General features: G+C 42.2%; 1 protein-coding gene across 1 annotated transcript; it reads left to right on the forward strand.

Moving 5' to 3' along the window:
• The first annotated feature begins 16,331 nt into the window (after nucleotides 1-16,331).
• Nucleotides 16,332-51,341, forward strand: GOLPH3 (golgi phosphoprotein 3). The gene is made up of 4 exons (XM_075411159.1): nucleotides 16,332-16,772; nucleotides 36,322-36,453; nucleotides 42,449-42,563; nucleotides 47,411-51,341. The coding sequence occupies exons 1-4, from the start codon at nucleotides 16,560-16,562 to the stop codon at nucleotides 47,833-47,835; spliced, it is 885 nt and encodes a 294-aa protein (XP_075267274.1). The 5' UTR covers nucleotides 16,332-16,559; the 3' UTR covers nucleotides 47,836-51,341.
• The last annotated feature ends 20,748 nt before the right edge of the window (nucleotides 51,342-72,089 follow it).

Here is a 72,089-nt window from a genome sequence, read left to right on the forward strand (position 1 = left end):
AGTCTTCCCTCTGTCCATCTCCTCTCTGTCCTTAAGTCGCATGATGTACCAGCAGTTAATAGGTTTGTCGTTGCTGCTGAAGTGCTGCCAATGCCAAATTCAGTATCTTGGTTCCTGGGGGACCGAGTAAAAGGACATGACTTGGCGTGGCCAGGCCGTATAGTCTCCAGTCTGACTGCTGGAATCAAGTAACTTCTGAAATCTGTTTCTGTCAAATGCAATCAAAATTACCTACCAGTTTCCGAAGCTTTGGTGCAGGTGGGTGGAGAGGAGACTGATTAGCTGCCCTGTGTGGTTACTACAGAAATCAGGGTAGGAGAATGAAACTAAAACCCCTGTACCAGGCATGATTCAAACCTGCAGTTTTCAGGCTAAAAGCAATGCACCTCCCAGACAGGTAAATCTGCTCATTTACAATCAGATCAGGTATCCCAGTTTTCTCTTAATACAATTTTTTTTTCTTTACCTTGGGTAATGCTTTTTGTGTTCTGAAATAAACTTTTCATTGTATTGTAGGAGCCAAAATTTAGACTAGGGAACCACTGGGTTTCCTGGAAATCAGCTGACATTTGTATGACTTCTGAAAGGTCACTTAACAATCGTTATTGTTCTTCTCATTCCTATCTGAAGAAAATTTCCAATTAAGAACAGCTAACACAGCTAGAAATAATGTATAGTTTTTCTAATTAAGAGTGTAAACCTTCAAGTATTTTATAAACACTAGTAAGCTTTTAAATGTCAAGAGTTTTGTGGGCTTGCTAGCTAGCTCACTTGGCAGTCCGTGGGATTCACTTCCTTTTGTGTTTCTACAGGCATTGCTTTAAAGTATGCTTATGCATGAATGCGATGACAGAGAAGCAAATGTTATGCAGAGGGTGTAAGCACTCACTGCTTCATGTTTTGGTGATGATGCAAGAAGATTTTTCATCTTTCACTATGACCCCAATTCACAAATCAAAACAGGATGCTCCGTACCAAGCTCCTTCAGTTCCCTACACAGATTAACCCAGTTTGATTCCTACAAGCCACTTCCTGCGTTTTACAGTTTCCCATCCCAGACTTCCCACTGTGGGTTTACTCTTAAAAAAAAAAAAAAAAAAAAAAAATCTTTCTTGACATGCTTTCCTGATGGCTGTTCATTTAAATTTGGAAAATACTGGTTGTATACCTGCCATCTATGCTTAGTTTTTCCTGTTGCATTCTTCTGAGGTGGTGGGAATATCTGAAAGCCAGACAAAAAGTACTACAGATGAATTAACCAGTCTTTTCAAAGTACAAGGTCCCTCACTTCTCTGCCAACATGGAGCATGGCAGCTCTGGAAGTTGTCCTGTAATAAAAATAATAACAATACTAAAATAAGTAAAATTCTCCTGAGCAGCTTTTTTCACAAGCAAAAGCTGTATGAAAGAAAAAGCAGGGTGATAATCCGAAGCTGTGTTTTCTAGTGCATCATATCTCCTGTAGCTTTCTCTGCCGTACTGGTGCCTGCAGTGGTGGGTCACAAGCGACCAAAGAACGATGGTCTGCTCTCCCAGCAGGGTTTGGGTTTGGGTTTCAGCCGATGTGGGGCAGCAGCAGATGGCTGCCAAAGGGTGTGCACTGCCCAGCGGTGCGCTCCCACCACCTTTGCTGTTAGTCTCGTGTAGCCACCAGCTGATTTTATGGAAATACGTATTTTGCTTTTGTGGATTCAGTTTCTATCACTTCAGCTTGTTGATCCAAGTCAACTCATGGCAGGGTGCAAGAGGAAACAACGTTTGAGGATGCTCTTTGCAACAGGCAGCTCCCAGTTAGAGCAGATGAGGTGAAAGGTGGAACCACAAGTGCAATACATCCCGCTCTCAAGCTGCCGTGTTGTTGAAAAAGAGATAAATACTGGGAACCACATCTAATGTGCGGCTAGCTGAAATGTTGTAAATAACATGCACAGCTAACTCCAGCTATTTAACACTTCTGAGAAGAAAGAAAGGAAAAAAAAAAAAAAGACAAAGAAAAAACCACAAGCCAAAACAGCTTTGGTTTGAGGTTGCCTGTAGAAGCCTTACAGGGTGATTTAAAGAATAGTTGCATTGGAGCTGACCTGTTTGCTACAGTAAGAAGGTAAGGGAAACAAAACCAATTAATTCAATCTATGGCCAAACACACTTTGATGATCTTCAGGCCTGTAGTTCCTTAGGCTGTGCTTAGGTTTGGACTGGCAGAGTTTTTAAATACCATCGTGCTGCCCGGGCTGTGATTCAGCAGTGATTGAGCGCAGCTGTCGAAAAGCAAAAGTCATGTTCTGACTTGCAATCTGAAAACAACCATCACTTGGAAAGTGATTTTGGATTCCTGATGCATTCCTGCTTTTCTCTTTTCAGCTTCAGCCGCAAGTTGCTAAGCTGATTGGTTACTCCTCCCTGCCCTCCCCCACCCTCTCTTTTTAGCATATTTTACTTATTCACGTCTCAGTTTTGTTTAGATTTAATGTGGGTGATGTGCTTTGTCCATACGCAGCCCATTACCCGTCTCAAGTGTGGGACGGAGTTCTCTCCGTTCTGATTGAGAGACCCTAATTTTCTGGGGGTATTTATCCACCCAGTGTCATTCCTAAGGCAATGGCCCTTTTTATCATTCAAATTGTAGCTGAACAGCTATCTGGCAGAGAGGATGATAAAAATGGCTAGTTACTGAAATGAAACACCGTAATAGTAAAACCATTACTTAATGTCCTGATATTAAGAAGAGGCTGTATGAACATGGAAAGCCTCTTGGAGTTCTGCAGGTAATAACGGATGCTGGAAACAGCTGAAATAAAATTACGAGGGACCCAGGCCCACTTAGGCAGCAGGAAATGACCGAACGCAAATGTTTCTTCATAATGTTTGGATCTTATTAAAGTAGTAATAGCCCTACTGGTGCTGGCTGCTGACATTAATATTCTGTCTAGTCTGGTAGACATCCTTCCCCTTCTTCAGCGTTTCCCCTCTCAGTGTACAGCCTGCCGACTGCTTGCTCCACCCTTGCAAGGCAAATGTCTCTCCAGCTGAAAAGTGCACTTGGAGGGAAAAGCTGGCTTCGCGTTTGTCGGAGGAGCAGTGTATATGGCTGTTACCCTCGTGAAAAAATTTCTTTTGAAAAGTTAGATTCAGTTAGTGAAATCATATCTGAGCGTACTGAACTGGAGCTGAAGTGGTAAACTGGAATTCTTTAATGCACCTGAACTCTTTTAAGTGAGGAAATAAGGATTACCTCTTCTTTCTAGGGACATGTAGGGGAAAAGAAGCACTGTATTAGGTCCAGCAGGCTGTGCCACTGTACCATGGAGGTCCACGGTGGAGGAGATCTCCACCTGCAGTCCATGGAAGTCCCTGGTGGAGCAGATCTCCACCTGCAGCCCATGGAGAACCCCACACTGGAGCAGGGGGATGCCTGAAGGAGGCTGTGACCCCATGGGGAGCCCGTGCTGGAGCACAGAATCACAGAATAGTAGGGGTTGGAAGGGACCTCTGTGGGTCATCTAGTCCAACCCTCCTGACGAAGCAGGGTCACCTACAGCAGGCTGCACAGGACCTTGTCCAGGCAAGTCTTGAATATCTCCAGAGAAGGAGACTCCACAACCTCCCTGGGCAGCCTGTTCCAGGGCTCCGTCACCCTCAGAGGGAAGAAGTTCTTCCTCACGTTCAGACGGAACTTCCTGTGCCTCAGTTTGTGCCCATTGCCCCTTGTCCTGTCCCTGGGCACCACTGAAAAGAGCTTGGCCCCATCCTCCTGACACCCACCCTTCAGATATTTATAAGCATTTATTAGGTCCGCTCGCAGCCTTCTCTTCTTCAGGATGAACAAGCCCAGCTCCCTCAGCCTCTCCTCGCAGGGGAGATGTTCCAGTCCCCTCATCATCCTTGTAGCCCTCCACTGGACTCTCTCCAGTAGCTCTTCATCTTTCTTGAACTGGGGAGCCCAGAACTGGACACAGTACTCCAGATGAGGCCTCACCAGGGCAGTGTAGAGGGGAAGGAGAACCTCCCTCGTCCTGCTGGCCACACTCTTCTTGATGCACCCCAGGATCCCATTGGCTTTCTTGGCAGCCAGGGCACACTGCTGGCTCATGGTTAGCCTGTCGTCCACCAGGACACCCAGGTCCCTCTCCACAGAGCTGCTCTCCAGCAGGTCCACCCCAAGCCTGTACTGGTGCATGGGGTTGTTCCTCCCCAGGTGCAGGACCCTGCACTTGCCCTTGTTGAACCTCATCAGGTTCCTCTCTGCCCAGCTTTCCAGCCTGTCCAGGTCACGCTGAATGGCAGCACAGCCTTCCGGTGTATCCACCACACCTCCCAGTTTGGTGTTGTCAGCAAACTTGCTGAGGGTACATTCTAACTCTTCACCCAGGTCGTTGATGAAGAAGTTAAACAAGACTGGGCCCAGTACTGACCCCTGAGGGACACCACTAGTTACCAGCCTCCAACTAGACTCAGCGCCGCTGACGACAACCCTCCGAGTTCTGCCATTCAGCCAGTTCTCAATCCGCTTCACTGACCACTCATCCAGCCCACACTTCCTCAGCTTCCCTAGGAGGATATCATGGGAGACTGTGTCGAAAGCCTTGCAGGCTCCTGGCAGGACCTGTGGAGAGAGGTGCCCACACTGGAGCAGGGTTGCTGGCAGGGCTTGTGACCCCGTGGGGGACCCACGCTGGAGCAACCTGTTCCTGAAGGACTGCACCCCGTGGAAGGAACCCACGCTGGGGCAGTTTGTGAAGAGCTGCAGCCCGTGGGAAGGACTCACGTTGGAGTAGCTCATGGAGAACTGTCTCCCATGGGGGGAACACCACACCGGAGCAGGGGCAGAGAGTGAGGAGGAAGGAGCGGCAGAGACAACGTGTGATGAGCTGACTGTAACCCCCATTCCCCATCCCCCTGTGCTCCTCGGGGGGAGGAGGGAGAGAAATTGGGAGTGCAGTTCAGCCTGGGAAGAAGGGAGGGGTGGGGGGAAGGTGTTTGTAAGATTTGGTTTTATTTCTCATTACTCTACTCTGATCTGATTGGTGATAAATTAAACTAACTTCCCCAAGTCAAGTCTGTTTTGCCCGTGACAGTAATTAGTGAGTGATGTCCCTGTCCTTACCTCAACCCTCGAGCCTTTTGTCGTATTTCCTCCCCCTGCACCTGGCAGCCAGCCACCATCAACCCACCACAAACAGTTAAATAGTTGAACCCTTTAACAGCACCTGTTTGGTTGTGTTTTTGGAAAGCTTTTATGGTGCGATTTTCAGTTCCTATAGGTATGGCTGAGTTTTAAAGGTGTAGAAAATGTATTTCATGCACCCATATTAGCTTTTGTTCAATTTGTTTAGCTACCCGTTTGCCAGCAGGTACCACCCAGACAGCTACACTTGCAGGAACATCTTGCTCAGTTAAAACCACCCATTCCTTTGTATTTCCCAGGTCTCTTGACCATCTCCCTGGGTCTGCTGTGAGAAGGTAGGCGTTGCATTAATAAGCGAGTAATCTCGCTGTTGCTATCGCCAAATCCTCACTGCTGAGCTACGGAAGTCTAAGCAGTCTGTCTCACGCTGGGGGTAGGCAACAGCTGCGCAACTGCTCATCAGTAACTCTGGTGTGACAGTTCGATTTCGAGACGTACTCGATGGCAGTGAGGAGCATGAGATGTATTGCTCTATGGAGACCTGCTAGGAGAAGCATCCCAAAAGGGCTCTTGGGTCAGGTGCTGGCTGAAAGAGCTGTGTTTAAAGAAACTGTCTCCAGCTCTTTGATTTACACTGTGCTCAAAGAAGCAAGGCTGTATATTTTAGTGAATAAACCAAACTGCATCAAAGATGCTTGATTCCTAACTGTAGTAACCTATCAGACTCTGAGCTGGCCAACTGCCCAGATCAAGAAAGATCTCTTCCTGCAGAAGGGAAACTGGCAGATGGAGGAGAATTAGGAATTTTGATCGTTTTTCGATTTCTGTCAGGTGTGCGTAAGTGACATAGTAAAAATTAATTTGAAGTAGTTTTATCTATGTATTTTCAAATTTCAAAATTTTTTCTGTGCTAGAGTATCTTTCCAATCTGGTCTTGCCAATGGAATGTGGTAAAAATGAGATCGTCTTTCTTAAACAGTTTTGGTCCTCCTGTATGTTCCATGCTATATTTCCTCACGCTAATGGAACAATTAAGTCCCTGCTACTGTCGGCTTGGAGTACACCTTCATAAAAATTATTTGCTGAAGTTTTTAATTCCATTGCAGCAGTAAAACTAAGAGCAACGTGGCCTTGTAAAGCATAAGAAATATCTCCTGTCAGAAAACAGGATGTTAGAAACACTTGGCATCCTTGTATTAACCTTATACTAACAATGACTTGCGAACACGTATTGAAACATGACGTTCATACCTGAGGCCAATTTACAGTCCTGGGGTCACACAGTTGTAAGTAATGCTTTGCTTTTGGCTGCAGGATGTTTATGACTGATGGTGAAGTGCCAAGCTGGTTCTCCAGTTCCAGGCTGAGTTTGCAGCTATGAAAACAGAGCCCATTTGCTTTAAAGAAGAGGGAAAGTCCTAAATTTGTTTTTGACAGAGCCGTGTTTCATAGTGGGACCATGCTTCCAGGATAGGGAGTGCTTTCTTTGCTTTGGCGTAGTGCCTGGTCCTGCTCTCTACCGTAAGCAGTGAGAGATCACCTCGCTGGATTTTAGCCACACGTGCATTTTGACATTTAAGGCCAGTATAAGCTTAAGTGTCTTCTGCTCATGTGTTTGTTCTGCAGAAACACAAGAGTTGCATTTCCTGCTCCATAATGTCAGATATGTCTGCTGCTCCATGACGTAGTACCTGGAGTCCTACATCCAGCTCTGGAGCCCTCAGCACAGGACAGACATGGACCTGTGGGCGCTGGGTCAGAGGAGGCCACAGAAATGATCTGAGGGCTGGAGAACCTCTGCTGTGAGGAAACACTGGGAGAGTTGGGGCTGTTCAGCCTGTAGAAGAGAAGGGTCCGGGAAGACCTTGTTGCGGCCTTTCAGTACTTAAAGGAGGCTTGTAAGAAAGAGGGGGACAATCTTTTAGCAGGGCCTGTTGTGACAGGGCAAAAAGTCATGGTTTTAAACTGAAAGAGGGTAGATCTAGAATGGATATAAGGGAGAAATTTTTTATCATGAGGGTGGTGAAACACCGGCACAGGTCGCCCAGAGAGGTGGGCGATGCCTCATCCCTGGAAACATTCAAAGTCAGGCTGGATGAGGCTCTGAGCAACCTGATCAAGTTGAAGATGTCCCTGCACACTGCAGGGGGGTTGGACTAGATGGCCTTTAAAGGTCCCTTCCAACCCAAAGCATTTTATGACTCTATGATACAAACAATGAGACTAGTTCTAGTTTGGGGGGATTTTTAAAGGGTTTTTTTCTTTCTTAATTTCTCTCTGAAGGTCTCTTACTGTGTAGTAAAAAGCTGTTAAGTAAAATTGCTGTTTTATCTTTTGGCAAAGAGCATTAAGCTGGTGCCTCAGTAAACACTAAGGAAAACATTTAGTGAGAAAAGACCATACATATGAAAGTAGGACACCCTGATGCAGATGGCTGACTCATCAGCATGACATCTTCTGTGTGAAATACGGAAGGCTCAGATGCCATTTGTTGTATCTCAACTAGAGCAGAAAGAAATGTATTTTTTTTCTTCCAAAGATGACTTACAAACCAGAGAGAGATCTTGACTTCCTGTCTGTGCAGGTGAAAATACTGATGTGCTGTGCAGCTTCTGTCGTTCGCCACTGCAGCCACGGGCCACCCTTGCAGATACAACACCTCCAGTGCTGTCTGGAGGTGCCCGGACCACGTCTGGGCCACCTTCTCAGGCTGCGGGATGTATCTGTATTACCAATCATCAGCTGGGTTTCTGCACTAAGTTTTTTTTCTAGCTTCCATCTTAATTTGCAACTGGCGATAACTTAGCTGCTAATTCTTCTTGCTCTCACCTCCCTGGGAAAGTCATTGGAGTGCAGAAGTTCTAACCCTGCTTCAGTGACATTGCTTTTTCTGTGAGCATCAGACTGTCCCTGGTAGCTGTGGGAGGCATAATTTTGGGAGGCCCAAAAGGAAGGCTACGTGTTGTAGCTACTCCTGCAACTGCCTGCATCAGCATGGGAAAGCGGTCTGATGATTGCTGTTACTCCAAGTGTGAGGCGTTGAGGCAGACAGGTATCAATATCCTGGCCTGAAGTTACAGTTTAGTGGTACATGGATTCAAGAGAAAAGGAAAGCTGCATCTGCCCTGTTCAAACGTAACTATTGCAACAACTTAGTACCCTTAAAATAAAGATGATAATACAAAAGTAAGTGGTCATAAGCAAGACAGCAGTTCATTTAACTGAATGAGCAATGCAAGCACTTTTTTACTCTTTCTTTCCTGTTCTTCCCAGGTATAGAATAATGTTTTGGGGAACTTTTCTCATGCCAAGTTTTTCAACACTATTTTTGTCAGGCTCACTAGCTCTCTCTCAGTGCTGCTGCATGTCTGGGCATGCAGAGAAATGTATGCAGCTGCCGGTTCATTCTCGAGTCAGTGAGGCACTTCTTTAGTGAGTTCCCCCTTCCTCATTCCAGAGTCCCTAGAAAAAAAAGTCATATAACCTTTCCAGCTTTACAGTGTAGTTTTGGTGCTGTTTTAGCTCTTTTTGACTTCAAGAGTGAAGTCTCAGATCCTCTCTCCTTCAATTTAGTTTTCAGGGAGGAAAAAAAATCTACTAAAAGGCAGAAACATGAGCACGCTATAGATGTACAAGGCTGATTGTAAAATTATTGCTTCATCATGAGTTTTCTGATAGAGCCTGATTACTAGTCAGGTTTCTGCTCTGTTTGAATCCACTGTGATTGCTACAAACACTAGTATTAAAAAACTGGAGACGCTCTAGAATAACACCCCTCTGTCTGATGAAGCATATTGTACGTCATCTTTACTTAGTCATTTGCAGGTAGTCTTGTGTTTGGTGCAACATGAGTATAGAGCAGGAGTTCTTACATATTTATAGATCATTAATGAACTCTTAAATGCAATCAGTACTTATAAAAATGTACTTATTCAACTGGACGGCAACAAATTTTTAAGTAACTGGCTAATCTCAGAGACAATGTTGTGTTTAACACTCAAATGCTCACTAATCTGTACTGTGCTGGTAACATCCCAAACAGCCTTTGTCCAAACCATTCAAATTATTACATTAATTTGAACTAAGAATGTGGTCTGCAGTGTAGATTTAAATAAAAAATTCCTCGCTTATCTTCTGTGAAGAGATTTCCGTTTGAACAACAGCTCTTTCGCATCAAATGTATTAATAAATGCTTGAATGGATGGTAAAGTGTTAGCCAGTGAAATGTCTTTAAAAGCCATCACATAGAAATGATCTAGCAATAATACCGTTTTACAATACTGAAGATAGATGGTGTTGCACAGATACGACTCAGTGCAGAATTAACCCAAAGAAAATCAATCCACATTTGGCTTGTTTTAACTCTATGGGAAAATGTTCACAGGACAATATCCTGAAGCTTTCTGCGTGGCAGTCAACGGAGGCACCTGGAAAGCAGAAAAATGGCAGTGCTGGTGGGGTGCTCTGCTGCTGACTGAGCAGTCTCACTTCTGAACTCCCCCAGTTAAGAGCAAGGGCGTCCTCTCCAGAAAAGGTCTTCTGGAGTTTTCTCACTCTGTCGTAATCAAATCCATGTCTTGCGTCTAGCAGGTCGTGATGGCAACAACTGTGCAAAGAAGTTCACCGCAGATAATAATGCTTTCTAACACTTCACTTGGACAAGATTTTATTCTTCCATGTTTTCAAAGCCAACATTAAATGTAACAAACTAATCTGACTTGCTTCCATCCTGTTTTGGGTCTTGAATGAACTGGAGAGCAGCGTAGCCCAGAGATGTCTGCATGTTTAATCTGCAACTCTTTTATCACATGTTTTTTGCTCACTGGATGGAAGGTGTTGTGGAAGGTATTATCTGTGCCAAACTTAAAAACCTTCTGGTGTTCTCTGTGATCACAACCTCCTGGCTGCTACCAGAAGTACAAACCATCCAGCACAAGCAGGGTGTGCAACCTTTGCCAGGAGCAGAACAGACATTCCAATTCACTTGCCTGATTTCTTAGGAACAAGGTAACTAAAAAATGCAGCTTTATCTCCTTTACAACAATCTTTATAAAGGCTCGGAGGTGGCTGCTTCCAAATATTTCTAGATTTTTTTCTTGTATTTCCCCTGTCCCAGCTGCTCAGACACCTTTGCTGAGTTGCTAGGACCACTAGTTCCTGGAATCCTTATTTTTCTTCATGAGTTACCCCATGGCTCTGTTTGCCTCATATTTACTGTGTTCTAAAATTACCACTCATTATTTGATTCTCTCTGCGTGGGTCTTCAGTCATAATGAGAGGGTGTAAACCTACCAAAAGTAATCAACATTTATTCTTCACGCATTTCAGAATGAACACAAGTACTCTCTAATTCAACAACAAGAACGCTGTTCTAATCACTATTTATCTTGTAAATTACAACTCCATGGAAACATTTTTTTCATACCATCTGGCTTTATGTGTTTTTTTAACGAGCTGATGAGTATTATATACTTTACAAGGAACAATTAGTAAAGCATTTGTTACTTTAGGAAGTGAAATAAAGATTTTTCAAAACTGAATTTATTTAAAACCCATTGCATTGAACATTTTCAATTTTGCCAGAATACCAGTGATGGTCAGTTTTGGTGGAGGCTTCATGGGACTCCTTTTACTCAGTGAATATCTGTTAAGAAAGCTGCACATTTTTCCTAGTGATGCTGGTTGAACTGGAACCCTGTGTAGAAATGAAAGCACACCTTCATTACAAACAGCACCTTGCCTGATACTTTTGTCCTTCTGAATCCAGTACTGTAATTGTAATATTTAAATAGCTGGTGAAGATTCTTGCTACTGAACAATATCACTCAGATACAAGGAGGAAGACACTATTAAAATACGAAGATTTCAGGAACTATCAATCATTTGAACTCCACAGGTGGTGAGAAAATGAGAGGATCTGAAAATACTTGAAATAAAGAAAACCTTTTTGAAATGAGCTAATGTGAATAACACCTTTGCATGTCTGCCTTTGGTGGTCCTAAAATGCCCATCACTCTGTCTCTAAAAATGAGCAAATTATTGTTTTTTTTATATAAAAAAATTAAAAGCAGTACTAAATTTTGAACTCAAAGCCCCTTGAAGTTAAAAGAAAACTTATTGCTGACTTAGTGGCTGTATCTGATTTTATATGAACTAGGTGTTAACAGCCTGCGCTATAACACTGAAAGCAGTATTTTTTCATGTTTTTGAGAAGCCTAAAACGTCATCATTGAATCACCCCAAGAGAGAGGCTTAGAAAGAGGGTTACTGGAAAAGATATATTGGCAAATTTTGATTTGGTAAACTGATAATTTAAACAATGTCTAACTATTGGGCATTAAAAGCTGTCAGAACATTGGTTTGTTGTATGTAAAGAAAGAGCCATACCAGTAGGTGCTTTTTACCTAGAAAAATCTGCTGCTAGTGTTGGAAAGTTCATTCCAACAAAATTCCAGCTGGTCTGCACGGTCTAGTAAAGGATTTATTTAGTACCCAGAACAACAGTATGAGTAAAACAGGTGCAGCTGAAACTGAAAGACAGAATATTACATGACCACTGTGTACTAGACATGACTTGGGTGGTCAGTTGACTATTGACGCGAGTTTCTTCCCAGTTACAGTATCACACATTGCTCAGTTCTCTTGTCCCATATCTCTGAGCTCATCCTTCTCTCATCACTCTGTACCTTTCATCATCTGGATTCTCACTGGAAGTGAAAGTCCTGTTCTTGGAGATCACACTGATAATATTGGATAGAACAAATCTCAAGGTAGTTTGTTCCTTCAAGTTGCTTTCTAGCATTAATGTCTACTCTAGCACTTAAGCAGCATGTCTGTAATAGGCATGGTTTAAAAGATGGTTGGCCTTAAGAAATTCCTGTCTCCCTTGCTCCTGGCCACTGATTTACTCAGTTTGTATGGCAGCTCATCACTCCTTCAGTAACCACACAGTGCCTATTTGTGAGGCTGCCCTGTCAATAGGGCCCTGAAATGATACAGGTAAACATGATTTTTTTTTTTCAACTGTTGTTTTTAAGCCAGATCCTTACAGGGATTCAGGAGGCCACAGCTCCACCTGGCACTATTTTTAGCGGCATAATTGGGAGTGGCAATTTTCACCGGTAAGGAATGGAAGACACAGACAGGAACGTAAACAAGCTTGACTGGTGAAACCACGGGATGGTGAAGCTGTAACAGTCAGCAGCCTTCTTCTAACAAATGGCTTTTGCGTTCTTGCTATCAACTTCAAATCATTCACGTGCTAATAATCTAATCACCCTTCAAGAGACACATCTGCCCAGCAGTATCTTGTTGTAATGCTGTGACAGTAGCACTATGATTCGTCCACTATGTCTCAAGTTTCAGAGCCTGGCACATCTGTTCGGCTGAGAATATTAGAACTTCTAGCTTTAACCAGCTGTATGTCATGCTCATGACATTCAAGTTACAATACATTTGTCAATAGTTAATAGCAGACAACCTCCTGCTTCAGGTCTTAAATAAAGTTATTTGCCTGCCCTGCTGTTCCAACGGACATTTGCACTTGGTTTGTTAATCACTTTTTCTGCTGACATCGCTGAGGCAAGCCTGGTCCCATGATGAAGTAAATCATGGCAGCTGCAACTAGCATAACACAAAGTAAGAGTCTACAATTCGTGCCTTTGATATTTTTCCTTTTATTTTGACTTCCTGGTGGGCTAGCAGCAGTTCAAAAAACCTAGCTACTTTTGAAGTCTGCTGCATTTAGTAATGATAGCTTAGATTCATCAGAAACTGTTAGTAGAAATGCTGCCAGACATTGGCTTAAGAATAAACAAGGATGTGTTACAAGGTCAATTTGCTGCAAGCCAAACAAAAGTATTTGTAGACTACAGCTCTTGCTTTTGCATTATTGGTTCTTAACAGACCATTTCAAAGATGTAGGCTCTCTGCTCTCAGGCTCGATGTCACTGGCATTGGGGATGTGGGGAGGAAGAGGAGCCTGTGCCCAGTGAGATGCCAAGTGACAACCCAAACGACAGGAACCACAGGTTGCATCAGCCAGGGACAAACACAGCATCAGGGGTTACAGCCTTCTGAACTCCCGCTAAAGCCACATATGACTCAGAAATATTTTTCAAATACAGCTTGGTACCGTAAAATAAATTGCAGGCAAAAAGGTTGTGACACGGCACATAAGCATCTCCTAGTTGGACAGCCAACAAGCCGAGTGGTCCTCACCAACACACAGGCTCTGTGTCATGTAGAAGGAATCAACACCAGTGAAACCTGGTGCTGAAATGTGTCCTTTGCTATCCTTTTCATTCAAACTTTGGTGTTGTCTACCAGCATTACACTGGTGTAAAAAAAATATTTAATGGACTCAAAATTCAATTTTAGGCATTCTTAATTCGATTCACAACTGAGCTTATTAGTTTAAGTTCATGATAAAGAATCAGAATTGAAATTAGTAATGAAAAACTGTATTTCTTTGAAATTGCACTATTCAATTTGTGCAAACACCTGAGTTTCTAAGTCAGAAAAGTGACTGCCAAATATAAGGAACTGCATAGTACACCTCGTCCTCATAAAAATGAAATCAATCAGTAAAATTAAAAATTCTAATTAACCTACAAGTGATCCCAATTTGATCACTTTTATTTAAAAAAGAAGGAAAAATGGGCAAATCAATAATACACTTAGCTACTGCTTTTAAAAAAGTCATTTTCATGAAATTGAAAATAACGCTGAGTGCTTTGAGGCCCTTGAGGAAAGGACCCAAACCAAAAAAATACAAATTAGGAGTTGCTAACAAACACTCAGTCTGTCAACCCTTAAAATGCAATCAGGACAAAACTCAAACTTAGTTAAAATGCCATACTAGTGTAGTGGTAAAGTGAAAATAATTGCAACAGCCCAAACAGTGCATTCTATCGATAACAAAGGAAAAGATAATATTGCTTTGTTAATTAAATCTAGGAATTAAATTAAATGTGACATTGAGAAATTTTTGCCAACGGAAATATGGAATTGAATGTAGGTGCAAGGAAGATTGTAACAATGATATTACCAAAGAGGCATGTAAGAATTGTTAAGAGTGCTTTAAGAAATGTGTTCAATAAATAGCTTTGTATTCCAGGGAAAAAAGTAAATATTATCACACAGGACAAAGATTAAATACTTTCCACTAACAGTGTACTTTAAGAAAAATTTAAACAGCAGTAGTAAAGCTAGGCAATTTGTATCAGTAAGCCAGGATAACTTGCATACAGGTTTTTAAAAAAGCATTTTGGAACCTCTTTTTGGTGTCTAATTATAATTCGCAATAAATCTTGGGAGTTCCAAAGAACAGGAAGAAAGCTAATATAGTGAATATGTTAAAAGAAGGTAAAAGGGATGACCCTGCTTAATTACACGCCTGTCATCTTGACTGTAATCCTCAGCAAAACAGCCAAGTGGCTCATATAGGACTAAATTAATAAATATTTGAGTATAATTACCACTCTGAAAAGACATTTCCAGAAAACAGTTCTTGTAATGCTGTTGTGGTATCTCTTCTTTATGCAAGAGCTTATTTGATAAAAGTAACAGGGAGGTTATATCCTTAAGCTTTGGTTTGGCATTTGACCTGGTACAGCACAACGTTTTAATTAAAAAAAACTAGAAACATAAAAAAATCAGAATGTCACACAGTAAGTAGACTGCGAATAATTAGGAGGCCTCCATACACAGAAGAGGAATGATCTGCAAACACTTGTGTGAGTGATCTGCAAACACTTGTGTGAGTGATTCAGATCCTCCAGGGATCAGTTTTGTCCTTCTGCTATTCTTGCTTATCAGTGGTCTTGAAGAAGCTATAGTGAATTATCACCAAGTCACAATATCAGATGATGCTAGGATTGGGGATGTCGGCAACAATGTCGGAGAAAGTCACTTACAAAGTTAGTCAGACCTCTTGGTAAGCAGGGGGCACCTAACTCCCCCCCCCCAGTAGTTCTATATTTATATACACAGTTTATCTATATCTTAGATATGTATTTTATATATGTTTATAGATCTCAATATGGCCAAATGGAAGATCCTAATTGAGGAGGCCATGCTTACATCATGAGCACCTTTATTCTGCAGTAAAATACACTACCTGGAAACACGTATGGGTTTAGCCTTGATAAGTAGTTTTCTGAGTTTTTAGTGCACCAAGTTCAAAAGGGCTAAAGGTTTGAAAAGATACTCCTCAACAGCACAGCCAGAGGACTCCCCACCTGGATGCTGTGTCCAGCTCTGGAGCCCTCAGCACAGGACAGACAGGGAGCTGTGCGAGTGGGGGCCAGAGGAGGCCACAGAAATGATCCGAGGGCTGGAGCACCTCTGCTGTGAGGAAAGGCTGAGAGAGCTGGGGCTGTTCAGCCTGGAGAAGAGAAGGCTGCGGGGAGATCGAATTGTGGCCTTCCAGTCCCTGAAGGGGCCTGTGAGAAAGCTGCAGAGGGACTTTTGACAAGGGCATGTGGTGATAGGACAAGGGGTGATAGCTTCAAGCTGAAAGAGGGCAGATTTAGACTGGATATTAGGAAGAAATTCTTCACTGTGAGGGTGGTGAGGCCCTGGCCCAGGCTGCCCAGAGAAGCTGTGGCTGCCCCCTCCCTGGCAGTGCTCAAGGCCAGGCTGGACGGGACTTTGAGCAACCTGGTCTGGTGGAAGGAGTCCCTGCCCACGGCAGGGGGGTTGGAATGAGGTGATCTGTAGGGTCCCTTCCAGCCCAAACCATCCCGTGGTTCTGTGATGACTCCATCTCCCCATTGTGAAGTCAAACCTGTCAAGACCTGACCTGAACGGACAAGTGTATGTGTATGTATATATATAGGTATGTATATGCATGTGGAGATATATTCCTGGGGGGCCGCACTAGCAATCGGTCTGGTGACTGAAAATGAAATCAAGCAGACTTCAGTTTATAAGTAACGCGCTCTTTGAAGAAAAAACCCCACTAATTTAATAGAGTGCAGCACCCCGCCCCTGGGTTATGGCCCGGCGAGCACCGGCCACCCCGCTCCCGGAGCGCTGGACTAACCGACCTCCACAGCCCCAGCTAACGGCCGCTAACGGTCACCAACCGGCGCCAACGACCCCCACGCGCTGCCCGCCGGGGTCCCTCCTGCCCGCGGCCCCTTCCGGTGCCCCCCCCGCACGGCGCTGCCACATCCTCCGCTGACGTCAGCCAGCGCCGCCATATTGGAGGAGAAGCCGCCTCCGCCAGGTCGGCCGCCGCAGGGGGGGAACGCCGGCCCCCGCTGCCTCCCCCGCCGCGGCCGAGCCCCGCTCCCCATGACTCCCCCCGGCCGGCCGCTGCCCCGGCGCGGATAGGGCGGAGGCGGAAGCGGCTCCCGTCCCTTCTCCTCCCCGGCTCCCGAGCTGTCTCCCGGCCCCTCTCCCCCCCCACCCCCAGTCGCCTCCGGCCATGACTTCCCTGACCCAGCGCAGCTCCGGCCTGGTGCAGCGCCGGACTGAGGCCTCCCGCAGCGCCGCCGCCGACAAGGAGCGGGGAGCTGGGGGCGGCCCGGAGGATGAAGGCCGCCGGGACGAGTCCGGCGACGACGAGAAGGGTGACTCCAAGGAAACGCGGCTCACTCTCATGGAGGAGGTGCTGCTCCTGGGCCTCAAGGACCGTGAGGTGCGGCCGGGGCGGGGGGAGGTGGGGGGCGTTGGGCAGGGGGCGGCCGAGGAGGCCCGGCCCGGGAGCGGGGTGCCTGAGGGGAGACCGGTTATTCGGGGGCTTGTGGAGGGCGTTGATGGGGAAGGGGAGGCCGAATGGTGCGGGCGCTGCCGGGGTTTGGGGCAGAGGCATTGCTGGGGACGGGGGCGGTGATGTTGCTGGGGTTAGGGGCGCACGCTGGAGCTGGCTGAGCGTTCTGCAGGAGGTGGGGAAGGTGGTTGGGTTTTGGGGAGGGGGAGTCCGGCAGAGAGTTTGGGTGCAGGGTTCGCAGACAGGCTGTCCTATTTCTAGCGCCTGAAGAAGGGATTGTAGGGGTTGCGGCAAGACGGGGACCTGGGGATGAGGGCCAGGGCCTCTGGTCAGCCTGGTGGTTGATTTGGAGGCCTGGGTAGATCTGTGATGTTTATACTCCTTTTCCTGCACCTTACCCATGGCTCTAACGTGGGAGACTTGTCTGCTCCTGTGTCGTTTGTCAGACACAGTTCTGTGGTACTTATGGGGTTCTCAGGTGCTTTGGGATGCTCAGCAGCCGTTTCTGCTAACGCTTTCCAGACTAATGCGTGTGAGAAATGGCTTAAAACTGGGGGAGATACACGTGGCGAAAATGGGCGTTGAGTAACAAGAAGTGTGTCAAAATGAGGAAATGGCATTATTATACAGTTATGTGTTTTTACTGAATTTATAGCTTCGTTGTTTGTCATGACACTGTGAATAACAGTCATTGAGGAAGGTGTGCTTCTACCAGTGTGCCGGGTTTTTTGTGTCATTTGAAAGAGGTAATCAGTATAAAAGGCATGCATGCTGCAGAAAGTTAGTCCTATTGGAGAAACAGTTTAATTTGATGTGGTGTATGGTGAAGCATAATACACCTTTGTTTTAGATATGAGTTAGAGTCTAAATTTGACTAAGCAACTTGCTTTTTTCTTTATTTTAGTGGTAAGTAAATTAGTGAAACCAATACATTGATTTGGGTGGAAGTCTCTTAATACTGTGGGTGTTCATGAGGACAGAACAGTGGGGGAGGGAAGCTGGTAAGTTATATGTTCTTTGGCAGTGCGTTGCATCTAGAACAAATTTACTGGTTGATAATGAGTAGATTAAAGAGTATTTTTCCTGGTTAACATTCTTTTTTTTAATGCGTGTGGCTATATCTGTATATATACCTGCTACAAGAACACATTTTACTTTTCTCTCAGATTGTGTACTTTAGGCCATATTCTGGTAATCGAGTTTTTTCAGATGGACCTTGCTGTGGCATCCTGATAAACTCAGTAGATATCCACAGTGATATGTGCTTCCACCTGTTGAATTGAAGACTTGTGCATATATGCATTTCTTTTTACGCACCTGAACAGTTGTGGGAAAGCAAGTTAGGTGTGACAAGACAGATATCTGGCAGAGTTGCCTAGGAGGTCTTGCCTTGAGGAAAGTAGGATAAACTGGGTGAATTTTCAGCTCTTTTTTTAATCTAGGACTGTGTGCTATGTCTGCTGAATTTGTGGGCCTTAGGCTGTAAATATTTCAAGGAGGGGAGTGTTTTGTCTGCCTAGAAAGGATATATGCTGCAAATCTTCCTGGTATATCAAAAGTTAATAGTTAACACTGGGCCTAAAAATCCAGCTTTGCACTGGTGTGCATCAAAATTATGAATCATCTAACTTTGCCAAGTGCAGCAGTGGCACACACTGCAGATAATCTAATATTCGTTTGTATGGAAAAAGAAACTGAGTGAATACAGTGGCACAGATATCCATAACTCCCTTGGGATTCTGCAGTTGTGACATCATACAAAAAGAATTATAAAGTCATCTCTAGGGTAGGGGGGCTTTTGTGCAGAAATTGGAGCATACACTGTTGGTGAGCTTTGTTAGACATGAATCAGTAGGGTTTGTATTTTGGTTTTGGGTCTGTTTATACCCCTGTGTACAAGCTACGCTATGTAAATGGCTTTGTCATGTTTTTTCCTTTTAAAAATGGAAATAAAACTCGTTTTCAAAGATGATTTTTTTTGTTGTTGTTCTCTATTCTAATGATAAGTAAGCGAAACTTGTTTATGTATCTGGAAATGCTTTTTACAGAGTTTTTACTTCCAATAGAATTGACTTCCCATCACGTTTGTCCAAGACTTTCCCATGAGAGAAGGCAGAGGAAAGCAATATAGGGTCTATAAAGTATAATTGGGGAACTAGACAAAGTCTAAGGGAAAGGCAGAGGCAGGTGTGTGAGCTATAAGCTCAGTTGAAAGTCAGTAGATTTAAAGCTGATAACATCCTGCATGTTTATTTCAACAGGATAAAATAATTTAATGTGGAGTTTAAAATAAATAAAAAGTATACAAAAAAGGAATGTGAACTGACTAAAGAACACGTTTCCCTAAAAATAGCTTCTCTTCAGAAAAGTCACTGATATACACATTGATAACTTAGCTTTCAGTTTTCTGTTTGTTTTTTTTTATGAAGTTAGACACAGGTGAATATGGCTTAACACCATGTTAATTGTACGGAGCTACCTTTTACAATTTGTAAGTATAGGTGACAAAGTGTTTAGTCGTAGAAGAGAATTTGTCAGGAAGATCCAGGCAGTGATGGATTGATGAGTTCAGTGTTTCTAGGAGATTATTAGATATTTACATGAATCTCTCTTTCAGCATAGTGTGATGATTGTTAATAATCACAGCAGAACTTGAGTTGTTGCGTGGTTGTCGCTGCAGTATGGCTTTGCTGATGGGAATATCTGGCTGCCCTAAAACAAAGACAGCATGCCTCAATCCCATTCTTAATACTTGAAAACAATTAACAGCATTCCCACGTGCTTCCCGGACATGGCCTCTTTTCCCCCCTCAACATATGGCTGAATGTAATTGTACCTGATGTATGTGTACTGGTTGCTGTTTTCCACCAACGGTTCCTCTTCTGTTTGTACCTTCTGTGTACACATAACCAGTTCTGTATTCCAAGGTCAAGATAGGTTACAAGGGATATGTGCTGGAATATGTGCATGCTTGCAAAACATCACAGGTTTGTTGTTCTTGGAGGAGCAGTAATATACTGAAACAAAATACATTACTAGAATTCTGCACTTACTTGAAAACCCTTCAGAAACATGGCTGGGGAAGGGAGTTGTGTTCATGCATTCAGAGTAGAGCAATAGCCTGTTGCTATAGGAATAAAAACTGCTCACTGAAAGAAAGTACTTTCCTGTATTAGGATGAAAATAGTATTGCAGTAGGATAGGTCAAAGATGCAGCAAAAGGGAGGTTATTCTGTAGAACTATTAAAACATCTGAGGTCATCACTCCCAAAAGAAGGGAGTGATAAAAATTAAAAGTTAGCTTACTTAAAAACGACAGCTGAGAGATCAGTATGGGCCGGTTTGTTCATTGCAGCTCTTTCAGACATTTTGTAACTCAGTCCTGTAGAAAACTGAGAGGTTGCTACGTGGCTGTGCTCTATCACTTGCGCCGTTTAAGCTTTTTGTACATGTAGAGGTTTTTTTGATTGGGTTTTTTTTTTCTCCTTTTTTGAGTTCTCTCTTGGTACATGTTGGGAAGCTATTCAAATATAACACTGCACGCAGCTGCTCCTATCCCCTGTACAGTGTGTCACAACTAAATATATGGAAGCAGCTATGAAGACATGGCACCTACTAACATAAAATATTTATTTGACCTGTAACTAATTCCTTATTTGCTGAAAGAAAACTCATGTGAAGTATGCTGAAATAATCATCATGTACCGCACTCTACTGCAACAGTAGATATTTCTGGTTTTGGTTACCCTTTTTTTGGTGAAGACTAAAACATCATTTGTGAGAGTGAAGTAATGTTAAATCACTTTGTTAGGTAAGCAAATTATCTTGGATTGTTTGGCCTTCAGAAACTTGGTTTATTGCTGAAGATTGTGTTGCAGCATAACTCTTTGTGCAAATAGTTCATGTGAAAGTCTCCAGCTTGTGATACTTTTTGCTATACTGAAATAAGTTCTTAGGGAGCTAGTTTGCCTGCTTCAGATGTGCTGGTTTTTGTTGATCAGATTAGTGCTAAAATGTAGTTTCTTTATTCTTCTTACAAATGTGTTTGGATTTGGTACTGAATTTTACGTTTTTATCCTGAAGAGATTTTTCTGAAAGGTGAAATAGGAATTTTGAAGACATTCAGTGTCGATGGCATTTTCCCTGATACTAGATTTGGCTTTGTGATATTCATATTATGATGCAGAACTGTAGGTTTTTTTGCCTGTGTAACAAATTATGAGGTTTTGAAAAATCTTCTAAGTAACTTTTTAGTCTTTTTCTTTTTTTTTTTTTTTTCCCACCTCATTAACAAAGTTTCAGCAACAGCCTGAATGTCAACTCAAAAGCTCTGAAGTTTTACTGGAAAACTTCGGAGACAAATGAGTGAAACGTGAAGAGGTGTCTTCTGGGAGTTCGCATTTCAGTTGAAGAATGATGTATGAATGTGCTGAAACCTTGACAAAGACGTGCTTTTTCTCAAATGTTTAGGGCTTAATAACAACAAAGTATGTAATGTCTGTGGTGAAAAACTCTCTGTCATAGTTGCGTACCTTTTTGGTCCTTTTTTTATTTCATGTCCATACACAAATTACAGGCTAGGATAAGATAGGAGGTGTGGGAGAGAGGAATGCCTCAACTCTGTGTGCTACAGGATGCAGTAAAATGCCTCTTTACCGTGCTGCTGAGTAAATCCTGCTTTTGGGCTCTTTGGAGGACGTGCTGATTTGGAAGCAGCATTTTGGATACATGTTGACTTTATGTGTGGAAATGGTGTTTATACTTCAGGTTTATGCATACAACTAGTGTGGTTATCCCTGCTCTTATGGCATAGCTAATCTGAGATCTCTATTATTTATTAATGGTTAACTTCAAGTATAGTGGATGTCAAGCTGTGTAGTGTAGAGCAAAGACAAAAACATTGTCAAAGCCTTTCTAGTGATGCTTCTCAGTTTTTCAAAGTGCTCTTAAAAAACAAAGCTCTAACTCTTCTTCCTCTCTCTATAGCAAGCTGTTTTCAATAAAAAACCTGCATGAAGCATATATAAGGAAGAATTGGTGTTAGTTACTAGAAGGGATGTAATCCTAGAAGTGAAAACGAACATTTTTATTTTAAAGACAAAGTGGTATTATTTCAGATGTTCTTTGGTCATAAAATAGTTCAAGTACTGCAGCATTTATCTCAGTTAGTAAAGCTACGTGTAACGGGCCTGCTTTGCAAGGCTGAATTGACCAGCGTAAGTGTTACAGGCAGTATAGTCAAGAATGACTTTCTTACTCACATAGCACATAATTACTACAGCACATACTCACTTCTGTGTGGCGTTACTGGGGGAAGGGGAAGCTGGTTTGGAGTAAATGTGTGGCTCAGTTTCCTCTGCATAGACAAAGTTCTCACTGTTCTTTTTCATAATTTTTATTAAAGAAACAAAAAAATAATATCATATGCCACTTTTAACCAGGTTTTTCACAGCCCGCAAACAGGTCTCAGATGAATTTCAGTAATTTATTTTCTTTCAGAAATATTCATAAAATTATACAGTAGAATGATTTCACATATTAGTCACAGAAAGCCAACTGTATCCTGGACTGCATCGAGAGAAGCATGGCCAGCAGATCGAGGGAGGTGATTCTGCCCCTTTACTCCACGCTTGTGAGACACCACCTGGAGTATTGCATCCAGCTCTGGACCCCGCAGCGTAGGAAGGACATGGATGTGTTAGAGTGCGTCCAGAGGAGGGCCACGAAGATGATCCGAGGGCTGGAGTACCTCTCCTGTGAGGACAGACTGAGGGAGTTGGGGCTGTTCAGCCTGGAGAGGAGAAGGCTCTGGGATGACCTTCTAGCAGCTTTCCAGTACCTGAAGGGGCCTACAAGGAGGATGGAGAGGGACTTTTCACAAAGGTGTGTAGTGATAGGACAAGGGGGAATGGCTGTAAACTAAAAGAGGGCAGATTTGGATTAGATACTAGGAAGAAATTCTTCCCTGTGAGGGTGGTGATGCACTGGAACAGGGTGCCCAGAGAAGACAGCGCATGACTGTTCTCTTCCTCTGAAGTGCGTTGTGTGTAAGCCTGGATGAGTAGGCCACAAAGGTGCATGGTACTACGACTAAGCTGCTAGTCTGACTGCAAACCAGTATTATGCATGCCAAGTCATTCCCCCCCCCCCCCCCCCCCGAGTATATCCTATTCTAAACTACTGCGTTTCAACCTTTTTTTTTTCCACCCTCCCCCCCCACCTTGTGGTGGGCCATTACGATAATGAAATAGTATGCCTTGTAAGCTAGATGTTTATAATTGGAGAGGTGTTACACTCATAGCTCTTCTGTGACTTGTGGATGTTAGAGGACTTATTCATCACACCGGGGAATTAGTCTGTCAGACTTTTTGCATATCTTTCTGTTGCTGATATTCTTTTAAGCACTGGTAAGCTGCTTATTGCTATACACTTTCTAGTCATCTGCTGTTACGGTGTTACTAGATAGCATCGTGTGGTTGTATCATATACAGTGTCCTTAACGGCCAGACTAGGTGTATTTTGTATATGGGCTGTACCACATGAGGTTTCTATTTAGCCAGTCATTCTTCTACAGCACAGCACATTGCACTTCCATTTTTTACTTCAGTAGGCACTTGGTTTTACTTTGGCGCTTCCATGTTCGATAGTCTGTACCACGAGAGAAGCATTTCGTACATATTACATTGCCATTTCAGTATGTCTTCTGCATTGTGCAGTGGAGAAGGCAGGTATAAGATTGATTGGCTATGTTGAGGTAAATGCCAGATGTATGTTCGATCTATACTAATCACTTAAGAAGCGCTAATTACAACTACTTTGCCTGTGCTGGATATTTAAATGAGACTTCTGCTTTAGCAGTCTGTGGCTGAGACTTTCAGTTTACAGTTAGTATGTGCTAAGTACTAAATGGAAGAACTTGTTCCTTTTAATGCGAGAACAGTGCAATGAGTGAAATATTTTTTATCTCATAATGAAAATGTTGACATGGCATTATTTGAGGTAGTTTGTTTCTTGAATATTTTTTGCACCTGGATACGTGAAACAAGTTTGAGACCTGTTCTGAAAAGAAAAAACTGAAAGGAAACTAGGGAAAGTTCATACAAAGAACAGAGGAATCCCTATCCCTTATATCCTTTATGTACATTTTTTTTTTTAAACACCCCAAACCTGACTCTGGAAATCCCTCCACGTTAATGACTAGATGCCAGTCCTTCAAAATGAAGCATTGTACAGTTCCCCAGTATGTAAGAACACAGGACTTTACACAGTGTTTTAAATTGTGACCACTGTAGAAGAAAAGGCAGAAGAGATGAATAGCTGTTATATTTGGGGGCAGGTACAGTATATTTGTAAGCCTGAAGGAGAGAACTGTAGTTTTAATGTGGCCTAGTTAGTCAAAGTTAGTGAAACTTCCACCTGTTCTTTAGTCAACCAGTATTAGACCTGCTTTATCTGTATTAGAAGGACATACTGGATTTATGATTTTCTTACAGTTTTTAAGAGCAGTGTACGGGACCTGGCTGGGATAGAGTTAGTTCTTCATAGGAGCCAGTATGATGCTGTGTTTTCAATTTTTGACCAAAACAGTGTTGATAACACAAAACAGTGTTGGTAACACACCCCTGTTGGGGGAGCAGTTAGGTGGGACTTAGCTGCCAGCCAGGGTCGGCCCAACACTAGGGACACTGAATGTGTGCAAGGTTTGTGTTGTAAGCTTCTGGTTGTTGTATGTAGGCAGGAAGTGAGCTATTTTTCTGATCCTGCTATATTTTCTTACTACTGTGGGAAGACTTGTTTTTTTTGCATGAAATATCTGGTGTGGAGGATTTAAGAACTGGTTCTACTTAAACATTTCTTTCAAATAAAAGTCAGATTTTCTGCTCAGTGACAATAGCTGGTAGTGTAGAAATAAATTTGCGGCTTATGGGACAAATTAATAACATCATTTCGCACAAAGTATGGAGAATAGAGATTGGACGCTGATGGAAGGTGGCTTTGTGAAAGCCATGCAAATATTTGAAGTCGTTATCTGCAGGTGTATACACTTAATCATGCTGAAAGTTAGGCTTCAACTATGTTTGTCTTTTCATTCCTAAATGAACAGTCAGACTCTTAAGTGTTCATTTGTTCAGGGGTCTCTTAAGGGTTCAGCAGTGTACACCTGTCAGTTGCTGCCCCTTCAGCAAAGTTTTGGTTTGTTATTATCTTCATTTTAGTGAAGAGATGTGTCTGTGATTTATGCACGTGTAAGTGCTTGAAAAGCTGGGCAATAGCATTTGGCTTTAGTGGTTTCAGTAGTCAACAGCAGTTGCTGTTTGTTATTTAGTCTTAAATGCAGTGGCAGGTTAATCAAATACCTGACAAGTTTCTTGGCAATGATACAGTGCTGTGTAGAATATGTATGCTTGCTTTCCTAAAGTATTTCTGGTGTCTGGCTGTCAGAACACTGCAGACATTTCCCTTGCTAGCTTATCTTCTGTTTGTAACTAGGCTACAGTTTTTATTCCAGTAAAATGGCTAATGATTTCATTTCCATCAAAAGAGGAGATCAAGAGGGACCACAGTCAGATACCAAAGTCCCCATGTTGTAGTATTCTGATTGTAATAACTTCTGCACTCTGGGTTGCTTTTCGCTCTTAAACACATACTGATTTTCAAAAATTCCGTAGGTCAGGATGTATTATTAGATATTCCAGAAACCTGCTAGGCTGAGAAGGTGATGGCTTACTTGAAAGGTAGGATTTGCATCAGAGAGCTCGCTGTTGGTATAGACCCTTAATCTAGTGTGAAGACATTGAAGAGGAATCCAGTTTATTTTAATTGCAAATTACTTCAAGTTTGGTTATTTTCCCTTTGACACCTGAGAAAATCCAGACTATTCCTGTAACAGGTATCTTACTTGAGTATTATAAATATTCACAAGTTCTGGGCATGTTGTTTTTATCTTTTATCATTCTTGAGGGATGACTGGTAAAAGGGATGAATGTCTCCTGGAATTATTTTGTCTTCAGAAATGCATTTTTATTTTTTCCAATTATGTAGATAGATAGAACTGTGTTTCTTCTGCTGAAATTCTTCTGCTGAATCTGAAATGCCTTTGTACCCATTTAAGAGCTACCTGAAAAATGAATCTCTCAGTTTTGGTTATTACGTATATTATATGTCTATATAATATATACAAAGTAGGCTTCTCTGAATGCATTCCTGTCAGGTGAAGCTGGGTCATGTCCTTAACCACACATGTTTTGAAACAGGTTGGCCTGGAGAAGCAGTGAAAGTCAAAATCCGGCAGACGGGAGATGTGAAAACAATACTATAAGAAAAATTGAGTATTTGTCTGTTTGTGATTTTCTGAATAATCATAATTTTTATTGAATCTTTTTGTTATCAAAACCAAAAATCAATTTTGCATTGCTTGTTGTCTTAGACTGTAAATGTGAGAAAAACCTTTGAAGCGTGTTTTCAGCTTACCATCATTCTTGTATTCCAGAATTGTGGAGGCTTTTCTTCTCTCTTGTCTGATAGGTCCATAGAGGAGAGAAGAGATTGAAACTATTATTGAAGAGTTGTTTAAGCAAGACGTTAACCCTGAACATTATATTTTCAGTGGAGTGTGAATAGATTGGGGCGAGACCACATGGTTCTTTTCCAAAGGAAATTAATTTGTGCCTTGCCATAGGATGCTGCCACAGAAGCAGAATTTGGTTTTGTGTTTTAATGTCTGGCATGGTGCAGTACTGTAGTGTCATGGAGTATACGATTTTCTTAGAGGTAATGAATTAATAGCTGTTAGACTTAAAAAATTGATATATGTATACTGAATGTATATTAGGAAGTAACAGAGGATCGCTTGGCCATTTTTTTTAAAGTGTACATTATTTCTAATATAAGAATTTCCTGCTCTGAAAAAGGATGCAGTTGAAGTTTTTAGGTTTGACTGAAAAAGTCAGGTATCAAATTTGTTGGACAAATAGTTTGTAAAATATACTCAATATTAAATTAAGCATTTACAATATCAATCTTGCTGCCTTCCACCCCCTTCAAGAGATCAGAAATTGTATTAGTTATCCCTTATAGAATGATGTTGTTCCTAAATATAATAATGAATTTTAAGAGTTTTTCTATGTAAAGAATCCATGAGCTTGTTACAGTAACTCAGTTACTGACTTTGATTACCTGAGATTTCTGTTTATAGTTACATTGTAACAAAGAGATTTACGTACCTGCAACAACAGCAGGCAAATTTTCTTTCTTTGTAGTCAGCAATTCTGCTTTCAGCTAAAAGGATAGGAACCACAGAATCGTGTAGAGGTGTCAGAAGCTGACGTTCACTTACTCTTCCTTGTCCTCTCCTGCTGTCTGCTGGTATCTCCATTTAATTGTATGACTTCACGTAAATATCCAAGAGGATGTAGTGTTTCTGTTGTAGAAGAATACTGATGATAGATGCATTTGGAATTCATAAAATGAGGCTTTGGGGTCAAATAAGGATTGAAATTCTATGCTAACACATGGTGTATAATAAACCAGTTACTTTCATTATCCTTTCTGTATGCATAGTGCGTATATGTTTTTATTTTACCTCTTTGGATTTGGGAACAGCTTTAAAGAGAAGTGTTGTAGAAGTTCTTCAGGTGATTCCAACTGCTTTCAAAAATTCAAAGGGGTAATAGTAATTGTAGAGAGACTGCCTAAAGGAAACAGTAGATTAAGATGGTTTTCGTCTTTTTTGGGAATATGATAGCCTTCTGCTTCTCAGTCTGCCAGTACTTTTCATTAAATTACTTAAAAATGTTGTTTGTCATCAACAGTCATAGCTGTGAAGCAGATTAAAGTTGTAAAGTTTCTTGCAAGAGAATCTTGTGTCAGAGGTTTCATGTCAAGGAGCCATCCTTGTTGTGAAAGCTGTGGCAGATCAAAATTCTTATTAACTTTTAACCTGCTGCAGTGCACCTGGACAGTGTATGCTGTTATTCCTTTCCCCTCTGCCCTCCCCAGCTGTCTTTCTGTAGTTGCCAAAATTACTACTTCAGAGAGGAACTCCTTGACTAAAAAAAATGAGACTTCTGTTGCAATTATGATCAAATCCATTATGAAATACTACTCGGCACAGCTCGTATTTCGAGATAAATTGTTGCTGCATGTCTTTTGCAGTAAATTTCGAATGGGTAACAGATGACAAATTTTGGATTATTATGTTTTGTCTGTGCTTTGTGCTGGCTAATAATAGGTTACTAGGCACCTCTGAAAGAACTTGCTGTTGCTTCAGAGAATCTGAAAGGCATGCTATTGCTGTCCTGTCAGATTTAAATTATATAACTTCAAATTTATGATGATCAATGTGCAAAACAAGGAGCTGAAGATAGTGATGAATGTAGTACATCAGACCTTAAGCATTTTATGTTTTCTGAGAAGACCGTGCTCATGAAGGGCTGCAGTATAGGTAGCCCAATAATGTATGGGGTTTTTTGTGGTTTGGGTTTTTTTTTTTTTTGGCTCTTTATCCCAACAACTAAGTGAATCATGAAAACTATTCAGGTTTTGAAAGCAGTTTGTCCATTGAAATGTGGGTTGGCTCTGAAGGGGATGCTCTTGCCTTTTGCTGTCTGTCCCAGCCACGTTACTTCCCTTTCTCATGCAGTTTCTGAAATTTGTTCACCTGCCCTGTGAATCTGATGAGGAGAATGACCACTTTCCCATCTAGACGACTACACAAATGCTTCTGTGGGCTCAAGAGAGAGAACAGCCATGTGCTTCCATGGGGTGAAAAGATAGATACTTTTGTGTTCAGCAGTGGTTCAGGCTTTGTTGGACTGCATTCTTGGGTTTAGCTCCCAAATGGCTAAAAATGAAGACATGGAGGAGGATGTACCTTCTCAAGTTATATGGTTTTGTGCGAGGTTAAAGTGAGATGCTGTGACATTGATTTGAAAGGTCAGTAAAACGGACTTGAATCTCTTGAAGAAAAAATAATTGGTATGCAGAAAGTAGCAGTTTGCAAGAGAGGCTTGTGCTGGGAAAGTAATTAAACACTGGGATGTCATTTTGTCCTTGGTTTCTTTTCCTGCTTTTTTTCCCCTGGTGTTTCTCTCTGCCGCTTTAAGTACCTCAAAGAGAAGATACCTGAATTTATGCAAAATATGAGTCTCTTTCTTAGTATTGAGGTAACTACTCGAAGTGAGTATGCGGGTGTTCTTGCTTTGTGACATGTGCTGTGTGTTAGAAATATGCTGTTTGCTAATTGTGCTGTGTGACATGATAATCAGTCTCATACCTGTAATTTGTAAAAACAGATTACTCAGTTTGCTTTGTACAATCCTACAAATGATGAAAACTGACTTTCAAAATTTTTTTTTTTTCCCAAGTTCAACATTCACTTTAGTCCATCTCAAGCTGTACATCTGTTGACAACTGTTTCTTCTTATTCTCATCTTAAAATGCAGTTTGGAGACCCATAAAACACGGACGGTTTGGTTCTACTTTTATTATGCTGGCGTGTAAGTTTGGGGAGGGTGACTAACTGGACCTGGAGATAATTGCCCTCAGTAACTTCCCATGACGCCAGCAAGCACAGAATGTTTTCCAGCATGTTTGTCATCTGTGATTTCTGAGAACATACCATAAAAATAGTCTACCACATATCGGAAAGAATAGATGGCAAGGAAGAAACCCTTGTTTGGGGAAGCTAGATGCTTGTTTGTGTGTAAACAAAACAATGATTTTGTGTCTCATAGCTTTTATATTGCTACCACCAACACAGTATTTGAATGTCATCCATGCAGAAGTAATAAAAGTAATAGCAAAATCCAGCAGAGTTCAGGAAGTCTAATTTTTCTATCTTTCAGCATCCAAGTAGAGCTCATTGAATTTTTTCCTCTGAAATGTGCTTCTAATGGAAAACAGGCTACTTGTAAATAAGGAATTTACTGTTTACTAAGGTGAAAGCTTTCTTTAAACTAGATTGTGCCTCCTAGCTGAGAAACCGTGAAATTAGGGGTTTCACCTTTGCTTGGTAGACTGTCAGATGTATTGCCTCAGAGTTAGGACTTCCAAACTCCTCAGGAGCTGTAACTGTTGTTTTATCTTTGCTGTTACTTTCTAAGTTGGCAAGCTTCCCTTCTAATGGGCTTCCATGGCTGGAAAGGGTTAAAGCAACATTTTATTTCTGCTGTCTCTACATGATGTTTCAGAAATGGCATTGTTTACTAAATTTTGATGTCTTTTTGTTTGTGTCTTTCATAAAAGAAGAATTTGGAATTTCCTGAGAACAGAATTTCAGGGGTATGAGTTGTTCTATTGATGTTTCTCCTTGAGAAGGTTCTCTTTTAATTATTTGGTGTATTTCAGTTTGATTACGATTGCTTTTAAGTAGAGGATACTAGGTGAGGGTTTAAGGAGCTACTCTTGAGTCTGGATATAAAATGAAAAGGCTTTTAGTAAGAGAAGTGTAGGCTGGGCAGTGTTACATGCATTGTCCTAGGGAAGCTCTGCTGTTGTGGTTCTTCCTAAATGTAAATTCAGCCTCAGTCAGGGCCAAAACTTTGAACTAACACTGACTTTTGACACTGAATATGAGTCTGTGTGGATCTGAGGACAGGCCTGAGGTGCATGTTGAGGTGAGCAGGCTGTTGTAACCCTCAGTTAGCTTCATAGACTATGACATGGCTTTATGATGCTTTTTTAAAAGACTTATGAAGCTGATTTGTATTTGACACAGCTCTGTGGTCTGCAAAGTAGTCTGGAGACTCACTGGATTATATCAGGGAATGCACTGGCAGCTGCAGTCTACTGTGTGCTGTACAGCATGCTGTAAACAGATGGCCTTAAGTGAAGTTAAACATATCAGGTTTTTTTTATTACCATGTATGTATTTTGAAGCCTTAGGTTTGGAACTCTGTAACTGCTTCTTTTCTTTTCCTTTCTTTTGAATCTGAGAGATTTTAACAGATTTTTTTGCTCTTCCCCACTCTTTTCTGGTCTGTGCCAGGTATAGTGGAACTGCTACTCTTGTATTCTGAACTAGCTGAAAAATTGGAGAGAGAATGTATGTTTCTGTAGTGGGAAGAGATTTTTAGTAACCCTGATGCATAAAGTATTCGAAGTAAAAGATCACCTGGTCTCCTGTGAGTCTTTTGTACTGCATTTTATAAAGAAAGTTTTGTTTGTTTGTTTTAACTTCACTCTGTAATCCCTGAAAGAATTTCTCCTATCAATTTTTTGAGGTAATGTCTACAAATCTAAAATGACATCTGCAATGTAATTATATTTTTGGTACTGCTAGTGCTGAGTTGCTTTAATTTGCACTTGGGAAACAGAAAATACTGAGGTTTGTTTGGGTGGAATCTTTTGGGTTTTGTTTTAGGGTTTTTTGTTTTTGTTGTTTGTTCATTTTTTTTAAATAGAGCTAGCATGGCAACTGCCTGGAAGCTGAGTAGAGCAATGTAAGAGGCAACTGAATGACTGCTCCAGGAAGGTTGGTGCTTTTGTGCTTAAAATGTTTTTGGAGTTTTATGCAAGTTCTTAAAGCAGCATCAGTTCTGTAGAAACCATATGTTTACTTGGCAGTGATCTTTGCCAAATACCTTCAGGCACTCTGGTTATGTTAGAACCTTCTTATTCTGATTTTTCAGATACTTAGTAATTTATAGTGGTCATTACTGCAGTGCCTTTTTGGATCAGACATGGAGAAAGTGTTGTCTTACCTGTCTTTTTAAAAAACATTTTTACGAATAATGTTTGAATTATAAAGTCTATGGAGTAATTTAGGGATTTTAAATATCCAGAAATATAAATTTTGAGTGTCTTGGAAAATTTGAAATCAATGTGTTCTGTAGAAGTCTACTTTAACACTTCTGCAAAAGCTCTTATTCTGTAATACTTAGTGTTGATTGCTTCAAAAAAATATTTCAATAGCCACCAAATTCGGAGTACTATGATGTTGTCAGAGCTAATATGTACATATGTTCTCTCTATATGTAGTTTGACCGTCTAGCTACGGCTTTATTATGGCATAACCAGATGATCCTGTTAGGTTTTTTGGAGCTGGGGTGATAAAGTTTGAGCTGCTGAATAACATTATTTCTTTGTCTATGCAGGAGTTTTCGTTCTGTTTGAAGTATAGCTCTGTGAAGTTTGAGAGTCAGAGATCTTGGAGGTGATCTAGGAAAGGATGTTGTTAGGGAATAATGTAAATTAAAATTTTAAGGGACATTGGTAGACGTTTCTACTCAGGGTCTCTGCAGGGTGTGCACATGAACACTGCCCTCTTTTGCACTCTGCATGTTGGCAAATGTAGGAGACTGGGTCCTAGTAACCATTTGCACTGTTTTGTGTGCAGTTCTGAGCTGGGGTATTCCCACAGTAAGTAGGAAAGCTGCAAGAACTTGTGCTTTGCTCAGCAAAGCTAGACCAAGAGTATTGATGAGAACTGTTTGTACATCTGCTAATATAATCATGTGGCTTTGTCCCTCTCTTGAAGCAGAGACAAGAGTAAAATTGCTGCTCACCATTATATAGTTTAAACACTGCAATCTTGTCTGCTCCGTCTGTGTGAACAGATCTGAGGAAAGCCATGGGGTCACAGAAACTGAGATCTTTATGAACCTGGAAGTGAGGAGTTAGTGTATTACATCTCACAGTGAGATGAGGTGGGTAAGGGGGCTGCTGTAGGAGAGAGGGTGTCGCAGTTTGGTGTTGGGGAAGTGCAGCTAAAGAGGCAGGGTAAAAGGCTGGGTAACAGCGAGGCAGTTAAGTGCTGCAGGAGGTGGTTGGAGAGAAGTGGTGTAATGAATGTGGGTTTTGCAGAACTTATTCTCTAAGCAGAAAGAACGTGTTAGTCTTAGCTTTGTGCTTTGCCTTACCTCAGTGGAAACTCTGAGCTTTCAAAGTTAATATGGTTACAAGTTGACAAGTTTCTGTCATAAAGTTTATTCTCATTTCCCTTTATGGTTGTCTAGCAAAATTATTTTTTACCTGGAAATTTCTAGGTCAGCTTTGAGGACAAATGCTTTTATGCTGTGTTTGTGTAAATAAACAGGACAGTTGTAAATATTCTTCTGATCTTTGATCAACACAGATTTAAAGTTTTGTCTTGTGAGCTATTCATAGCTTCAAGTGCTATTCTACTGTGATTGCTGTCAGATAAAAATAATTTGCTACCTTGTCACACTCCCCCCTCTACCCCCCCACCCCCCAGCTGCTTAACAGCTTTAATGAAAGAAGTATTTCATTGACTTAGAATGTTTATAAAATTGTAAGACTTGTAGGAAGATGGGTAAAGTAAAAATATTTGTTGTGGTATTTGTGAGACAGGTAGTGCTGTGAGACACTTCGGTGTTCGTAGTAGCAGTTAAAACAGTGTTAAAAAAGTCAAACCAAATCCCTATCTCGTTCCATAGCCTGTAATGAGCAATGGCTAGGCCACATGCAGGGAATGTGTGTGCACAGAGTAACAGCTCCTCTGACTTCACCTGGGTGGCAGCTTCCCCGGCTGTGCGTGGCTAACACTTCCATTGCTGTCTGCCATACTTCATTATCAATCTCCTATGAATTTATCTCATTTTTAAAGTATTTTTTAAACTTTTGCCTTCCTGTAGAAACAGTTGAATAAACATATAGAAAGTAAGTTGGCCTTTGACTTTTCTAACCTGTGGGCTAGCTTCATTTACCACCTTTTAGTCCTTGTCTGTGGACAAAGAAAAAATAATTATTTCCTCTGCGAATAGTACATTATTCTGTATTGCCATTCTCTCTTTCCATGGATTGTTATTTTCTCTACTCTTTTCACTCCTCTTTTCTTAACTGTCCATCCATAGACTCTTTAATAAGCAGTAGTTCTAGTGCTGAGTGTTATTGTTTCTCTTTTGTGCATCTTTTTCTAGTTATGCTGTGTGCCACTTTAAATAGGTGTCAAGAAGATGTTTGCAATGTTGAAGATAAATGTCTGCTTATACTCATTTTCAGGTACATCAGGAAGTTTGAGTTAATTTAAAGGATGATTTAGTTACTGTTGTGTGCTAAACTGACCTTCTGTCAAGGTTCCTTCAATTGTCTGAGATCTTTGCAGTAAGTGCCAAAACCAATCAGTCCATCTGCCTGAATTATCTGGAAAAATCAGTTTAATGGATTGAAAAATGTTCAGGATGACACCAACTGTTCTAAAATATCTCCTGTGTTGATAGCAGAGTAATCTCTGTGTCTTGAAATAGGATGTTCCTTCTCTAGTGGATCACCTGCAAACTCTGAGCCTGCAAGTGGGGGGAAAGGAAGAAAGGTGGTGAGACAGTATACTTCTCATTACTTTAATGTTGTCTAACCTACTAGGGCAAGCAGTTCCATTTTTGAGGAGCATAATCTTTACGAGCTGCCTTTCAGAATCACTTGATTTAAAAACTGTTGGATGGTTGTGCAGTCTCCATGCTTGGAGGTTTTCAAAACTTGCCTGAATAGAACCTTGAGCAACTTCATCAGACTGCGTAGTTGAACCTGCATTCAGCAGGAGACTGGACTAGAGATCTCCTGTGGTCTTTTCCAACCTGAGTTATCCTACGATCCTGTATTTCTCTGCAACCCACAGCCTGTGGCCATATATTGTTGAATTAACTGCTGGGGCAGAGGAGCTTACATATGGTAATTGATACCAGGAGCAGTATAGTTAACATCACTTCATTGAAAAATATTCCCTTGAAAAATAAATTCAATTTTCATTCCTAAACAAAGGGGAAAAAATTTAGCATTTTAATTGTTTGCATAATAAGGCAACACTTTGTGAGCAGATTTATTGTGCCACAGCTGTAAGCTTGTGCAATAGATTTTTAGTTCGCGTATGTGTTGTCTGATTTCAAAAATGACTATGTAAAGAGGCTATCTGATTGGAAAACATAGAACGTAGGAGTCATCTCTCTTTTTGTTGTTGTTTTCTCTTTTTTTATCAAGCAAATACTGCACCTTATTTTGCATGTTTTTGGCAAAGAAATGTCTGGTGCCAACCAAAATCTTAATTTACAGAATGGCTGATTTATGAGAGTAGCTTATACTTGCAAAGTATCAACTCTGAGTAGAAGGCTGATTAGGTAACTTCTCAAATACCTTTCCAGCCTTGTATTTATGGCTTTTTAAATAAATGTGTAACATATTGAGATTCAGAGCTTTTGTAGACTTCTCAGAAGTAATGGTTGTGTGTGTAACATAGCTCTTGAAAATAGCTAAGTGCTAAGTGGAAATAAATACTATCATGCTCCTGGAAATTTATATTCAATGGCATGCATTAGGTATGTTTTGGTTTGTAAGTTTAGTGGAATTCAGATGTATGCATCTTGTTTCTCTATACGTTGACAGCTTTTATTTGCAAATAGAATAAAGTGGAATTGCTCTTGATATAACCTAGTCTTTGTTATTAAGATAAATTTTATTAAAGGGAATTCTCTGTTTTCTTTTTTTTTTTTTCCTTGTTTCCAGCACTTTTCTCTAAAGTGTCCCAAAGTGGGTATTTTCAGACATGCATCACCAGAGGAGTTTTGGAAACGTCTTTGTGAATCGTACTAAGTGTTTCTGCAGTCATTTCTCAGAAAAGAAAACATGTCACAGAAGGATTTTGTTTTGTGTTAGATACTTAAAAATATGCAAGAACTGTGTTAGCTACTCTGTAGGTAAAATAGAATCCTTTTTATAAGATTTTTTTCTGTCATAATTGTTGAGCAATAGAGTACAAAAATCAATACATGTATTTCTAGATATTGAGTAAATGTGTGTGGTCAAACATTGTTCTGTCATTTTAGCAGACAGCTATCAGTGCAGAAATACAGATGAAAAAGCATAGTAGATGTGGTGTGGTTCATAGAATAAATGTGGTTTGCAGTTTTGCAGTCCATGTAAGAACAATATGCATCAGGCTTTAAAAATACGTATTTTTGAAGGATTTATATGACAAAATAGTAGCTATTCCAAATATTTACTTAAACTTTTGTCCTTCGGTGCTGATTGCCACATTTGTGTTTCTAGTATACTGTATATTTTACTTAATATCAAGTTTCAGGTTATTAATACTTTATCAATGCCACGTTGTTTGTATATATAAAATCATGTAGTATTTCTCAGATAACTCGGATAAGCCTGCGTGATGTCAGTAATGCCAAATGCTTCGTGTCTTAAAATGTAGTAAGCTTATGTTGGCTACATAGAAACTACACTGTGTATCAGTGTACCAAGAACACCACAGTTCTTGGTGTCTTGCTGTTTTGTTTTGTATCACTTTCTTGACATTTCCCTGTTCTTCAAAGAGGAGAGATGTAAGTGTCAAAGTTAATAGGGGGTGAGTCTGTTTCTCTTTCCTGTTTTCAGTACACAAATGTTAGTGGACTAGTGATGCTACTTCAAGAGTGCATGAGGGCAGGAGAACTGCTTAGAGAATGCAGTAAGCCTCTTTCTGTTTGTTTTCAGGTGGAGATGGAGAGATCTTACTATCTTTCATTCTTCACAGGGTTACACATCATTCTGGAATGATTGCATCTCCTCAGGACTTCGTGGCTGCATGTTAATCGAATTGGCATTGCGAGGACGTCTTCAGCTTGAGGCTTGTGGAATGAGGCGCAAGAGTCTATTAACGAGAAAGGTAAATGGAGGAAAATGGTCGTATTTACTTTTGTAATGTATGCTCCAGGCAATACAGTAGCTATAATTTACAGCTGGTTGCAAGAAAAAGACTTTTCTTTTTCTTTGCATGGGGATAGGGATTCTGAATAGTGACCTAAATTAGATGCACACAGTTAAAAGTGTTTAAATCATGAGCTGAAGTGCCTTGGAAAATCTACTGTATTTGTTTTCTGCTACTGTTTGTTCTCTTGACGTGTTCCTGCTGCCGTTGGGAACCTTACACAAACAACTGGCAGTGGCTCTGGCCGGGGTTCGGTGGCAGCAGTTACTGCCAAGAGCCAATAGCACCAGTTGCAGCCTGCTGAAAGAACTGGCTTTTGCAACGTTGGTGACATGTGTGCTGGGGCTGAAAGGAATGGCTAACTGACAGCCTGCCAGATGTATCCTGCAAGCCACCGGTTTAATTCAGTGTACACAGTGTTGCAGTTTGTGTTTGCAATGCATAGGAAGGAAAATGACCCTTGTACCTTGTGCCCCTGGGAACACAAAACTGTATCTACCTCAAGCATGTGTTGGTGTCTTAAATGCCTTGTACTCACTGGCCTCTAAGATGGGCAAATTTTTAAGGTCCGTGATTAAAGCAGGCTGAAGATTTGAGGCCTTAATTTATTACGTTTGCTGCTGTATTTTCGCTTAGCACTAAATATGCGCAGTCACACTGTTTGAAGATTTTTTACTTCATCAGCATTACAGGATACTTGTAAAATAAGCTTATTAAAAGTGTGGTCAAATGTTGTTTATCCACCACAAATAAATTCTCTTTTATGGCACAGTTCCCTGTCAATATTATCTTTTGCTAAATTTTTTAAAGGAAAACTTACAAATTCCCCAACCTTCTCCCAGCTTCCTCCTCATCTGAAGAATTGAACCTCTGTTCAGACAAACAGCTACTACTTCTTTTTGCTTTATTTAAGCATATTCAGCATTGATTAGTTTGTATGTGGTGGTTGTTTTTTTTTTTTCCCTTCCAAAGCTTTTGGCTTCTCAGGCATTCAGGAATGTTCTCTAGCAGTTTTTTTCGTTCTATGCAAACCTTGTCAGCTGTATCTACCTGAAATTGTAACAAAGGCTTTTTTTTTTTTTTTAGGAAAATGGAGAAATAACCTGTGTCTTTTTTTCAGTAAAGAGCACAAGCAATATTATTGTTGGCTTTTGGGGTTTTTTGGTTAAATTTTATTGTGTGGTTTTGTGAGTGGATTTGTCTGGTTTTTTTTTATTCTCCCCCCTGCCTTTTTTAAGGAATTGAAAAGCTGCCCAGTGCTAAAGGTTTTGTGCTTTCTGTTATTGTAAGGCAATAGAGAGATTTCTTTTTGCAGGCAGGAGGGTTCTATGGAAAAGGCTTTAATGTAAAATTCAAGTGAAGATTGGTTTCTGCATAATTTCTTGCAAATAAAATCCATAACTGCTGATATATGTGAGGTTTCTTCTCCCCCTGTGCCTCTCTCAATTCTCAGAAGTGACTTGTGTTGTTTTGTACCTTATTGGAAGTTTTGCATGAACACCAAATTTCACTCTTGTTTCTGTGTTAGCTAGATTTAAGTGTCTCAACTCTATTGGGTGTCCTCCTTGTCCCCCTTTTGCAGGCTTTGCTCCCCTTGCCTCTGACTTTCACTGTAAATTACTTACTGTGCTTAGGGAGTGGAGTGAGCTGTCTAGTTGCATCCAGGGTTGTAATTAGTGGCAATACCATTTTCTATGGCTTCTGCCTCTCAGTCCTTCTTCCTTGCCACAGGTCCATCCTTGGATGTTGTGGGAAGGCAAAACCTCCGTAAAACTCAAAGCTTTGATTTGTGAATCAATACTTTGTATCTCCAAGCTGTGGTCTGAAGGGACGAGTTTAGGCTTCAGTCACTTTAGCCTGTGTTGCTGCTGAGAAGGGTAGTCCTGTCTCTGCGAATAGGCTTATTGTAGTCTATCTTGGGTTACTAGTATTTGTGCAGCCTCCTCAAGTAACCGCTCTGGCTGATAACTAATTCACTTCTTTGATCAGTTTAGTTTTCACTTTAATCACTTTCTTGATCTTGTCATCAGTTGAGGCACAAGTGAGACTGCTGGCACAAGCAATAAGGTGAGAACAAGAAGAGGATAGAACTAGTTCTTTGAGCACTAGTATGGATTTATAACCAGCCTTGGTCATACAGCTGACTTAAAAGATTACTAGCTACAATAATTTCCAAGCCTTAAATCAGGTGGATCTTTGATGATAATTTTTTGCAGTTTCTAAAACAGATCTTCAAAGTGAAGCAAGATGCATTAAGTCCAAGGTTGAATGCCATAGAGACAAATGAGACTGAGAAACTGGCAGACAAGGACTTGATGGACATTAGTGAAACTTTGAAAGTTAATATGACTTGTTTTATGTTGCAACATCACTGTAAATTTGGCTTAAGAGTATGTAATCATGGCATCATTTTGGAGTTCTATCTACTGGTATCAATTTTACAAAGAAATAAAGTTGAGGTGGATACGTAAATCAAATAATTTATAAGACTGGGGGTTACTGAAGATAGAAAATGGTACTCTGTGCTGCTTTACAGTTTCAGAAAGCAAACCAAATCATTACAGTTTTTAAGAACAAAAGAAATGCCAAGGAGTCATTGGCAGATTAGCATCAGTATTTTACAGCTGACAACTCTGAGTTGATACATGCATGAGTGAATTTTTGTATTAAAACTAAGTAAGGACATTTACTTAAAAATCAACACAAGTGCTTAATCTTTAGCATTGCTTAATTGCAAAGCTGCTTTGTGGAAAATGCAAATTAAATTTTCTGTATAATTGAAATTTCCTCAGCAGTTGGAGACAAGGCAAATCTAGTACCTGATAAATCACTGAAAAATTGGAATAAAGAAATAACTTTTTCAGTAAGGCTAAGGACCATCATCTCTGAAGAATCGAGACCTTAGCTTCTTTCTTTATCTTAGCTCCTCTCTTAGAGGGGGGAAAAAAAATTCCCCTTTCTTCTGTGATGATTCAATTTACAAGATCCCCAACCCACTCAATTTCCCACTCTTCTTATGGTGTTATGACTGAAGAGAGCCGAGAAGCATTCATCAACAAATCTTTCAAGAAAAGTGCAGATACATGAAGATAGGAGAGGTAGCTGGGCTTGTGCTGTTGTCTGTCTTGATGTGCTGGGAAGGGGAGGGAAAGAGAAATACCATGGAAGTGTGAACCAAAATACTTTGGTTTGAGGGGAAGGACAAACAGAAGTATCTGTGCAGTCAATATTCAGTGTAACAGTGAACTGAGAAGAAACAGTGCTGTATGCCTGGCTGCAGAGCACAGTAAACTAGGAAACAAAATCGCTGTGCATTGTGGCTTCACAACAGCTTATGGAGTCCTGACTGGAGTCCCAAGCTGAGTGGGGGGGTCTGTGCTCCTTACAGCTCTTTGCTCTAAACGCTTGTATGTTTTTAGGCTCATACTGTGGTGGTGCATTATATCGTGGCTAGCTTCTTAAACTTCTTTGCAGTGGTAGAACCCTAAATAAGCAGGGAGAGGTGTTTTCTAAACTTTAAAAAAAACCCACCTTATGTATATCCTAGACTTGAAAGCATTTTTTATTTCTTCAGTGAGGTTTGTTTTGTTTGTTTTGGAGTTTGTTAATAATTAAACAGGCTAAAAAGATGACTTCACATATTGCCTGTGTAAGTGGGATGGTTAGTAGTAGGTTACCAAATGCAGCAGGCTGGAGCGATCCAGTGTAACTAAGGCTGCTGTGCAACTAATTATATAAGACACTTCAAAGAAATTAAAATACTGCTGGAACATCAGTTTTAAAAAGCAAAGATAAATAAATTGGGTGGGTTTAGGCTAATTACTAAAGGAATAGCTGAAAGTTGGTTCTTTATAGCTGCAATCTAGCAGTTTAAAAATCCAAGCTGAAGTACGCCTCTGTATAATTTAAGAACACAAACTTCCAAAATATTCAGAATCTTGATACAGAACTGAAACATGGGTAATATCATTACATGTGGCTAGTAGAGGCTTTGAGTGATGCTGTGGTGCAAGCTTGTAAATCAGAAAGATAAGTATGCATTGTTGTGTGTTTAGTTTCAAATAGGGATTGTCTGGATTAAAATGTAGTTGTGTTCTTGAAACCAAATATCCCAGGTTTATCGTTGGAGTGATCTCCACCTCCTCAAAATGGAGACCTGGACAATATCTCCAGAGACCATTTAATCTGATGCAGTAACAGATAATGAGGTTTCTCTGGTCCCTCCCTGGTAGATGTTTAGTCTTAAAATTCTCCACTGAAGGCAATTCAGCAGCTCCCTGGGTGTTTAATTTGCCTGTTGAAGTTTTTGAAATACTTCCTGCATCTTCCATATTTCCAGAATAAGCTGTTGTCCTTTATTTTTCCCAAAGTAGGCACCCAAAATTACTATTTGATACCCTCTTTGTAAAAATGTCTGAAATGCTTTCTTGTTAGATCTAAACAAACTTTGTTCTGTTTAGCCTGGCATTGCGGACTGGTTCATTCTTGCTGATTTTTTTTAATTGAAAATCTTCATTTCTGTGCTTTATGTATACTATCTAAATTGGAAATAGTGTTCCAGCTGTGACCGGTTAGGTGTTCACAAAGATCTCTCCAGCAATTTTCCTTTTGATTTCGTCTCACTGACTTTGCACATATCTCCAGTTTGGGATCATCTTGCTGGTATTGAAGCTGTCTTACCATTGCAACTCCTTTCAGTGTTGTACTCCTCTGTCTTTGTAGTAAGGGTTGTTAGAACTATGGAACACAACTAAACTTGGGATGTATTTCAATAGGACACTTAAAGCTTTTCCAGGACACTTTTCTGACTACTGCAAAGCATTACAAAAAATAAGAGCTTTCACTTCCTCCTTCTCTTGTATGTGTGGAATTGTATTGATGTGTTAGATTTTCTGTCAATTGCCTGTTATCTTTTTACCTGATGCTTATAAAGTGCCATCTTGTAAAACTATATAAATTGCCAGATCTAATCATTATTTTAATAACTAGCTTTGAAACTGTAGTAATTCTTTTGCTAAGGAAAGATAGGTGTTACTGTTGATTTGTTTTTATTAAATTGTATTGACTTGGGATAGTTCAGTCTGTATGTTTTCATTTGGTGCTCATGTTTTCCTACCAGAAAAATTTGTATTTGTACATGGTTTATGTAACTACTTGTGAACAAGCAATTACTCGATTTCTTAAATTTTATTGTCACTGAAGGATTTTTGTTGTTGTTGTCCTGTGCTCTGTTGAGGGAAGAACTCAATTTGAGAAGTTATTTAATAACAGTCTTATAATTCTATTGCATTTATTATTGCATATTAATGGGTTTATTAGTATGTATGTATTGTGCATAATACATTTGTTTTAACTGTTAGTGAATGGAACATAGTGCTGCTGGTCAATGTGTTCTTCAGGGCTGTAAAACTTACAGATTGTGTCTTGAACCTATTTTTATCTATCAATATACGGAAGAAGAAAACCAATTTTCCTGCTTTTTCAGTTGGTAACTTATTTCTCAATTTCACCTGGCCTAATTGTTTACCTGCAGTATTTTGAATAAATTGACCTGAAGCAGTAAAATAGTCTGCCATCAGAGAGTAATTTAACACTGTAGTACACTTTGTTTTGGGGAGGAAGCAAAGGACCTGGTCAGGTTAGTGGATTATCTTCCTTAAAAAAATTAGTTATTAAGCATGTTTTTAATACTGTAGTTTTAGTCAATTAAGGTTAACTTAAGTTTTAGATAACCTAAGACTTAACCTAGCTTTGCAATTAAAATCCGAGTTGTTTTTTTTTTTAACAGTTAGGTACTTTTTTAAACTTGTGTATTCTTAGAGATGGTTCCTTTTTTTTTTTAATTTCCTTTCCTTGATTTTGATAACAGGTAGACTTCTCCAGGTTTTTTTTGGTGGATGTTTATGGTATATGAATGAAGTCAAAATACTGACTGCATTTTATTCTGTCCTAGGTGATTTGCAAGTCAGATGCTCCTACAGGGGATGTTCTGCTTGATGAAGCTCTGAAACATATAAAAGAGACCCAGCCTCCTGAAACAGTACAAAATTGGATTGAACTGCTTAGTGGTAAGCCTTGGACGTAATGTATTTGCTTTTTCCTGCCTCAGTAAATTATATAATGATTATATAATTGTGTGGCATCATTAGAGATTATACTGTAAGGTTTTTTTGGGAGAAAGTATGAAAAGAAGTTAATTAGTCTGTCCTCTTGGGTAGTCTTTTGTTCATTGTAGCCTTTAATAAAATATAAGTACCTGTTGCTTTTGACTTAACTTGGTACAGAAAGGACCTAGATGGAGGTGTCAGAGGACATCTCAGCTCTGTGGAAGAATTGCCATCTGATGACCCTGAAGTAAATCAGGACTGCATCCTGGACATATAACTGCCTTTCTCTGTAGTTGGTAATGAGGGTTAGTGGAAGTTTGGAGTGTAGGTGTATGGATTAAGGATTCAGATCTTTTGATAAAGAAAGGAGTAAGGAACTCGCTTCGTAGATGTAAAAGCTGAGGATAATTTGGCCATTAATCATGAAGAAACAATGAACAGTCAGGAGTTCTGTTTTTACATTAACTGGGGAAATGTAGTAAATATTTTCAAATATTAGATACTTCTACTTGTTCAAAACAGTCTTCAAGATGAGTACCTTGCACACAGCTCTTCCTGTAAAGCTAGTAAGTTTTTGCCAAGAAAATGATATGTAATTAAATTTCATCTTTACAATTGCGGTTAATATTTTTCATATACCTTGCCAACAGTTGTGTCCTCAGGATGTGTAAATTAAACAAATTAACAATGACCGTCTTTTAGCATGTAGTGCTTTTGTTGCTTTGTTGTGGTTTGTTTTCTTTTTTCCTCTGTAGCCAGAGTTCATCACCACGGTTTGTCTGTTTTGACAAAACACGTAAAATGCAGTTTCCTTGGCGTAGACCAGAGAAGCACTTCAGTTGCACAAACAGTGCAGGGAAAAAAAACCCAGTGTTTTGTCCACAGCATTCGAATCATAGAATGGTTTGGGTTAGTACTGCAGGCGGTAGGGGGTAATGAGGCTTGAAGTTGTCTAGCTAAATTTCTTTGTTACTTGTAACAACCGGTTAGTAAGAGTTTCAAGAATGAGGGAAATGTCTCCACCTTTCTCTGTCATCTTGTTCCCATTATGTTCTTCCCATTCGTCCTGTACCCCCTTAAACAGTCTTCCGTGCATGCCAGTTGGTACCCCTGCCCCTGCTGTGCCTCCCCTCTTGCTCCTTAGCTGTCAGGGAGGACGAAGAGGAGAACAAAGCAGACCTTGTCAGTAGGGGGCATGGCTGCTGTGTAGCCTTGCCGTTCCATTCTTGCTCAGCTCTCCTTCACTTTTACAGTCTGCAAAAGCAATACGTTTTTCTGGTCCCAGATACACAATTTGTGCTGACATTCCACCTTCTCTCCCAGTGCAGAGCACATCGTTAGTACTCATTCAAAAAAGGTCAACTAATGAATGAGCGGTGTTGTAGATTTTCTTTGGGCTGAGAAGATTTTCCTGACCCTGCTGAGCTTTGGCTCTGGGAGGATGGTTATCGTCAGTGCTGTGGCTAAGACTTGGATCAATCATTTTTACTTGCATATGGTTATTAATTATTAGGTCTTCGATGGCGTTAGGGTTCTTTGCATTTCCCATGGTTTAGAGGACTGCCCTTTTGAAGAAGAATGTTTTGATGTTTTGGTTTATTAAAAAAAACCAAAACAAAAACTCCTTTAGAATTTTTCTTTAGGGCCTGATCCTGGAAAATGGCTACTCTGTCTAAAATTATCATCAATGTGAAGAATGCTGCTTGAAGTTACAGTACATATCAGTTCAAAGCCATCGTGGAAATATTTATATGAATGTGTAAGGTGATGTTTGCCAGGCTGATGTTGTTTATAAGATAGCCTCTAAGGGAAGCAAGTATGGGGAATACAGAAGTTTGGATCAAAGCTTTAGGTCTTCCTGTAGGTCTAATTAGAACATCAGTAACTGGACAAGCAATTGTCTGTGTAATTGAGGAGACTGGTCACAAGGTGTCACCACAGTACTGATTTTTATTACTGTATAGCCACATCCACCTAACAAATGTGGAAAAAACATAGAATCATAGAATCATAAAGGTTGGAAAAGACCCCTAAGATCATCAAGTCCAACCGTCAACCCATCACCACCATGCCTTCAAAACCATGTCCCAAAGTGCAATAGCTACATGTTTTTTGAACACCTCCAGGGATGGAGACTCCACCACCTCCCTGGGCAGCCTGTTCCAGTCCCATCACCACCATGCCTTCAAAACCATGTCCCAAAGTGCAATAGCTACATGTTTTTTGAACACCTCCAGGGATGGAGACTCCACCACCTCCCTGGGCAGCCTGTTCCAGTGCCTGACCACCCTTTTCAGTAAGGAAATTTTTCCTAATACCCTATCTAAACCTCCCCTGATGCAACTTGAGGCCATTTCCTCTCATCCTATCACTAGTTACTTGGGAGAAAAGAACAACACCCACCTCGCTACAGCCTCCTTTCAGGTAGTTGTAGAGAGCGATAAGGTCTCCCCTCAGCCTCCTCCAGACTAAACAGCCCCAGCTCCCTCAGCCACTCCTTGTAAGACTTGTTCTCCAGGCCCCTCACCAACCTCGTTGCCCTTCTCTGGACATGCTCCAGCACCTCAATGTCCTTCCTGTAGTGAGGGGCCCAAAGCTGAACACAGTACTCGAGGTGTGGCCTCACCAGTGCCGAGTACAGGGGCACGATCACCTCCCTGCTCCTGCTGGCCACACTATTGCTGATACAAGCCAGGATGTCGTTGGCCTTCTTGGCCACCTGGGCACACTGCTGGCTCCTGTTCAGCCAGCTGTCGACCGACACACCCCCAGGTCCTTTTCCACCAGGCAGCTTTCCAGCCACTCCTCCCCAAGCCTGTAGTGTTGCACGGGATTGTTGTGACCCAAGTGCAGGACCCGGCACTTCACGTTGTTGAACCTCATACAGTTCGCCTCAGCCCATTGATCCAGCCTGGAACGATATAGGAAACAGCCTTTGCCCTGTGAAACACTGTAAGGAAACTACTTGTGTGTGTGTGTGTGTGTGTGTGTGTGTGAGATAGTTGCATTTATGGTCAAGCTGGGGAATTGCATTCAGTGAGGTGTGGGACCTACAGAGACTTCAGAATCACAGAATGGTGTAGGTAGAGATGCAAGGGACCTCTGTGCATCATCTAGTCCAACCCTCCTGCCCATGCAGGGTCACCTACAGCAGGCTGCACAGGACCTTGTCCAGGCAGGTTTTGAATATCTCCAGAGAAGCAAAATTCACAACCTCTCTGGGCAGCCTGTTCCAGTGCTCCGCCACCCTCAGAGTGAAGAAGTTCTTCCTCATGTTCAGCTGGAACTTCCTGTGCTTCAGTTTGTGCCCATTGCCCCTTGTCCTGTCGCTGGGCACCACTGAAAAGAGTCTGGCCCCATCCTCCTGACACCCACCCTTAAGATATTTATAAGCATTTATAAGGTCCCCTCTCAGCCTTCTCTTCTTCTTCGGGCCTGGATGGGTTCTCTGCCTTTGACTATGGAGTTGGTGTCACCTCATTTTGTTTACTTAACTTGGCTTTCATGTGGATACAGTGTATGTCACCCTCCATCACAGTGAGAGAAGCCTTGAAGTTGTCTGTGGTGGTGGTGGTTGTTGTTGTTATTGTATGTTAACCAATGAATTTTTAAAAAGCTTTCTGATGTAGAAAAAAATTGGTACAGAAATTCTCATATAATTTATAGAAAACTCCCGTCTATGTACGAAATACTTAATGCTGGTTCTTCTCTCACCTCTTAAAATGCATAGACTTTTTATATCAGAGAGGAATTTAAATACTTAGGTAGGCTGGACATAAAAGTTTACTTAACAAGCTAAAAATTTTAAGCAAAGGTGGATTTCTCAGGGCTTAACAATTTTAGCTTTATCAGTAGCTGTTGATGCTGATTTTGTGCTTTTAAAATTACCTCTTCTACGTGCACACAGTCATGTGCTCTGCCTTAACAAAAAGCATTGGAAATAATTTTTATAGGAGCATTAAAGCCCCTGCCCAACGTGTGCTTCTGTGTACACACACAACTACACACTCACACAGTGCATGGTCACTGTTTCACCTGGTGGTGGCAGGAAGGGAGAGAAGAACAAAAACCTGAAGAAATAAAGAAATACACAGGGTAGGTGTGCATTAGCTTGTCTCTGTGGCAGAAAAAAAGGCAAGTTCTTCCAGTCTCTTAAATGGTAAAAGGCTGGAAGCAGACGAACATACAAGACTGGAGGAAACTGAGGCACAGGAAGTTCCGTCTGAACATGAGGAGGAACTTCTTCTCTCTGAGGGTGACGGAGCACTGGAACAGGCTGCCCAGGGAGGTTGTGGAGTTTCCTTCTCTGGAGATATTCAAGACCCGCCTGGACAAGGTCCTGTGCAGCCTGCTGTAGGTGACCCTGCTTCGGCGGGGGGGTTGGACTAGATGACCCACAGAGGTCCCTTCCAACCCCTACTATTCTGTGATTCTGTGAAATGCTTATTTTTGTTTTTAAGAATCAACTCTGTCTTCATGACTGGTTTGAGCTTTGGCTTTTTTTCTTCAGTACAAGACTGCTTATTTATCACATCCTTAATCAGGTCATGGCTTAGCTAGCATTTCATCCAAACTTCAAACTTACACTGAAGTTCCTCCACGGAGGCTCTCATGGTCTCTGTCTCTATGCCTGTAACTGGGGAGGTCAGAGACCAGAGAAATGCTGACATTAGCACAGTATCTTAGTGTAATAGTCAGCTATATGAATTTGACAACTCATTCTGCATCACAGGTTGGGGAAGAAAAATCACTGTAATACTACATCTTAAACTTTGCCTGACTGTTGGGTTTTTTGCTTGCTTTTTTAGGTGAAACATGGAACCCACTGAAGTTGCACTACCAACTACGAAATGTCCGTGAACGGTTAGCTAAAAATCTAGTGGAAAAAGGTGTATTGACAACAGAGAAACAGAACTTCCTTCTTTTTGACATGACTACGCACCCTCTCACCAACAACAATATCAAACAGCGCCTCATCAAGAAGGTTCAGGAGGCAGTTCTTGACAAATGGGTGAATGACCCTCACCGCATGGACAAGCGCTTGCTGGCACTTGTTTATTTAGCCCATGCTTCAGATGTTCTGGAGAACGCTTTTGCCCCCCTTTTGGATGAGCAGTATGATTTAGCCACAAAGAGAGTGCGGCAGCTTCTGGATTTAGACCCTGAGGTTGAATGTATGAAAGCCAACACGAATGAGGTTCTGTGGGCTGTTGTAGCAGCTTTCACAAAATAACTGCATTCAGACTGAAGTGTTCTTTCTTCTTTCATGTAAACCAGTTGTTTCTCTTCTATTGACTATTCATGTTTTCTGTACTTTGTACCTTCTCACATGATGAATCGGCTCTTGTTTAATGGGAATTATAAGTGGTGTATTCCCTCCTTCTCTGTGTATCTGTATACAGGATTCTGCTGGTACAAGAGACCTTCCTGTTTAAAAACAACAGGAGAAGGCTTTACTGCCATATTGGCATTCCGTTTCCTATTCAGTCTGAGTTATCTGAAATACTTTGTTTAATCTATTTTTCATCTTATTGTTATTGAAGTGGTTTAACATGGAAAGCACCTCAAGGAGGAAATGTGCATGCAGCTTGATCACTAGTCTCAGCTGACAGACGTGTGCATGCATCAGTACTTCTGCAGAACAATTGAAAACAGATTAAAAAAGGGCCTTTTTAAGTCACCAAAGCTCCATGTTGAAGTGTCTGTCAGGGCATTTTATACACAGATGTTGTTTCAATTATATCTAACAAAATTACTTTAAAAGCAGAAATGCCATTAAGCAGCTTTGTCAATAGTTCCTGTAAAATGCCCCATAAATTTTACTTTTCATGCAAGTGTCTTGTGTACTTACATTTTCGTTAGAGCCATAGCTGAGTCATAAAGCTAGTATAGAAAGGTCCAATTGTTTCATAAAGCAGTTTGGGGATGGGATACATTCCATTATATTGTATATATAGTTCAAATTGTATATTAACAACTGCCCCATCTTAGTATTTTGCAAGATCTACTTAGTTGTACACCTGGTGCCCCTTATTTGCCATCAGCCATTGCCATTCAATGGAAAGAAAGGCCTCCTGTGCAGAGCATGTGTGTGAAAGCTGTTTGTTTCCAGTGTCTACAGAGTTTGCCATCAAGGTATTCTCAGTCTATGCATTGCCTTTGATAATTAGTGTAAGGAAAGAGATCGCTTTCTGTCATTGTTTGTACTACCCCTTTCTCCTCCCTCCCCAGTATGGAAGAGGCTCATGACCAGTACAATTCTTGAGTGCGGTTTTTAATTTTGTACCCAAATTATTGTTTGTCTCTTAAACCTCATAATCTATTTTACACTTTAAAAACAAAATCAGTCCTAGCAGGTGTTGCATGTAAACAGTTAGCAAGTAATGACTGCAGTTCAAATGGTTAGTATTTCTGTAATGGGATGCTTTGCTATATTTTAATTTTTTATATACAATTATGCTGATTAGCACACTACTGTAAAAAAAATATCTAAAACTTTGGCTTTTTAAAATTTATTGCCTCTTTGCTGCTGCTTGTTGTCTCCCATTGGTTTCACAGTGTAAATATTATGCATTGAAAAAATTAAACATTGATTTTTTTTTTCTTCATAACAATGCAGATTTATAGTGGGGCTTACAGGTGTTTAGAAACTTTTTTTGGTTAATATTCAGAGCAAGAATACTAGATGGTGTATAACTGTAGAGTTGAAATTTAAGGGATCCCTTAATCTGTATACTAGCTTTTTACCTACAGTAAATAAACTATGATCTTGAAAGTGCCTGAAACAGCAAGCATGTCATTTTTATTTTTTGTTGCTAATTAGAAAGGTTTTATTGCTTAACTGAAAGCTTTAGTTAATATCCTTCTTATTAGAAAGGGAAAGTTTATATTAAGTAGATCAAGCTGACCTAATCAGCAGTGTTGCTCAGATCTGCAGGATTCATGGCTGAGACAGACTGAGTTAGCTTGTGAGTGTGCAGCTGTGCCTGCCATGGGTAGACCTCTTCTATCTTGAGCTCAACTCTACAGCCTCATCTTTGACTGGACTTCCAGTTTTGCACTTCATTTTCAGTTGTTGGGATGCTTAAGTAGATGACTTTAAAATACAGCTTAAATTCATCATACTTATATAACCTTTTTTTAAATAAAGGTTTTTAAAATGTGGTCCTTAACATTTAATGGCACACTGTTCTTTCAGTCCTTAAATGCTGTTTCTTTAGAAAAATGAAATTAAAAATACATTGTAAGATATTTCAGACTTGATTTATAAATAAAAAGACAAACAGTGTTCTCGCAGTTGTAAGATGCAGTGTTTAAGACTTTGAGGAGCTTGGGCATGAACTTTAGATATTTTCTTTTAAACATTTCAAAACGTGATTGCTGTAAGTGGAGGAAAAATCAAAGTTGCTGTGTTGCACTTACATTTGACAGCTTATAGAATATTTTCTGTACTTGATAGTACATGCTAACTCACTGCTTTCGTTGTCTCTGTCTCCCATGATCTGTTTTCTCATTTTCTGTTGCTCTTTGAGAGGAGCGAAAAGTAATTAGGTGGAAAGGTCAGAAAAATAGTGGATTATTCAGGAGCAAGTTAAGTGCACATAACTTTTAAAATGGCTTTGAAAATCGAAGCCACTTGAAGCATGATTCAGACTGAAAGTATCCTGCATAGTCCCTTTTCTGTCCTCTCATCTTCATTCTGTGAGTATATTCCATGTTTCTGCTGGTTTCATGTTAGGTTGTGGAGGGTATTGGGGTTTTGTCACCCTTACAGCGAACATGATTTAAAAGAAATCACCCTTTAATCCTTCCACTGGAAATAGGATTTGGGTTTTTTTGGGGGTTTTTTTATTTTCACATAGACAATAACTGTGTACAGTATTGATCGGCTTTATTTTGCTTAAAAATACAACTTCTGTCTGTGGTGGGGAGAGTTTGTACTAGGTGTATCACAGAACTCTGATGAAAGTATGCAAGGTTTTGTGAAGAATGATAGTGTCTCTATGTAGACCGCCTGGATGTGTAGGGGAAGTAGATGAGCTTTTGGACTCTGAAGTCCTGTGTTGTGCTTTGAACAACCCAAAGCCTTATCAGTGCTACTAGACCATATGTTTAATAGGGACAGTAAGTTTGTTAGGTTAACAGGAACTGATTTAGCTAACTGTCCTTGCCTTCGTTGCTATTTCAGGTTCTAATAAAATGGTCAAACATGGGAGATTGCTTTGTTGTGCTGAGATTCGGGTACCCTTCTTCCTGTTGGCTGCATACTGCAGCTCACAGAGACCTGGAGACCTGGTTTTGAGGCAGTTTTGTCTGCTCCAACTCCTCAGCTCTCAATGGCTGCTTAAAGCGAAGAAGAACAGGAAGAGCATGTATTATTCAGGGTCACATGCTATTAAAACAAACTTTCAAGTTAACATCAAACACAAGATTTTGACAGTTAAATCCACAAGCAGTATATGTATAGTTTTACAGTCCTTGAGACTTACATCCTCCTCTCCTGTGTTTTTAGAGATGGTGTTACAGCGCCGCTAGATGGGATGCTAGTGAAACCTGTGTGCCATACATGATGCTTCCGACACAAAAGTTGCATAAATTTGCTATAAAAGGCTGGTGACTGAGTGCTCGTGTTCATGCCCGTTTCTCCTACAAAGTGAAGATATGTATTAACTAATGTGTTCTCTGTGAACTGGACTGAATCTGTACTGAAACAAAATAAAGCACCCTTTCAAGCTGTGAGCTGCAAGTGGTTACTGCGTATCACATGCATGCGATAGCTAAAGGAATTTTTTTTCTGTTTGCTAAGTAATTTCCAGTTTTTCCTGAGGCTCTGGTCTTCACCGGTTTGGGAAACAGAACTTGTAAGATTTCCATCAAAGCCTCAGTTCTGGCTCAGCTGGGCTTCAGGCACTTCAGGTAGTCAAAGCCTGTTATGTCATAGTTTCCCCTATTGTCCATCTATCTGTCTTTATGGAAGGGGGTTTCCAGCTTCGGAGACATACTGATTTTTTCGAAAAAGTAACTAATTTATTCTGTGGTAATGCTAAATGTATACAACAAGTTTAATTACTGTATACAGCAGTTTAATTGCTCAGGAAGTGAGATGCTGTCGAGTGCTTTGTATGTGTCAAATATAAAGTATGATTTGAGATGTGTGTAGGAAGTGGCCTTTGGTAAGAGGGGAGGATCTTTGGATGGGCAGGAAGCATGGTCAGAGCTGCTGCCTGTGTTAATCTTTGAATATGATCTTGAGTTTCCTGCCATTGGGTCTTGTTTTCTCCTGCCTACAAAGCAGAAGCACGAAGCCTGTGGAAAGCTGGTGGTAGGAAATGCTTTATGTCTCAGGAGGACAAAGGGTGGTAGAAACAGTGAGAAGAAAATCTGGTTGGTAAGATGGCAGAAAAGAATAGGGAGAGAAATTCTGGTGAGTAGTAGCTTTTAGCTCCGCCCCCCCCGCCTTTCTGTGCTTCTGAACAATTTGTTCTGAATTCTGTCACTCTTGACTTTGGCCCCTCGTCTTCTCAGTTTCCTCTTTTCCCTGTTGCTTGGTGACTTCCTCGTTCGTGCTCGTGAATGAGTTGTATTGATTTCCAACCTTTAGATGTTTCCACTCTTGCCTTCTTATTACTAACCCTTTTTGCCCTCAGTTTTACTGTCAACTCAAGCTTGACTCTCCATTACCCCTCTGTGTTGATTCCCTGCTGGTGCCCCAAGGAAGCTTCCCTTCTTCAACAAATACGTTTGTCAATACTGAAGCAGCTGGCCGTCTGCTGTAGCTTACAACATGTGGTTTATTAAGGTGAACAAAACCTGATGCTAATTTACCTTGAAACTGCTCTTTGCCTGCTTCAAAAGCAAGCTGTTGTCTGTTAAGCTGAGGGTCATGATCTTGCCAGTTCTCTAATGTAAATAGATCTTGTTCTTGAGCCAGTGCGCTCTAAGGACTTGCTCTCTCTTACGCAAGCTTTTCCTACAGTAAAAGCATTATATACGAGAGTAACTTTACCTTTTGGGCTCTTGGCTTCTTAAAAAAGGGTTGAGTTTGTGTTGCAGCTCGGAAAAGCGTCTTCTCTATTTGGCTATTTGTTTTGTGGAAGTTGTAGACACATAAATTGTTTGGAAGATTTCTCTACTTCTATTTAATTTGATGAAAAGGGACAAGTGGGAGAAGAAAGAGGCACAGATATACTTACAATGTGATCACATAAGCTGTTTTCCTGGCAAAACAGACTAAAATATTTTAGGTTTTTAATTTTTGCTTTCTTGACTCCCAATACATCATTCAGTTCCTCCCCATCTGGTGCATCTGATGTCTGCTCAGAAAGGATTTGCCATCATCTAATGCACTAGTCCTTCAGGATTTATCATCTGTTGCCCTTTCCTTTGTACGTTTTTTCCAATCTTGGATTTTTTCTCCCTTTGCTCTGGGATTGAGCTTGAAGTTAGGTGTTAGGAGAAGACTTTGGTGGTTGTAAAGCAAAATGACAGGCAGTTTATAAGCTTTCTTTGCTACTGCCAGGACGTCTTTGTAGGTCCTGCTTTGTTTCCTGTCTGTTCAAATGAAACCACGTCATCTCTCAAACAGCTTTTAAAATCCTGCTCTGACTACTTAAGCGCCTGAGGACCTCAGTCACTTCTAAAAACAAGATTTAGCTAAGTTATGTATAAGTCTTGCAATGCTAAACACAACAACACCTACACACCATAAAAAATCTCAAACCTTGTGTTCAGAGGACTTGCAGAAGGAATCTTGCAGTAACCCACCTCAGCTGTGACGGTAAGCAGAGCCCTTGATGGAGAAGTCACACTGGTGACTGGATAGGCTGGAAAGTTGGGCAGAGAGGAACCTGATGATGTTCAACAAAGGCAAATGCAATGTCCTGCACCTGGGGAGGAACAACCCCATGCATCAGTACAGGCTTGGGGTGGACCTGCTGGAGAGCAGCTCTGCAGAGAGGGACCTGGGTGTCCTGGGGGACGACAGGTTAACCATGAGCCAGCAGTGTGCCCTGGCTGCCAAGAAAGCCAATGGGATCCTGGGGTGCGTCAAGAAGAGTGTGGCCAGCAGGACGAGGGAGGTTCTCCTTCCCCTCTACACTGCCCTGGTGAGGCCTCATCTGGAGTACTGTGTCCAGTTCTGGGCTCCCCAGTTCAAGAAAGATGAAGAGCTACTGGAGAGAGTCCAGCGGAGGGCTACAAGGATGATGAGGGGACTTGAACATCTCCCCTGCGAGGAGAGGCTGAGGGAGCTGGGCTTGTTCAACCTGAAGAAGAGAAGGCTGTGAGGGGACCTAATAAATGCTCATAAATATCTGAAGGGTGGGTGTCAGGAGGATGGGGCCAAGCTCTTCAGTGGTGCCCAGGGGACAAGGGGCAATGGGCACAAACTGAAGCACAGGAAGTTCCGCCTGAACATGAGGAAGAACTTCTTCCCTCTGAGGGTGACGGAGCCCTGGAACAGGCTGCCCAGGGAGGTTGTGGAGTCTCCTTCTCTGGAGATATTCAAGACCTGCCTGGACAAGGTCCTCTGTGGCCTACTGTAGGTGACCCTGCTTCGTCAGGAGGGTTGGACTAGATGACCCACAGAGGTCCCTTCCAACCCCTACCATTCTGTGATTCTGTGTGATTCTGTGGTGCCTGAACAAAAATTAGTCCAAGGGAGCTACCTCTCCTGTAAAGGTCTGAGGTTCTGAGACCGTTAATCTTACGCAGTGTTCTTAACGACGTTTTGAAAAGATCGTACATGGATACATGCTTCACTACTTTTTTCGCCCCTGGTGAAACTGGGGTTGGCTATGGGCCAGAGGCTAGGACGACTTGCTGCCTTTCAGGTGACGTGGGAGCCGCTTCGCATCCGGGCAGGCCATGAACCGTCATGGCCGCAACAGACCTGAGCATCTTCCCCTGGAGGTTACTCTCCCAGGGTTTCCACCCCATGTGCGCCAAGGAGACTTTTTGGAGTCGAAGAGTTTCTCTGAGCATGGCAGAGGAGACTGGAGAGCTGTGTGTTGAGGGGGCCTGGCTCATGCCCACCAGGCAATACGCTGCAGATGTGTCTGGGGCTGCGCTTGTGCCTGCGTGGGAGAGGAGCAGACGGCTGTTCGGAAAGGTTTCAGCCATCCAGGAAAACACGTCATGTGGGTGAGGGGTTGTACTTGAAACAAGGGAGTGCGTGTGACCTTCCTTAAACTGGAATATGTACAGATAAAACAGGCCTGAAATAAAATGCAATTATAAACACATTTGGAATAACAACTGAGGTCTGTTTGTTGGATATGTTGCAAACAGGAAATGGAGCTAAATTCACTGCATTAATAAATACCGTGCTGCAAATATGTTGCCTGATGTTCGGCCCTAGCTATGGAGAGCTTCCTTCTGAGATCCAGCTGAAGATTTACACACATTTTAATATACCCAAACCTGAGATGCTCAGCCAAAGACATACAGAATCCCTTCTATATGAGCAGCACTGACATGCAGGGGAATTTGTACACAGCATTTACAGACGTTTAAACTAACTTCTTACATTCTTCCTCTAAGAGGAAGCAACGTTGTACGTTGATTGTACTGAAGTATTGGGCTTTTTTTCCTTCTGTCTTCTGTAGAGAATGGCCAGGACCTGCTGCCAAGATCACAAGGGTTAAGGATTTGTGACCCACGAACAGCAGAAATGTCTGGCACATTTTCGTTTACTCTGCACAGTGATGGAGAGAGGCAACCGTTACTGCACCCTTAATTGAAGTGTATCTTCAGAAGGCAATTGCTTAGAAGATAACTAGAGGTATGAGCAGGTTGGTGACTCTCCTGCTCGTAGCATGCATTGCAGGTTTTGTTCCTCAGTGGCACAGAGTAGTTCAGAGAGCTGAGAGTTCTCCCTGTGGGGGTATTGTAATAAACGGGGTTCGAGTCTGCTTGGTCCTCCGCTCTTTGGTTGTACAGTCAAATGAGTCCCAGCTCTCCCACGTCAGTGTCTCTGAGCTGCTCGAGGCTTTGCAGATGTGCCACTTAAAAATTTCAGATGTGCAGCCAACTGTCAAGGCTGCCATGGAAGCTCCTCTCCTCCCGGGCTCATCTCCTCTTCAAAGGCTCGGAGCTGCATGCCCGTAGGCTTCCCACACTCAGCACTGGAGATCTAGAGGGTTTGCAAGGGAGCTGCACGTATGCTGTTTCCGGATGAGGCAACCTGTAGTGAACACCATGGGGCCATCAACGAGTGAGGGAGACAACCAAGTGACATGAAACATGGGAAAACAGTGATGTGCTCTTTGCCTGCACGAGAGCTCAGTGTGTGCCCCGACAGTTTGGGATGAACGGGTGCAGCCAGCAGCAGGGACTGCTCAGAGGGGCTGGATGTGCACAGATCTGTAGGGCTGGGTAGGGCTCACTCCGAGGGGCTGAGAGTAATAGCGAGCTTCAGCTAGGAAAAATCATGGTGACTTGGTGAAGTCCTTGGGACTGGGCCAGTGTTGTGCCTGTCTTTGAGATGGAGAACATGGTACAGACAGCCTTGTCTCAAGTGCTGGGTAAGTGCAGGAAGCACAACCTCTTGAGTCCACTTCCAGACATGTCACAGGGCAGGAAGGTACTAGGGAATGATCAAAGATTTATGGAGTGCAAATTGGGCCTGACCCACAAAACTGCCTTCTGTGATGAAATGCCTGGCTATGGGAATGGTGGGGGGGCAGTGGATATAAGACTACTTGGCTTCAGGAAGGCTCTCAATACCGTCTCTACAACACTCTTGGAAAGAAGTTGTGGAAGTACGGGCTGGAAGACTGGACTGTCAGGGGAGGTGAAAATTGGCTGGACCGCTGGGCTCCAGTAGTAGACTGGGGCTAATATTGTTCAGTAGCATCATCAGCCACTTGCATGAAGAGACAAGGTGCGTCCTCATTGTGGATGATAATAAGTTAGGGGAGAGGGATTGACATGCCAAATAGAAGAGCTTCAGTTCAGAGGGACACAGAGAACCTTGACACCTGGACGGGAGATATCTGAGGAAGTTCAGCAAACAGAAGTGCAGAGTCCTGCGCCTGGGATAGGAAAAAGCCCAATGTACTGCTGCAGGCTGGAAGCCAAGTGAGAGTGGCGCTGCTGGAAAGGACATGGACCATATTGAACATGAGCCACCAGGACTCTCATCACAAGACGAAGATGGTGGGCAGCAGTTTGAGGGAAGTTGTTAGCCCCCTCTTCTCCATGCTGGAGATCTCATCCACATCAGCAATTCCATGACCAGCTTCAGGTCCCCTCGTTACAAAAGGAAGTTAAAGATACAGGGTTCAGCAAAGGGCTATCAGGATGGTCATGGGCCTGGAGGACATGGCCTACAAGAAGAGGTAGAGGGAGCTGGGATTGTTTAATCTACGGAAGAGAAAGGTTAGGGATCCACAACTGCTTGGGGGAGGGGGAGTTACAACAATGACAGGGACCAACTGATCTGAGTAGCAGCAAATAATATACCAGTGGGTGATAGCATCAAACTGCCCCTTTGGAATTTCAGATTGGACTTTAGGAAAAATTCTTCACTAGGAGAGTGGTGCAGCCCTGGGACAGACTATACCAGAGGCGTTGTGGTATCTCTGTCCTTGAAGGTCTTACACATTGTCTAGACAAAGCCACAGCTGACCGGATCCAGTGTTCGCAAAAACCCTGCTCCAAGTGGGAGGTTGAGCTGGGTGACCTCCAAAGGTCCTTCTCAGCTAATATTTCTGTAATCCTGTGATCAGCTTCATTGCTTTGACTGTGACTGCTAAGTTGGATACTCTGACAAGTTTCCCACTCAGTGGGTTGGTCAAATAGCAGAGGCAGAGACTGGGAAGTAGAGGGTGGTCTGCTCTTGTTTTATTCAAGCAGCACAAAAGCAGTCCTCACAATAGTATTCATCTTTGTCCTGAATGCCCAAAAATTTTACACGTGCTAGAAACATTGTTCAATTCTTTCATGGGACTGGGTTTAGATGCAGATTTTTAGTGTCTAATCTGACTGATAGACTGGAGATATTGCTAACCAGACTGCCAGAATCAACATTTCATTTGCAAGATGATGTCGACATCAGGCAGATAATGCACCAGGTGGTCTCATCCAGGCAGCACACCCCAAGCAGGGCACCAGACCTGCCTGTAACATGGCATTGTGTGTGTGGGGAGGGCGAGAAGCTCCTCACCTCCATCCACTGCTGTCAGAATAGCATGGGCTGAGAAGTTTTTTGAGCTTTTGTGAAGTCATGCAAGTCCATGGGTGTTATTTACAAAGTTATTTAGCTACATGAAGCGTTAAGGAAAAGATCCCTGTTGTGGGTACTTCCGTCAAACAAAAGCAGGTGAGACACTACTTTGCAAAAGCATGGATTTCTGGGATATTTTCAGCAAACACGTACACCTGTCACTTTTTTCAAAGACAGGATTACGTACGTGCACCGGTGAAATACTTGCCTTTCATAATGAGTACCCATCCATATTTAGAAATGTATATCAGGGAACTTACTGGTGCAACATGAACTTCTATTCCCTGCAGGGATCTCTCCTACTGTACCTGTCTGCACAGTAAGAGACTCTCTCGTTTACACCATGGTGTTCAGCATAAGTTCTTGTCATCTCTTATTTTTCAATTCAGCATCATGTATGTCCAATAAACAAATTGCCATCTCCATCCAACCTGCCTCAGGAATAGAAAAAGGCTAGTGTCACTCCAGAAATGAACAGTCAGAGCACCTACCAAAAACTGCCTTTTGTATTCCACCATAAGGAGAAACATCAGCCGGGACCATTTACAGAGAATCAAAAAAAAAAGGAGTCAAAAGGCAAACTCAGCTGCAATCCCAGTTTGCGGAATAGTTGGGTTCATATCATAAATTCTGGTAATTGTTTTTTAATCTAATTAAGTGTGTACATATCTATGTAATTAAAAAGCATGTAGGCGTTCTAGATTTCTTTAGAAACTATCCACCAGTTTCAGTCTTGCTATCTGTCTGCTTTGAGTCACAGGGGATGTGAAGCAACCTTTCTGAAGAGCATTAAAATCTTTGGAAAAAGAAAGGGGAAGTTTTAAAACAGGTGCCCCATGTTAACGTAAAGAATGATTTACAGCTGCTACTAGAAACTAGTTCTCTGGGCCCATGATGGGGTGTGCCAGAGACAGGATGGAGCAGAAAGGGAGGGATAGAGCTGTGAGCTGAACCCCATGAAAGCACAGACCAACCCCAGTGCTGGGGAAATCAATGGCTCTGCAAGCAGTTGTTGCCTTTGGAAGTCCATTTGTTCTTTTACTGCCTTTGTTTGTGCTTTTATCACAGGATGGACCATGTGTGTGTTTCAGTAAGCACCTAACATTTAAGTTGCTGAGTTCTCTAATGTATGAGCTGGACTTCTTAAGTTTGTAGATAAAATACACCTTACTTTTCTGCCTCTTACTTCTGGGACTGAAGGGACAATTATTGATCTCCTGCAAGTGTTTTCTCTAAATGAGTGACTTTGCTTTCTTGTCAGCTTTCCTTCATAACCTCTTACATTGCATATTGCACAGTTCTTTAAAAAAAAATAAAAGCTAACATGCACAGTGTACCATGCAAGTCAAATATTCCAAGCTGTGAGGAGTCATTGGGATATTTCCACCGATCTACGTCTTCACTTGCCTTGCTCTGAAATCGCTAGGTTTCTCCTTGAAGCTGCAGGAGCTTGCGAAGTGGCTGTTAATGAAGGTGACTTTGAAGGTGAAGAGAGACTGCTAGTAAATCTAGTCCAGTCTCCTGACCAAAAGCTCTATCTGTTTCCTGTTGTGCATCATGGGGTTTGGCTAAATCAGATTTTCTGGTAAGACGTCTTGCCTTGATGTGAGGATAACAAGAGACTGGGAGCCTTATGCTCCTTTTTCATGCTTCGCTAACTCTGTTTGGGTAAGGTTACCTGGTGCTGATACTGTGCGAGTGTCCTACATTTCAAAGGCTGGTATCCTGACGGTAACTCCCAGCCGTTATATTATGATATTTTCCCTCTGAAGATGCATTTGCATTGTAATTAAGTCACCTCACAATGTCTTCAAAGACAAACTGAACCACTTCAACTCCTTGAGGATGTATCAGTACAGAAGAGCACACACGTTCTCCTGGCACAATTATACCAGCAAAATAAAGTGCCAGGCACCAGCAGAGCTCCCCACAAGGGCACTGTTGTTTTGGAGTGGAAATAGGTTTTCTTTTCCTTTTCTTGGAAGGTCTCCCAGTGCTCCCTCCTGTCTGAGGGAGGATTTGGAGGTGGGTGAGGAGCACCTGAGCCTTTGCAACATCTTCACTCCAACTGCCACGTGTAAATCAGAGGTGCCTTGGGTCCATGACCCTCTTGGATGTGGGACATGAGCTTTCACGAGGGCTAACAAAATCTCACGACACTCCTCAGCACTTCCAATTCTTCTAGGCAAGCCCAGCAGCCCAAGCCCTGCTGAGACCCAACTTGGCCTTCATAGCCCATGAGACTCATGAATTGAATGGGTCAGTCACTTATACAGAATAGCCATTTCCAATTCAAAACTCAAGGATAAAGTTACCTCAGAGTTTTGTTTGGGGTTTTTTTTGTAAGTTAAGAGAAACCTGAATATAAAGGCACAAATGTTCACCAGAGCCTGTTTCAACCTGTAAGTGGGTCACAAGACACCGAAGTGCTGAGTGAAGTAACACCTACACAAATCAAAGAGTATCTAACCTGTATTTAAAAAGAATAATCTTTCTCGATGCCTTAGTCACAGATATCTTAGCCATGAAAAATTCAAGACACCAAGCACTTAGTGGAGAAACGGCTGCAGAGGAGGTCTCCAAACCTTGGCACAAAATTATCAGACTGACATTAGTAGTTAAATCACCTCCTCTCGATGCTTCAGGGACCTGGGATGCATGCAATTTCCATTGGAAATAATGAAATTCGTCAGTGTGAACCTTGGAAGCGGTGTCTAGTGAGGGCTTTTGGGGGAGAAATTCTTACCAAGATACCTCGTACAGAAGTTGGCCTTAAAAAACTCAAAAAACCCAAAAAAGCCTGAAAAACTTGAAGAACTGGGGAGTAGGTAAAACTGTGTGAATCCCTGCGTGGTGACCAGCTGATGTTGATGAAAGACAGATACTGCTGCTGAGAGCACTGCTAAGCTGAGCGGAGTTGTAATCTAAATAGCTTGGAAGGTTTTATCTTTGCTGCTGGTAATTACAGCGCAGCCCCAACCAGCACTGCAGTTTGTCTGTAATTACCCTGGGCCTACAGGGTTCCTATAGGAAGTTTTACATATTCTGGTGACGGGATCTGACTGCTAAGAGGCTGCAGGCAGACAGACAGCCGTGGGTGTGCGAGGCTGAGTGGCGTGCAAGGACAGGGATTTGTCTCCGAAGCGTGTCTGCTTGCAGGAGTAAGGCACAAATGAGGAGGCTGGCTGGGAAGGAAGAGACGGAAGGTGGCAAGCCCCATCCCAAATGCCTGGAGGTGTTAGCTAACACGCTAACTGACCCTTCAGCTTTCTCCTTGCTGGAGATGGCGGCAGGTAAACATGGCCTAGCCTTGCACCCTTTGCTTATGCTGCCGTTCTTACAGGTTTGCCCTGCAGGTGCCTGGGTCTCCCTGTGGGTATTTTCCCCAGCCACGCTGCCTGGGCCGAGGGGGACCAGCTGCCTCCAGCTGTTACGTTCCAGTACAGCTGTTGGATTGGGACTTCCCTGCTCTTAATTTCGAGCAACAGAGATGCAATTGTGCCGTAGCGGTCGATCTGGGCTCTGCCTGCTGTATCAGCCTCTGGAGTAAGCTCCCCTGCTTGAGCAGAGTTTGGCTTTCTCCTAGCAGACCTTCTGAGCCCCTGTTTACCTGTGCAGCAGTGGGATGAAGAATAACAGCAGTGGGATGTGAATCAGTGGTGAGCCGCTTGGTTTTAACTTACCTCAGCTTCTCTGCTGGGAAATGGAGACAACCAGAGATAGCGCGGTTACTCTTCTGCTCTGGGCTTGCCATGTCTTTGTCCTGTGGTTTCCTGGTGAAAGAGAAGAGAGAAGGGTATCTCTCCTCTTGTACAAATCCATTGTACGTGGGCACATCTATGGGCTTCTGGGTGTTTGACAGAGAGGAATACTGTTGTCCCATCAGCACTGCCTCTGATTTTTTTTTTCAAATTGACAATGAAAACCAGAATGGAATAATTTCACAGTGAAAATGGTAGCAACTTACATATAAGACAGCAGGGATGTGAGATTGTTTGCACCTATTGTCATGTTCTGCATGCGATGTCCTGGCAACAGAAGTGGACCTTCCTCAGGGAGACGGTTTCTTACCATCTGTTTGAGCCTGAGCTTCCATGTGCCCTCATGCAGCAGCCCATGAGCAAACAGAGGATGAGGGCCCCCCCGACCTGCACCATCTAATCCAAACCCCCACACACAGATGGTATAAATGACCAGGGTACAGACTGGCTAAAGAGGAGGATGCTTTGTACCCAAAATTTGGGACACCAAAAGGAAAACCAACAACGTATTATAGAAATGTTTTCTGTATTTGTCAAAATAGACTCATGTTTGGCATCAGCTTACGGTCAGTGCTTTCATGGTCCCACAATGCATGAAGGATGGGTGACTGTGGAAGTGCAATTAGTGGGGCTTTTCTCATCAAGCTGCGGTTCAACTCTGTGTTTGGATGCTGATGAAGGCACAAAATACCTTTACTGCCTATAAATACAGACCTAAAATCTGTATAAAGCCCACTTTACCAGCTGAAAACCCACTTTCGGAAGAAAACTAAAACTCTTGACCTTGAAATAGCTTCCAAATTCTAAAAGCAGCACATCCAGCTAGCTAGCTGCTTTAGTTACAGACATTAATCACTGCCGTATTTTACACAGCATGTAAAATTTAAGTAATAGAATCACTGTCCCTGTTGCCATATTTGCAACTAAAAGCTGATAAATAGAAGCACTGACCTCAGCTGGTCGATTTAACCCGATGAGTCATGGTCTTGGGGCCACATATGCTTCCTCTGCTAATATTCTTGTTCCTATTTATTTTTTAAAGTGTGCTGGCATGCTGTGCGCCACAGAATAGGTTCTCTAATGGGCAATTCCAGAAATAGAAATATCCCATTAGTTCCTTCTCCTTTGTCAGGGTTTCACAGTCACCGCTTATTCTGTACAGAGCTGCTGCATCTCAAAGAGACGAGGGCAGAAGCGCTGCTAGGAGAGAGGGGGGATAAGAACAGTTAGGCTGTGGAGCAGTGAATTCCTCTTGAAGTTCTCCATCTGAGAAGCATCCTGGTATCTTCTCACTTTTTACGTTACAGGCAGCTAAGCTGTAAAGAAAGATGCAGCAGATGTGGGCTCCTCCACTTCAGCTGCTCTGGATGACTACGTACGTGCTGCTGCAGAGGGATCTGCCCACAGCAATAGCTTTGGTATTGTTCTCGATTAGATTTTCTCTGCAAAAGGCTGGCTTCTTCATCACAGCTGAACCAGAGGGACAACTGAATTATAGTCAGTATGGTGGTATTTTTTTCGAGGGTCCACAGCAGACCACTTGCCTTGGACTGGGGTCCCGCAGGGCTGGGTGCTGTGCAGAAATAGAGTGGAAAAGCCCTGTTACTCTCCCAGACAGATGTTGTCTGCAACTAAATTTACTAACTTTTCAAGTTAATATTCACATCTATAATAATTAAATGAATGCCAGCTGACCTCATCGCCGTATCTGTGTTATCTCAGCTGGTGAATCATGGTCTTGGGGCCATGCGTGCTTTCTCCACCACCGATCAGATGGGCACAGGCAGGAGTGACTGTACAGGGAAAGGAAGAGAGAGGGCTGGGCAGAGGTGGGTGCTCAGAACCCTTGGCCATGCAGACACCCCGCAGCAGATGGGCTGCCGCGGTAAGAAAAGATGTCAGGGAGGACAATGGCGCTTTGTGGATTGCTCTAAGGAACATGAAGAGGAGAAATACACAAGTGAAGAATAGAAAGTGTCAGAAGTGGATCTATTAGTAAGTAATCTGGCACCATCAGAAATGGCATTTGGTCAATGACCTTCCACCAACCCTGTAATCATGACCTCAAAAATACTGCAATCAATATCGTTATTAAATGTTGTATCTACCCAGACATGGACCACGGTCCATGGCCTCCACGCAGGCAGGAACCTGTCTGGTTTGCATGACAAAGACTTCGCGGATCCCAGGCTGTTGCACAAGGCCCAAAAGGGCATCGCTTTCACCAGCATGTAGATGCTCCCATGCGGATCCGGCCCCTTGCAATAAAGACCTGATGGGGACCATTTCTCTGCTGGCCTCCAGCTGAGACACGGAGAAAAAGGCAGGTGGCTCCCGTGCCTCTGCTCCATCCCCAGCTCACAAAGGGCATACATCGGACGCAGCCTGTAAGCGTACATTGCTGCGTTGCCTTTCCTCTCCCGCGGGCAGATTCGTGGTGCCGCAGCTCCCAAAGGCAGCAAAGCAGTGCAGCAGCATTGTGCCGGTGGGGAGTGGTGGGTTTTTCACGTGGGTGGCCCTGCAGCCCTTTGGCCCTAGGTACCTGTTCAGATTGAAAATGGGCAATAAAGTATTAAAAAAAAAAAAAAAAAAAAGAGGCAAAAGCCTTTGGCTGCCTGTATAACAGGCCTTTGCGTTACACAAGCCTCACTTTGACCCCTTTGATGTTCATGGTGTTTGTGGCACTTAGACTTCTTTTCTCCGAGCAAATTAACTCAACATCAGGCTAGGCCTTCCATTAAACCTGGCAGATTCATGATCAGAAGAAGGCCAATCGCTCTCGGAAAGAGACAGGAGTATAAACAGCTATTGCGCTGACTCACTTCCGTGTGCGAATTCACCAGGCTGGAGAGCGTAACGGGCTCCTAACTCTGGTCCGTAGCTGGATGCTCCTCTCTTCAGGCAGATCGAGATTCCTTCCCTCCCCTGCTCGGCTCCCTGGATGGTAATTCTCTGTGTACTGACTCTTTAATGTCACTGAGATCGGATTTATATGGGGGATATTTAGCAGAATTGCATTAGTATTTGACATTTCAGCTCTTGGAAGTTTTCGATGATGTTATTTGCAAGGACATTTTTTATTACTGTAAATTGCAATTCTTCGGGAGCAGTGCAGCAGTTTAATTTTCTAGGTCTGTTTCTTTGTCTCTCCCTTTCCATCAGGATTTCTGGTGATTTATTTGATTCACTGGTCCTTTGGATTTCTTGTGCTTGTTACAATGCACCTGTGTCTCAATGACACAGAAAATACTCATTTGAAGTAACATGTCTGGCTTGCAGTGCTTTGGATTCGATACAAAAATAGAACTGCGTAGAAAACTTTTTTTATTAGCTTTTTCAGGATTCCTGACCCCGGGTAGTTCAAGCTGAATAACAGCATGTTTTACTTAAAAAAGGAACCCAGATATTGGTTAGTTGAAATGGCCACCGAAGGAAGATCTGGGAGTACTTACGAGAGAATTTTGCTGCTTCACAAGACTTCACATCACATGCTCTGAGGACTACAAAAATTCAAGTGTGCAGCTTTTTCTATTAGCCAGTTTGTATTTTGTTAGCCTTGGAACTCTTTTTTTTTTTTTCCTTTTAATGAGTAAGTACAGGAAATACAACAGAAAATACTACAGTGCAAAAGCCTGAAAGAAAGTATGTTCAGAAGAAGCTGCTGGGGATGTGCAATGTGAGAATGACAAACGCTAACTACAGCACAGGCAGTTAGTAGTAGGTTTGGGGTTTTTTTTCAGAAAACTCTCCTGATGAAGAATTTCCAACTATAACAAGTAGAATTTGGGATGAAACCCAGGCAATTCTGGGAACGAGAAAAAGTATAGTGCATATACCATAGTGATAAAAACTGAGAGATTAAACTAAGAAGACTCTCCCAAATATAAAATATCTGTATATAGTATTACAGAGACCTTTATGATCCACAAAGTTGTTCTGACAGTGCACTTCATTTCTGGCTTGCGCTCATTTAACAAGATTATTTTGCCTTTCTTTAGCACTTTGCATCTGAGATTCCAAATGTCTTGGAAAGCACCTGCCATATGGACCCTGGCTAGATAAAGATGCATTTTTGTCCTTAGTTGACATGGTAGAATATTAAGACATCGAGTTATGGAGAATTCAAAAACCGGTTGAGTGAGAGCTGCCTTGTGAAATGGTACATCCCTTTCAGAGCTGCCTGAATTTCCAGAGAAATCACTGCTGTTATGAGCAAAAAGCCTGAAATATCTCTTCCTTTCTTTTTTTTCCAAGTTTAGAAATACGGTTACTGGCAGATGGCCTGTAGTGCTCAGTGCTCGTTCAAACAGTACTCAAATATTACGAATTTCTGTCTGTGTGTCCAGTCACACAGAGACCCATGTGCACACACAGAAACAATTCTAGGCAGAGCTGTAACATAATTTTCAAATCAAAGCATACTTCAAGGCAGATGCCAGACCAGATTCAAGCTAAATTTGTAGGCTGAGCTCATCAGATTGATGGTACTCTCTGACTGCAAAAGATTATAATGATTAACATGTGTGACAAGTATTTTACTGAATAACTAGGAGCCTGCTTAAGGGTTTTGTCCGCAGCAAACGCTTCGCGCTTCTGCGAGGAGAGGACATCAGACTGGCGGTTTGCGTTACGATGTCAGGCTGATGCCATTAGTTCTGGGGGACCATAAACGTGGCCATGTTGGGGAAAGCAGGACCGATGCCAGTACCTGGGAACGGGGTAGTGCAGGCGGCTGGCTGGCTATGGGGCAAAATGCTTCTGAAAAACCTGGCTAATCTCTTAAAACACTTCTCTTTGCACAGCCCTTGATTCATGTGATACTGATAGCCACTGACTCTGCTATTTCTGCATTAAAGATGTGGACATTTCCCTGGCGACAGTTTGCTTTGGCAATGCTTAAGCAGGACTTGGTATCTATTGCATAGTTATTTTATAACTCCTTGGTGCCAGTTTCGTGCAGTAAAGGGTTTCATCAGTGCCTTTCTTGCCATCATGTCAAGACAGCAGACACTCAACAACTATGGTGAATAAAATATTCTGGTTTCTCTAACAGATATGTGCAGATACGGATTTTTTGTGCGAAGATGATGTTCAAATTGAGGGAGGTGCTCTGAAACTAAGTAAATGACTCTGTATGTGCCCACAGGTATAACAAGTAAATATAATAAATCCGAAAACACACAGAAGAACTGCTGTAGACAAAGGGAGGAATGAACGGTTGATAACCTAATAATAGAAATCAAAGAAATCCAAACTTTATTACTTCAAAGAAAAACAAACACAGCATCAGAGCAGGTTTGATAACCACTGCACAATAACAAAGAGGAAAATGATGAATTTGCTAAAGAAACTAGCAAAAAGATCTTACCCTGATGAGAAGCTCTAAGATGATCTTCAGTATGTGATTTTTTTTAACCTCAGACGCTTTGTATATACTTCTTTGGTCTCTGCAAATACTCTATGTACAGTCAAGTTCACCCAATGGATGAATTTGACCGCTGATATCTTATACTGCTGAAATCGAAGAAAGTGTTGATCTTGGAATTATATGGAAGAGCGTCTTGAGGGAACTGATTCTTACATGTATTGTGAAATAATCTTAGAGAGTCTTTTACCCTCAGGAGCTTGGAAAATGAATGTTTCTATGAAGATCTGTAGCTGAGTGTTTGAATCTGAGACACTTTGACCCTTACTATTGACTTATTTTGGTCTGTTACAGTATTTATATAGAGTACACATCTTCGACTTTTGCAGCAAATGAAAAATTTAATGGGTGTTATCCCAAATAATTTATAATAAATGTATCTAAGTGTGTATGTTCTCACTTTAAAGTATAAATCTTGTTGACACTGGCGTTTTTGCTCCTTGCCTTCACCCCTCAGTATTGTAGAAGCAGTTACGCTTCTGTGTTTCATGCTGACTTAAACTTACTTCTGAAGGCTTGCCTACCTTTGCATTCTGGGGGAAACTCATTGCATCTGGGGAACTTTACATCCTAGTAAGGCTTGCAGTTAGTCTATGAAAATGCATAAATGGAGAGAAATCCCTGCTGACATATTCACAGCTATTATCTTACTTTTTCCTCCTTGCTGTAAAGATGTAGTAGGTTTCAAAAGGCAGTAAAAAGGTATTGGATCAGCATCATTTTTGTTGTTGTTCCCATTTGTAGCTGGTGATCCAAATTAAAGCTGGGACAAAGTGGAGTGTCATTACAGTTGCTATAAGGCTGCGCGGAGCCAAATTGTGACTGTGTGTCCGAGTCTGGGCATGACTGTTCACTTTCTGTGCGCGGCTCTGTCCGACTTCCAAGATTTCTCTTACTCAGCCCTTTTAGTCTCATATTTACTGCGGCATGTTACAGAGGAGACATATGTAATGTGTTCCCTCTCCTGGGCTTTGCTTATGCAAAGCAAATCGCTGTCACTGCTGCTGCAGTGGAAGCCGTACGGAAGCCGTATGCTCTTTCAGAGTAAGGCACAGTCCCAGAAAAATTGCTCAGCTTTTGAAGTAATTATTTCCAAATAGAATTGGAACAGTGTGCCCACCTGAGGACCAAGATAACTCTAGGTTATTACCATAATCACGCTGGTTAATTTTTTCATGTAGGCAAGGAAATCAACAGGATAGTTCATTTTAGTCTCCTTGTGGGTGGAAATTATAATAGCACAGCCAGTGGTGGCTTGTCCTTGGTCTGTTTTGTACCAGCTTTATACATGGGAGACCCTGCGTGTGTCTGTGTAAAGGGCAGAGATGAGAAGAGAGAGGAGCAATACTAAAGACGAAGGGTCCCAGTTCCATAAACAAAGGAAAACACAAGTGTTGCTAGTGGAGCTCACAAGGTGTCAGGAAACACACTGTCTTTGTTAAATCTCGGCCAGAATTTGGGAAGCTGCTGGGGGAAAGTCATAATTCAGGTTAATCAGCCCCAGATACTTACTGCCCCACTTTTTGCTGTCAGTGGTGGCAGCATTACGTACACTCCACCTGGATATGAGACACTGTGCTTTTCTGTTTGCACTTTCTTCTCTATCTACTGCCAGACAGTCTGTCCCCAAGCCGCTAAACTAGACCCAAGCAGCATCAAATCAGCTACAGAAAAACTTCTGAATAATGTGAACCCCCCACATCTGGGGATTTCAGGGAGAGCTGAGGGCAGGTGATAGCTCAGCAGATCTGCCTGGATCACTGGATGTTGTCCAGCCATCCCCAGAGTGCAGCAGAAGATGGACACTGTCAGGGTGGCATGGGTCAGGGCAGAAAATCCTGCTTGCGATCAGAAAATGTGACAAAATTACAGATTGCTGAAGCTGGCATTGGGATAAAATGTTGTTAGGGTGACTAAAATCTGCTGTGTAGCAACTCTGAAAGTACTTCAGGTTTCTGAAAACATGCTGCTGAAATTTGGTCCCGCTGATACAGCCACGCAAGGTTATATGATCTGAGCAGCGTTTGAAGCCCGAAAGCTGAATGTTACACCATTGGCTTAACCTGACCTTTCTCCCCACTTTCTGGTTTCTCACTTTTTCCTTGGGCTCCTGCTCCGCTTCCAGGTTCCCCTGGGTTCCAGATACCTCCAGGTAACTGTTTTCATTTCAGCATCCTTCCCTTATCTAAAGCAAAATAAATTGAAATTTTGGGCACTGACAGGGAGGTGAAGTGTGGAAAACACTAAGGAATATACTTAATGTCTACTCAGATGGTGCCCGAGAAAAAGACAGAACGCTACTGATGCTGTTGACATCTGTCACAGAATCACAGAATCACAGAATGGTAGGGGTTGGAAGGGACCTCTGTGGGTCATCTAGTCCAACCCTCCTGACGAAGCAGGGTCACCTACAGTAGGCCACAGAGGACCTTGTCCAGGCAGGTCTTGAATATCTCCAGAGAAGGAGACTCCACAACCTCCCTGGGCAGCCTGTTCCAGTGCTCTGTCACCCTCAGAGGGAAGAAGTTCTTCCTCATGTTCAGACGGAACTTCCTGTGCTTCAGTTTGTGCCCGTTGCCCCTTGTCCTGTCACTGGGCACCACTGAAGAGCTTGGCCCCATCCTCCTGACACCACCCTTCAGATATTTATAAACATTTCGAAAGTCCCCTCTCAAGCCTTTTCTTCTCCAGGCTGAACAAGCCCAGCTCCCTCAGCCTTTCCACGTAGGAGAGATGTTCCAGTCCCCTCACCATCCTCGTAGCCCTCTGCTGGACTCTCTCCAGTAGCTCCTCATCTTTCTTGAACTGGGGAGCCCAGAACTGAACACAGTACTCCAGATGAGGCCTCACTAGGGCAGTGTAGAGGGGAAGGAGAACCTCCCTCGACCTGCTTGCCACACTATTCTTGATGCATCCCAGGATCCCATTAGCTTTCTTGGCATTAGCTTTCTTAGCTTTTCTGTCCATGTTGCAAAATACAAGTATTGCAAATCCTGTATACCAGTGTTGGGAGATCCACACTCATGAAACCACATGTGACTAGGATTTTGATGTTCACAGTTCAGAAGGGGTGCATAACCTTCAGGAAGAGCAGCAGAAAAATAATATTTCTCAGTCATGTAAGAGGAGAACGTAAAATATTGCTGGCAGCCTCCGGAATTACTGATTACAGTTGTAGATAAAGTTGACCTTTCCATAGAGATCTGCAGAATAAACCCAACACACATATAGCACAGTATCTTTGCTACCTTTTGGCCTGGTATCAGAAGATATAGGCAATGATTGATTTACATTACAAATTGAATGCCAACAGCTGCCTGTGAAAGTACTTAGCAAAACACATTGTTTACAAGCATCAGCTTTGCTTCCATGGTATAAGCCAAATGCTCCACAGCAGGAGCACCAAACCTTCAGCACTTCGTAACGTTACAATTGGTGTGGAAAATGGAGGGAACACGTATGACTAATTTAGAGAGATCTAAATTATATTATTGGGGGGGGGGGGCAGGTAAGAAAGATAAAGCAAAGCCCCTTTTCATGCCATTTCTACATTGGTGCAACCCCTGAAATGAACAGAATTGCTCTGATTTGAATGAGAAGGGGACTGGACATCATCTGCTCCCTTGTCTTAGAGGCGAGCCATACAAATAGGCTGGACTGTGGAACTTCAAGAATGAAGATAACAGATAATCAGAAGTTAGTGCATGTGTATTTTGGTGATTCTGATCCATATGCTGCTGCTGCTACATTTGCATGGCTATCGGATGTTGTTTCCTGCCAGAATTGGTCACAGGGGACAGCCGTGCTCTGAAATAAGGGGTCAGCACTCTGGGCTGCTATCTCGAAGTGCTGTGGGACCTCTGGTGATTTTTCATGTCCTACCAGGAGCTAAGTGCATTTTCGAACTTGGGAGTCAAAAGGAATAATTCTCAGTTTCTCTTGCTTCACCCCATCATCCATCTTGCTGTTGTGAGCCAGCGCTGTTCCCAGCGAGCTACCTGGCAGCACGGAGGAGTCGTTTGCAAGCACGGCTATTTTCACCCAGATAAATGATGAACAGGGTATTGTTTAAAGGCAGGTCCCTAGAAAGAGGGCGAAAAAAATCACAGATGGAGACTGGATCGGCCTGATACTGCAGTGCTTTTGAGGGGGGCCTCAGTCCCCTGTGACCTGGCACTGGCAGGGACACAGGACAGCGACAGCAGTTGGCAGAACTTCTTTCAGCCCCAAATCTGTTTCCAGTGGAATTTCATTGAACCGTGGGCTGGATTAACCCCATCCCTGCAGTGGACCACCTTACGGGATTGCACTTCAGCATGAAGACGCGGGGAATAAGACACGGTGGGACATGGTTCTCCCGAGCACGGACCTGACGTGGTGTCAGCATGGTGTCAGCGTGGTGTCAGTTTGTTTGCTGACAGTGCTGGTGAAAATGTTGGCGTGGTGCTTGCTGGGAGCTGCTCTCCTTTCTTGCTCCATGTGCCTGGGATTTCCTCACTGAAACAAGGGCACCGGCAGAAATCACCCATCTTTTTCTTTGTGCCTCATCCTAGAGTTCAGCAGTGTGGAAGGGGTTGGCATGGTTTGTTTTTTTTTTTCTCATGGCACGCTATGTCCTGCCTGACACCACTGAAAACCTTCCTGCCCTGCACGGAGGGTGGTTGAGAGAGCGCTCTGCAGCACTGTTTTATTTGTGTGGAAGTGTTCTGCACCTGCAGAAAAATTCAGCTCAGCTAACAGCATCCTTTGCGCGTTGGAGAGTCCGAAGGCACTGCCTGGTACCTCGTGCCGAGCTGTCACCGCAACAAGTGCCTCCAGACAGCCCTCCGCGTCAAACACTGCAGTCATGAGCAATCATCTTCAAAGGAGTGATAGGCAGAGCATCTGGGCCAAACTGTAACGTGGTTACCTGACAGAGTCTTTAATAAAGACAATACTTTAGAGACACTTTGGTTGATCTGAATTTTTTTTTTTTTTTTTAATATTGAATTTTAGAACAGCGGTACTGGATAACTCACTCCCTGAGCTTGGTGCAGAGGCACGAGTCAGGAAGGGACTCCGGCTTGGAAGAAAAC

Source organism: Opisthocomus hoazin, chromosome Z, assembly GCF_030867145.1.
Source record: "Opisthocomus hoazin isolate bOpiHoa1 chromosome Z, bOpiHoa1.hap1, whole genome shotgun sequence".
Lineage (NCBI taxonomy): Eukaryota > Metazoa > Chordata > Aves > Opisthocomiformes > Opisthocomidae > Opisthocomus > Opisthocomus hoazin.

What these genes read in the sequence shown, in the direction of transcription:
- GOLPH3 (XM_075411159.1), top strand. Translation starts at nt 16,560, where the DNA reads ATGACTTCCCTGACCCAGCGCAGCTCCGGCCTGGTGCAGCGCCGGACT. An exon ending in TGGGCCTCAAGGACCGTGAG is followed by an intron (nt 16,773 to 36,321) that starts GTGCGGCCGGGG and finishes CATTCTTCACAG; the next exon opens with GGTTACACATCATTCTGGAA. An exon ending in AGAGTCTATTAACGAGAAAG is followed by an intron (nt 36,454 to 42,448) that starts GTAAATGGAGGA and finishes ATTCTGTCCTAG; the next exon opens with GTGATTTGCAAGTCAGATGC.